At 43.6% G+C, this 55,654-nt stretch overlaps 3 protein-coding genes, 1 long non-coding RNA gene and 1 gene segment (V, D, J or C); all 5 read left to right on the top strand.

Annotated features, from left to right (window-relative positions):
* Nucleotides 1-3,363: 3,363 nt before the first annotated feature.
* On the top strand, nucleotides 3,364-7,399 carry LOC121615142. 7 transcript variants are annotated; one of them, XM_041949357.1, is made up of 3 exons: nucleotides 3,364-3,651; nucleotides 5,134-5,456; nucleotides 5,575-6,217. In XM_041949357.1, exons 2-3 carry the CDS (start codon nucleotides 5,229-5,231, stop codon nucleotides 5,866-5,868), a joined length of 522 nt encoding a protein of 173 aa, XP_041805291.1. In that variant the 5' UTR covers nucleotides 3,364-3,651; nucleotides 5,134-5,228; the 3' UTR covers nucleotides 5,869-6,217. The 7 variants fall into 7 exon arrangements, with proteins under 7 accessions (XP_041805291.1, XP_041805287.1, XP_041805288.1 ...); XM_041949354.1 differs by lacking the exon at nucleotides 3,364-3,651 and adding an exon at nucleotides 6,225-7,391 and having other exon boundaries at nucleotides 4,661-5,442; nucleotides 5,575-5,649; XM_041949358.1 differs by lacking the exon at nucleotides 3,364-3,651 and adding an exon at nucleotides 6,225-7,399 and having other exon boundaries at nucleotides 4,662-5,456; nucleotides 5,575-5,649.
* A 13,133-nt stretch (nucleotides 7,400-20,532) lies between these two features.
* Nucleotides 20,533-24,110, top strand: LOC121615141 (immunoglobulin lambda-1 light chain-like). 8 transcript variants are annotated; one of them, XM_041949350.1, is made up of 4 exons: nucleotides 20,545-20,905; nucleotides 22,417-22,739; nucleotides 22,858-22,932; nucleotides 23,510-24,110. In XM_041949350.1, the coding sequence occupies exons 1-4, from the start codon at nucleotides 20,749-20,751 to the stop codon at nucleotides 23,552-23,554; spliced, it is 600 nt and encodes a 199-aa protein (XP_041805284.1). In that variant the 5' UTR covers nucleotides 20,545-20,748; the 3' UTR covers nucleotides 23,555-24,110. The 8 variants fall into 8 exon arrangements, with proteins under 8 accessions (XP_041805278.1, XP_041805284.1, XP_041805286.1 ...); XM_041949352.1 differs by having other exon boundaries at nucleotides 20,547-20,905; nucleotides 23,522-24,110; XM_041949351.1 differs by having other exon boundaries at nucleotides 20,556-20,905; nucleotides 23,516-24,110.
* A 3,000-nt stretch (nucleotides 24,111-27,110) lies between these two features.
* LOC121615151 lies at nucleotides 27,111-28,187 on the top strand. The gene is made up of 3 exons (XR_006007250.1): nucleotides 27,111-27,158; nucleotides 27,367-27,546; nucleotides 27,639-28,187. It is a non-coding gene; the product is annotated as an uncharacterized LOC121615151 (long non-coding RNA).
* Nucleotides 28,188-29,944: 1,757 nt separating this feature from the next.
* Nucleotides 29,945-35,708, top strand: LOC121614938. The gene is made up of 4 exons (XM_041949041.1): nucleotides 29,945-30,018; nucleotides 32,489-32,595; nucleotides 34,115-34,630; nucleotides 35,200-35,708. The coding sequence occupies exons 1-4, from the start codon at nucleotides 29,945-29,947 to the stop codon at nucleotides 35,358-35,360; spliced, it is 858 nt and encodes a 285-aa protein (XP_041804975.1). The 3' UTR covers nucleotides 35,361-35,708.
* Nucleotides 35,709-38,440: 2,732 nt separating this feature from the next.
* LOC121615148 lies at nucleotides 38,441-39,655 on the top strand. The segment is given in 2 exon segments: nucleotides 38,441-38,632; nucleotides 38,725-39,655. Coding segments are annotated over 2 exon segments (381 nt in total).
* The last annotated feature ends 15,999 nt before the right edge of the window (nucleotides 39,656-55,654 follow it).

Raw genomic sequence — 55,654 nt, 5'->3', positions numbered from 1 at the left:
CCCCCCACCTTACCTGCCATGGGTTGGAGTTTTCCCTGGTGAACGAGAGGGTCGCTGCCCTACCCCTTCGGGTTGGGGACAGGTGCCTTACTGTTGTTTTGGCCTGCGGGCCGAACAACAGTGTAGAGTACCCGCCCATCTTGGAGTTCGTGGGAGGGGCGCTGGAAAGTGCTTCGTCTGGGGACTCCATTGTTCTACTGGGGGACTTCAACGCTCACATGGGCAGCGACAGTGTTACCTAGAAGTGCATGATTGGGAGGAACGGCCTTGCCGATCTGAACCCGAGCGGTGTTCTGTTATTGGACTTCTGTGCTAGTCACAGTTTGTCCATAATAAACACCATGTTCAAGCATAAGGCTGTCCATCAGTGCACGTGACACCAGGACACTCTAGGCCGGAGGTCAATGATCAACCTTGTGGTCGTGTCATCTGACCTTCGACCGTATGTCTTGGACACTCGGTGAAGAGAGGGGCTGAGCTGTCAACTGATCACCACCTGGTGGTGAGTTGGATCCGCTGGCGGAGGAGAAAGCTGGACAGACTTGGCAGGCCCAAACAGGCAGTGAGGGTCTGTTGGGAACGTCTGGCGGAACCCTCTGTCAGAGGGGTTTTCAACTCGCACATCCGGGAGAGCTTTGACCAGATCCCGAGGGAGGTTGGAGACATTGAGTCAGAATGAACCCTGTTCTCCACCTCCATTAGCCGCAGCTGTTCGGACCTGTGGCCGTCTCTGGTGCTTGTCATGGCGGTAAGCCCCGAACCCGGTGGTGGACACCGGAAGTATGGTGAAGTAGGGTGTGCTCCAACTACAGGGGGATTCACACTCCTCAACCTCACTCGTAAAGTCTATTCCAGGGTACTGGAGAGGAGAATTCGGCCGATAGTCAAACCTCGGATTCAGAAGGAACAATGCAGTTTTCGTCCTGGTCGTGGAACACTGGACCAGCTCTACACCCTCTGCAGGGTACTCAAGGGTTCGTGGGAGTTTGCCCAAACAGTCTGCATGTGTTTTGTGGACTTGGAGAAGGCGACCATGTCCCTCGTGGCATTCTGTGGGAGGTGCTTCGGGAGTATGGAGTACAGGGCCCTCTACTACGAGCCGTCTGGTCTCTGTATGACCGGAGCAGGAGCTTGGTTGCATTGCTGGCAGTAAGTCAGACCTGTTCCAAGTGCATGTTGATCTGGCAGGGCTGCCCTTTGTCACCGGTTCTTTTCATTATTTTTATGGACAGAATTTCTAGGCGCAGCCAAGGGCCGGAGGGAGTCTGGTTTGGGGACCACAAGGGACCTCATTTCTGCTTTTTGCAGATGATGTTGTCCTGTTGGCTTCTTCGATCCAGGACCTCCAGCATGTGTTTGGGTAGTTTGCAGCCGAGTGTGAAGCGGCTGGTATGAGAATCAGCACCTCCGAGGGCAACTGAACAAGTCCAAGGCCATGGTTCTCGACCGGAAAAGGGTGGCTTGCCCCCTCTGGGTTGGAGGAGAGCTCCTGCCTCAAGTGGAGGAGTTCAAGTATCTTGGGGTCTTGTTCACAAGTGAGGGAAGGATCTAGCATGAGATTGACAGACGGATCGGTGCAGCGGCAGCAGTAATGCATGGGGACCTCCTGACCTTCCCTCTAGCGCCACCATCAGGACAAAAGTGTCTCTGCACCAACACTTCAGCAGCTTGAGAGTGAATGGGTTGATTTTAAAGTAACTGACTGAAATCTTTAAGGAAATCCTTTGTAACATTTAAATCTGCACAAATCAATATTTTGATCTTGTCTTATTTTCTTTTATTTTCTCTGATCAATCATCATCATCATCATCATCATCACGGCCATCTGACATCAGATCGGAAAGAGAAGCAGTTCCAGCCATCACAGAGGTCAGTGTGATATATGTGTTCAATAATATATTCTGGCCAGGGCCACCACCAAGGGGGGCCAGGACCAATCGCTGGCCCCTCCAGTGAACCTCCTCCTCCCCTCCATTGCATATGTTTAGAACATGGCACTCTTTAATACTCAGTTCTGATTGGTCACCAAAATTCAGCAGTGTTTATTTCTTGACAAACCACCAGCTGCTCAGGTACTCCGTTGCTAGGGAAGCAATAGCAACAGGAATGGACTAAAGGGGCATCCCTTAATGTACCAAGCTCGAAAACAAATTGGCAGCTGATTTGAGAGGCAAAATATGGAGCATTTTCCAGACATTACTTTTAACTTGTGTGGAGAGGACAAAACACTTGACGTGTGGCTGGAGAATGACATGTCCCCAGCAAAAACAGAAAGGAAAAGTAGAGAACAACATTGGACCGACAGGTGAAACAATATTGAGGGGGCAAGAGACTTGAGGACACAGAGATTAACCAGGTTGAAGGAGACAGACACGAATGAAACACCAAGAAAAACAAAACATCAACGATCAACCTGCTAAAAGACTGCTGAGTGGAGACAAAACTGGAGACAGATGTTTCAATGTCTGACGCTGAACACAGAAATCAGCTGCTGCAGGATTTTTACGAAATAATAGAAACCAAACTCTGTCTCCAGCTACGTCTCTCTCAGGTCTGGGATATCCCGTCACTTCTCCACATTTGACATGATTTCTCTGAATATCTGTAAAGAAATAAGTTTTCCTGCCTGCCGGCCTGCAAACCTGTGAGAGGCGGTTGCTAGGCAACGTACATTTTTACTTTCAGAGCCGCTGCGCAGTGAGAGCGGTGACAGACGAGAGTAGGCTCATTTAAAAAAAAAAAAAAAAAATGTTTTAATCACTATTTTGTGTCACATTATTGAACGCTTTAGCAGCAGGCAGAGTTCAAAGTGCGATAATTAACAAACTCAGAGGCTCGAGGTTTTCAGACTCAAATACAAACTCAAAACAAAAGAACAAAGAAAGTTTGAGCACTGAAGCTGGTTTTAATAACAGGAAGTAATCGGGTTAACAAGGCAAACAAAAGTTTCTAGGTTTGCTTATACACATGAAATAAATGTCATTTGTCCAGAAAAGAACAAAACAACACAATAATATGTAAAATTAGGATGACGATATTATCGACAGACTGGAAACACACATGAAGAACATGAATCAGTGAGGACGTCAAGCAACTTCCAGGTGAACGTCTTTAGTTCTGCAGGTATTTGGATGATGGCGCTAGATGAAAAGTCAGAGGATCCCCAGAGTCACTCCAGTTCATCCTCAGGGGAACCTGAATGTCTGGACCACATTAAATGGTAATCCATCCAATAGCTGAGATATTTCAGTCTGAAGCTAAAATGTTGACCTGCTGGTGGCGCTAGATAAACAGTCAGAATCAACAAAGTTCACGAGGTTCATCCTCTGGGGACCAAGAATGTCTGAACAAAATCAATCCGTCCGTCCATCCTGTGGTCCAGGTCCAATCCATCTGGACTACAGCAGTGGACCGACAGACATTAGCATCCATAGAGCAACACTGCTGGTGTGTCTGAACAGACAGTACAAGAAGAGACAGTCATGATGAAGAACATCAAAGAAACACATGATGGAGCTGAAATCTGATCCTGGTTCATCATTTGGACTCGTTCAGCTCAGCTGACACATTCAACAGCAGACAGCTTTTTGTATCACTCTGTTTCACTGTGGGACTACATCTTTGGCTCTGGAACTAAACTGTATGTAACAGGTAAGAACAAACTTTCATTTTCCTTCAACAAGTTGAAAATGTGTTTTTAATGAGTTTACATGTTAGTTTGTTCATAATTAGCAGAGAATTCTTGCAGCTGTGCAGCTTTTGTTGCATAAAAAGGTTCATAATTCCTGAAAAGATGTTTAAATCTCACAGAACAACTGAAGTTATTCTTTATTTCTGCAGGACTTCAACTGATTTCTATAGAAAAAGTATGATATTGACAATGTTACAGATATTCAGTATTTGATCATCTCAGTCATTCAGCTTCAAGATAAAATATGAAAAACTAAATTGAATTAATGTCATTGAATGTATTTTGAAAAGCTGATGACTTTAAATAAGTTGTATTGGATAATTAATAAGTCATTTTTAAATGGTGAAACTGACCTCATGAAAACTGTATTGATATGATGGTACATATGTCTTTTAGTGGAAGATTTATTTAAACTTAAAGATAAAAATACACTAAATATGATGTTACAATTAATTTTATACAACACAATTAATTTATGGCTGCTAATATTTATATTTATATCCATCATAGAGGATAATTTAATGTAAAATGTCACACATTTAAATATATTTTAAGATATAATCCGAAAAAACATTGAATATCGTAAATGATGCTGAATATAATTTAATTGTAAATGGAAAATTAAAATTTATTGGAAAATATATAAATATTTTGTATTGAACACTGTACATATTGTAGTTTATTTATTAAAGCATATATTATGATACACTATATTATTATAGTTTATATATTATACTGTAACAGAACTTGATGTAAAGTGACCTTGAGTGTCTAGAAAGGTGCCGATAAATAAATGCATTATTATTATTATTGTTAATATTACTGTATTATATTTTATTTTATTTTATAAAAATTTAATTTATTTATTTTAATGAGAGTATTTTATATTGGAGTCTGTTCACATTTGACATGTCTGAACAAATCATTTAAATTCTGTATAAAAGCTGAAAGTGTTCAGAAAAACATCTGAAATGATTGATGTATTTTTTAATGATTAGATTGAAGTATGTGGTGATAAATATATAATATTCTTCATATCTTGTAATCATCAACATGACAGTTGTCATTCTGACAGAGAAAAACTTTTCTTCATTCTATCAAAGCAAATTTCATCAATATATTATATTGTTTTATATTCTAATATATTATCAGTAATAATAATTAATGTGAAATTATTCTGATCTTATTTTGAAATGTAGAATTTGCAGATACGTCATTGTGTGTGTTCCTCATAGAACCTCTGATGACATGAGCTGATCCTTGTGTTTGATATGAAGGTGAACACAGTACATGTGGTGAACTTTGTGCTGTATTGATGAGCAGTTTAGTGATCAGAGTCCATGTAGTTTCCAGGATCAGACTGAATGCAGTGCAGTGCTGGAAGCTGCTGTTGACTGTGTGAATGTGTGTCTGTGGCGCTCGTGGCTGCCGTCAAACTCCAGATGAGCCGGTAGCGAAGCCCGTGGCGAGCGTGTACCCGGCGGCGCCCGGAGCCCGCCTGGAGGGCCGGAGCGCCCTGCTGTGTCTGGCCTCGGCCATGTTTCCCCCTGTGGTCCGGTTCTCCTGGAAAAGACGAAAGGAGAACGGTCCTCTGGAGGAGCCGCCCCCCGCTGAGACAGAGCAGCTGGAGCTCAGAGAGTCGGGACGCGCCGCCGCCATCTTGCTGATCCATCAGCTGGAGAACAGCACATATGATTACATCTGCTACGTCCAGCACGAGGGGGGCAAAGCGGAGGCCCCACCAGTACCAGGTAATGAAGGCTCGGTGAGTGTGTTGAGCAGTGATGGAGCTTCATGTGGAGACGCCGTCACAGAGAGCAGAGGAGCAGAGGACGGACATTTCTCACTGCTGCTCCAAACATTTGACTCCTTCTCTGTTTCAGAGGCTCCAGCTCCAGCAGCTTCCCGTCCTCCAGAGAGAGAGCCGACAGACCTGCCGGCTGTGCAGCAAGCTGACTGTAAGATCACCTGCTGCCTCTCTGCATGGACAGCTCCAATGTTCTGCTGCAGTCAGGGCTGCATATCAGTGTGTTCACCTTCTGCTCATCAGTGAAGGATTTCAGCTCACACTCCCTGATTCTGTTAGAGTGTCCAACAGCACGACTGATCCCACTGAGACAGCTTTCACTCCACAGTCTGACAGATCACAAGTTTCAGGGCAGCTGAACTACATGTAGGACTCTGAGGTGCTCTAAAAACTGTGGGGATGACCTGTTCAAGCTCCACTATAAATGCTTGTATATGAAGAATGAGTGGAATGACTCTGTGGACAGTGAAAGGTGTCTCTGGTGGCTGTGAAGCCGCAGAGAATCATCACCAACTCTGCAGCTCTACGCTGCTTTTTAGCCTCTTTAGCTCCTAGATTTAGTTTTTGATCAAACAGGAAGTCAGATCCAGTTTAGGGCCCCTAAAGAGCTCGTTGTGGTCCTGACTTGTTGTATTTAATAAGGTCCTTTGAGCTTTTATTCAAACTGTCCTGTCTGTGTGTGTGTGTGTGTGTGTGTGTGTGTGTGTGTGTGTGTGTGTGTGTGTGTGTCAGTGTCAGTGTCAGTGTCCTTCCAGTCTCAGTGCAGGGTGAAGCTGCTCTTGCTGCTGTACTCAGTGCTGATAGTGAAGAGTCTGGTGTACTGCTGTGGACTCTCTCTGCTGATGATCCTCAGAAACAAGGGACCGTCCACCAACTGCACACATGCGGACTGACTGTTTCCTGCTCGCCTTTCCTCGCCATCAGATCTCATCCCTTCATCTCATGCGTCGTCCTAAACGTACAAATACATACACACACATATATATCTGCAGTTACTGAGTGTATATTCTGTGGTAAAGTGTTATTTTGATCCTCTAGTTTATTTCTGCTTTGAATTGTGACTTTTATAATAATAGAAAATGAAGCTGAATCATTGGCTGCCTGCTACATATTTTATTGTCTGTGGTATTTTTCTGTTCTTGTCTTTCTTTTTAATACATGATGCAGAGTGTGGCAGGTTTGTCAAATTCTTTCACTCAAACATTCTCAATAAAGAGAAAAATCACAGCGTGTTTCATGAACATCTTTGTTTTCATGGATTTCACTTTGGCTTCAGAGCAAATCACCACAAACAGAATCAACTTCATCGGCCATGTATGTTGACAGCTACGAGTCATTTGACTGTGGTTGTAGTCGGCTCTCCATAAACCTTCACACAGCACCAAGAACAAATGTCGAGGAAGACATGAAGACGAGCACACAGCTAAGCAAGGACAACAAAGCCAGACAAAGATAAGCCAACATCAACATAGAGCTGTTATATACAAGTCAGCAGGTGTGGTTGTGCCACCAGGTTCAGGGCTGACCCCCTTTTCTGACTGTGTCAGTGTGGACGTAAACCTCTACGCTGATGACACTGTTGTTTCCACTCGTGAACAAACAGCAGAGCGAGCTGCTTTGAAGCTACAACTGACATAAAATGATGACACAGCAGCTTGATCAGAAGTCTGAATGTTGGAAACATGATGGCACGAACAGATAAATTAGAAACTTTGTGTTGATGTTGTATGAAATGTTTGAACGCTCTGATTCTTTCCCACATGTCCTAATATGTTGTGTTATGTTCCATGTTGACGTCTGGCTGCAGAAACTGTCATTAAACTGTTTCCTTGACAGAGTCAATAAAGCTGTTTGAATGAAAAAGCTTCACTGTTTGAGTTGGTGTGAGGTCATAAAGTGGGATCAGAGCAGACTGCAGGAGGTTGAACATATCTGCTTTTATTTCTCAGCTCTGAGTTGAGGATTTGAGCCGTTTCTCTGGCAGATCAATAAGACGGATCAAAGCTGAGACAGTGAGGACTGAGCGCTGAAATCAGACTGAAGTTCCTGGAATGATTCTTGAAGCAGAGTCCATGGTTGTAACTGTCATTGTGTTGTTCATGAGAAAAAGCAGAGCTAGCGGTGAGGAGGCTGCAGAGCAGAAACCCACACAGCCCGTCTGCTGCAGGAAGGGAAGTGCTGATTGGCTGTCGACAGCTTTTTATGAGTCCTAATAACCACCGAGAACAGATTCATATCTGCTGCTGAACACACTCATCGACTCGTCTCCCTCTCTGCAGTCGTTTGTCTGTCCTCTTGTTGTCTGGGAGCCTTTTTTCCAGCGAGCCCTCCACCCACACAAAGTTGACCTGAGCCCAGAGAGCAGCAGTGAGGACCCACCTGGAGGTCACGTCCATGCAGTTTTTTATGGGCATTTTAGCCATCGAAGGTCCACTTTACAGTTTCCACTGATGAGAGCCAACAAGTCCTCATAGAGAAATGAGCAAAGGCTTCTTTGTCCGTGGCCTCCAAAACAACACATATGAGTGTTTTGTGCTGCGATGCCTCAGTGGTTCATGTCTGTTTGGACGTGTCAGTTAAACTCTCTGGTTGGAGGACTGTGGTCCTGCTCATAGACGACTGTGAAGGTGCAACAGCTCAAAGGGTTTTTAGATCAAAGAGTCTAAGAAGTGAGGAGCTCCAGGAGCTAAACTCAGGGACTAAATCTGGAGCTTTAGCGAGTTCCTGTTAGCATTTTTACTGCAGAAAGAACTGCGACATGTAGGATTTCACATGGTGGGACTCCGTTTTTTGCACTAAATTATTCCTGATGCATCTCGACGACATCCTCGATATTGAGTCAGTTTTCCTGTTTGTTACAGTCCAGCAAACTGAGAGACGTCAACCTCACAAACACAGACAGAAAACTCAAAGAAATGAGACTGAGGACTGAAATCAGCTCCACGTTCAACTAAATTCATTGCTCATAGAAGCATTGGCGACCCCTGGTGGGGGCCGGGACCCCCAGGTCAGTGTTTGTTGACTTTGACACACACACACACACACACACACGCACGCACACACACACACACACACACACATCAACAACAGTAATAATTCTGTTGCATTTATTTGTGGTGTTATAATAAAAACATTCATATCAACACCAACACTAATAATAACATTACTAATTATAACATATATCTACATAACTGTTGTCATTATTTCTTTTCTTTCACGTTCAGGATGTTTTTTATTTTTATTTATGCTGTTTATCATTAAATATTATTTATTTCTATTGCATTTACTCTTTGTGTCTCTTTCTCCACTGTTATTCTTTTGTATTTTACATTTTGTCACAGTTATTATTACTGACAATACCCACAGTATCATCTGTTATTATTATTATTATTATTATTATTATTATTATTCATAGTGGCAGCAGTATTTGAGGCAGCAAAAATTAAGAGCAGTGAAGGGGTTAGCCCAATGCTAACTCCTGAGATGTCTTCCCCGGTGTGACCTGGTCGACGCACTTCACTTTGAGATACCGCGATTGAGTTGCTTCTTTAATAATCCACAGGCAGCGCTTGTTTCAACATGACAATACTTTATTGCTTTGATGCACCGCTCGTGACAGATATCCAAAACATACAACTTCCCGTAATCCCTCCGCGCCACAGCGGTCAAAAACCGTTTGCCCTTCCGGGTTGAACACCTGACGTCAACATACTTCCTTCTATCCTTATAGGTAATTCCAAATAGGCTGGCATTACAGCGACACCCCATGTTCACATCAGTGAATGACACACAGAAACATTACAACAGAAAACACACATATTTGGCTCCTACACACCGGCCCCTAATTGTGATGGCCACCAGACATAACAATTCATTAAAGTGATACAAAAAGGAGTCAAATTTCACAGTAAACACCAACATTTTTTACACTCCATACACCAAACAAAGTTTTGTCACTGGTCGTTCAATGACACTTGATTTCGTCTGTAATCTCACAGAACGCACAAAACCATGCCTATCGGGAAACACCTCCAGAACTCTGCCAAATGGCCAGGAACCACGAGGAGCTGAAGGATCCATGATCACAACAATGTCTCCAGCACTCAAGCTTCTCCTCTTCTGGTTCCATTTTTGTCTTTCTTGAAGCAAGGGTAGGTACTCCCGTACCCATCTCTTCCAGAAAAGATCTGAGAGGTATTGCACTTGCCGCCATCGCCTCCTCACATATTGATCATCAGGTCCAAATACTCCAGGTGGAAAAGACGGTTTGCCCTTTAGGAGAAGCAGATGGTTAGGTGTGAGTGGTTCCAGGTCATTGGGATCCTCCGAGAGTTTGGTAATTGGCCGATCGTTCAAAATGGCCTCCACTTCACAAAACAACGTGTGCAACCCATCATCGTCCAGCCTTTGCTGCCGCAGTACCGAGCTGAGAACTCTTCTCACCAAGCGGATCATCCGTTCCCATACACCCCCATGGTGCGAGCCTGCTGGTGGGTTAAAACTCCAGCGGATTCCACTCTGCGACAGAGCTCCTTGTATCTTGTCCTGGTTCAGATTAGCAAGAGCCTCCTTCAGCTCTCTTTCTGCCCCAATGAAGTTGGTACCATTGTCTGATCTCAGATGTTCCACTTGTCCTCTTCTGCTGATAAACCGACGCAAAGCATTTCTGCACGCATCTGTTTCCAGAGAAGGTGCCACCTCTAGATGAACAGCCCTGCTCGCCATACAGGTAAATAAAACACTGTAGCGTTTGCAGGTTGATCTTCCTCTCTTCACTTCGACTGGTCCGAAGTAATCCACTCCTGTGTTGGTAAATGGTGGCACATCAGGAAGGATTCTTGCCTCAGGAAGATCTGCCATCTTTTGTTCCACTGCTCTTCCATTATAGCGTCTACAAAAGCCGCATTCAGCAACAATCTTCCTAACTGCTGAATTGGCATTGGTGATCCAAAATTTCCTTCTCACAGCAGACAGAGTGTGACTTCGCCCTCCATGGCCCAGACTTTGATGTACATGTTTGAGAATGAGCATAGAAACATGCTGCTCTTTGGAGAGAATGAGTGGATGCTTAGTTTCCTCTGGCATTGATCCCCTGCTCAATCTTCCTCCGACTCTTAAAAGTCCATCCTCCAAAACTGGGTCCAACCTGTATATGGGACTCTGTCGATTCACAGTTGCTCTTTTTGATGACAGAGCAGAAACCTCTTTGCTGAACCTCTGGTGCTGGCAAAAGCGAATGATAGCAATTTCTGCATTCACTAGCTTGTTCAGTGTCAAGATGTTGCTCCTGGGCTGAGATGTGATCCGCTGTCTCTCTCCCTTTGCAGACTCAGAAAGCTCCACCACAGAAGCTTCTGACTGCTTCCTTCGGAGACTTCGTTCCAACAACATGGCCTTTAACCTAAGGATCCAGGCAACTGCTGTTTTGAGCCTCCTCCAGTCAGAAAAGTAGGTAATGAGCTGGTCTGTGGGACTAGAAACATCACACAACCTGATGGCATTGGCTGTTGCCTCCTTCCTGACTTCTTTGTCTGTGGCATCCAGTGTGACATCCAACACAGTCTTAGGCCAATCCTCTTCTTCCATCCAAAGGAAAGCTGGACCCTTTTGCCACCTGTTGCCTTTCAAGAAATCAGCGCCCTTCATTCCTCTCGATGCATCGTCAGCTGGATTGTTTTTAGTACTGACGTGTCTCCACTGTGATGGTTCAGATAGTTCCCTGATGGTTGAGATTCTGTTGGCCACGAATGTGTGAAAGCGCCTGTCCTCATTGTTCAGATATTTCAACACTGAAGTGCTGTCAGTCCAAAATACTGAATCCTCCAACTGGATGTTCAACTCTGCCTTCACCATTGAGTCCACTCTGACAGCGAGGACGGCTGCTGTCAGCTCGAGTCGGGGAATGGTTACAGCCTTCAGTGGTGTTACTCTGGCCTTACCAAGCAGAAAAGTGACTTGGATGTGATTTTCTTGATTCAGCATCCGGATGTAGGTTGCTGTTCCATATCCAGCTTCGCTGGCATCTGCAAAGTGGTGCAGTTGGGCGTGCTTGACCAATCCAAAGTCCACTGGCTTGATGCACCTGTCCACATTGAATGCAGTCAGCAGATCCAGGTCCTCAATCCACCTTTGCCATCGGTGTAAGATGTCCTGTGGTAAAGCATCGTCCCATCCACAACCTCTCCTGCAGAGTTCTTGCTGCATCATTTTTGCATGCAAAGTGACTGGTGCCAAGAAACCCAGAGGATCATATACGGAGCTGTTGACTGATAACATGCCACGTCTAGTGAGGGGCTGATGTTTAATCTCCATCTTGAATCTGAAAGAGTCCGTCTCCACACACCATTGTAGGCCCAGAGCTCTCTCCATCGGAAGTTTGTCTTGATCCAAATCCAAGTCCTTCAGGTCCTTGGCTCTTTGATCCTTATTGATGGCTTGCAAAACAACTCGACTGTTGCTGATCCATTTTTCCAAGATGAAGCCTCCCTTTCGACACAGAGCAATGAGATCTTTTATTGTTTGGATTGCTTCTGCTTCTGTGGCTGAGCTCTTCAAACAGTCGTCCACGTAAAAGTTTTGCTTCACTGCCTGAAAAACTTCGTCTGTAAATACAGACTGGTTATCCTCTGCAGTCTTCCTCAATGCATAGCTTGCACAACTAGGAGAAGACACAGCACCAAACAGGTGCACAGTCATCCTATACTCCACAAGATTCTTCGTGATATCTCCACCTGGCCACCAGAGAAAACGAAGAAAATCTCGGTCCTCTTCTAGAACCTTCACCTGGTGAAACATGGCTCGAATATCTCCCATGAAAGCTACCGGCTCTTGTCTGAAACGAGCAAGGACACCAAGCAGCGAGCTGGTAAGGTTAGGACCCTGCAGGAGTTCATTATTTAAAGAAGCACCTTGGAATGTGGCTCCACAGTCGAACACCACACGCAGAGATCCCTTCCTTGGATGGTGGACACCATGGTGAGGAATGTACCACACCTTCCCACTGTCACGACACAGTTGTTGCTGAGGTACTTGCTCTGCATAGCCCTCGCTAATTAGCTCGTGCATATACCTAGCATATTCCTGATGGAAGCGAGTGTCGTGACGGAACCTCTTCTTTAATCCTTGAATCCTCTGGTTGATCACTGCAAAGTTGTTGGGCAGAGAAACCTCTCCTTTCCTAAAGGGCAACTTCAAACAGTACTTTCCCTCCTTAAGAACTGCTGAATTCTCCATGATTTCGAGAAACTTGAGGTCTTCTCTGGACATTTGCTTTTCCTCGAAATTTCTTTCGTTGAACTCTTGATTGTATTGGTTTGCCAGCATTTCTTCCAGTTTACACACAGACACCCGGTTCACTGTAGCTGAGTGAGGCTCCTGGTCCATATCGCTGCCTCCATCCAGCGGTCCGTTAACCACCCATCCTAGCACAGTTTTAACAGCATATGGGCCACTCCCTTGGCTATTAATGACCTCCCATGGTTCCAAAAGTTTGGGTGCGTTGGTTCCTATCAACAGGTCAACGTTTGCCTTTATGCTGGGGATGTGCACCTTGGATAAGTATGGCCACTTACACAGGTCCTCAGATGTAATCATGTCATCGGTAGTGACTGGCATCTTCTGCTGTGTGATAATTTCTGGAAGAAGATAGAAGTCATTGCTGTCAAGACCAGATACCTCTACACCAAATAATGAGTGGGCTGGAGTCACCTTTGTTTGTCCCATTGTACGCAGCAGGAAGTTTGTTCGTTTTCCTGTAACATTCAACTTCTGCATTAGATGTTCGGAGCAAAATGTGCCTGAGCTGCCAGGATCCAAGAAGGCGTAAGTACTTATGATGTGATTTCCCTTTGATGCTTTGACCTTTACAGGAAGGATGGACAACACACACCGGTCCTTACCGGCCCCTGTATGTCCACATGTTGTGAGTGAACCAGAATGTTTGGATGGTTCTCTTTCCTGTTCCGGTGCTGCAGTTTGCCTTTTGATGTGAAGCGCAGTGGGATGAGTTTGACCACAAACTTGACATGTCAAGCGGCTCTCGCAATCCCGGCTCATGTGACCAACGCACAAGCAAGCAAAGCAAACTGCCCTTTCCCTCAAAAAGAGAAGTTTTTCCTTGTGCTTCTTTCCCTTAAAGTGCTTACACTCCTCCAATGAGTGATTCCGAGAGCAGCAGAGGCATCCTACACATTCAGCCTTCTCTGGATGAAATGTTGGCTCTTTAACTTCTTCAGGTGGTTTCATGGTGGTGGTAGAGGTTACTGTGGTGGCAACAACACTTCCTTTAACCTTGTTCCTGGGCTGTGACTTGAATCTGGTGAGAGCTTTGTTCCCAGTGGCACTAATTGATTGATCTTGTATGTCGTCAAACAGAGGGTCAGAAAGAATGCTGACACGACGCTCAATAAATGTGACTAAATCACTGAAGCTAGCTCTTTTATTGACTGCCAGGCCAATGCCCTTTCCATATACGCAGTTGCAGTCTTGTACTGGTTACCAAAATGTTCCTTTATCAGACTCTTTGCCACTGCATAGCCACGCTCAGGAGCCATATGTTGACAGCTACGCACCAGTTCCCGTGGTTGTCCTCTAGTGAACTGCTCCAAGTAGTACAGACAATCCGTTTGTCCTGCCTTTCCCTCCACTCCTTGCTCAAAGGCCTTAATGAAGGATCTGTATCGGAGAGGATCACCATCAAATATGGGGATATCTCTTGGTGGTAGAGACAGTGACCGCTGCTGTTGTACCAGAGCTGCTGTTATTTCATTTTGCCTCTGCATGATGGAAAGAAGGTCTCCAGATGGATTTTGATTGACTGGTTGGAGATATGCAGATTTTACTTCCTCATCCTCAATGTGAGCAGTTGCACGTTGATCCTGCAAAGGCTGTGACATTCCCAGGAGATTGTTTTCCTGTTGCTGTTGATTGGGAATATGTTGAAAACTTGAAGTGGGTTTTAACAATTGAACTGTTCCCTTTGAACGCACATCCATTGTGTTATCATGCAGTAATAACACTTTTGTCATGTCATTTTGTTGTGTTGATTTACAGGTTTCAGGTTTGAATTCCTTTGCCTTTGGGTTTAAGACACTGAAATCCCCTTTCCTTTGTTCCCTTTCCACATAAGAATTCATGCCATTTGAAGGTGCTTGAGATGTGCCTTTCAAGCTAGAGGCCTGTAGTACTGCCAACTTAGCAGCAGAGGCAGCTAGCTCAGTTTCCAACTTCAGCTGCTCTTTCCTTCTTCTCAGCTGCTGTTCCTCCTCTTCCAGAGCATGTTTCGCCTTTAAAGCTGCAATGCGGGCAATGAGTGAAGCTCTCTCTGCCTCAGCTTTAATCCTAGCAGAGGACGTGGTACTTGATTTTCCACTATAACCAGTCCTTTGGCTTGAATGCTTGCTACCAACATTTGAAACACTGTCATCTGGATTTACGTCATCATCGACATAATTATCATGTGCATTACCCTCAACAGAAGAAACCCACATTTTCACATTGGCAATACACTTATCATTTGAAAGCATTTTGGCTTTGAACCATATTTCATGGTTTTCTCTTTCATCACATGGCAACAAAACCAACAAAGAATCATGCATGCATTTTGCTTCTTCACACATTTCAATCAAATCGTCAAGAGCATTTTGAACCTTGGTGTTTTCACCTTTTGACATTAAATTTTGTATTACATTTCTCAGAGTAGTTGCTTTATTTAGTTTGGCCTTTCTGCCATTTTGCAACCTGTCCAGTTTTTCGGCAAGCGCTTTAGCCGTCAGTTTAACCACCCGTTTTTGAGTCTGAGTTTCAACACTGCTAGTCACACTACCGGGTCTACTAGCAGTTCGCGCATCAGTCCTGGTGGCTATGTCCGACGCCGCATCGCGCATTTCCATATTGAGTGAACAGTCAGTCGTTAGCAGTCTGCCGCAACGAAACGAGAGTCAATTGCAAAATGTATTATCCACGCGCGCCGGTTACCAATGCATTGAATTTATATCTATGTGTGCACACAAATTAGATGGCCATCAAAGAGTGTAGCGCCACACATACCTCCTTGCATTGCGTTGTGTTGGGCGCCGTGCGATGGTCCGATGCTCCACAGCCGGCTTTAGCATTAGCAACCTAGCTCCTCCGCGTCTCTCCCGTACCGCGGCAAACCTGGCTCCAAACCGCGTCAGGAAACCAACAGTTCCCAGCGGCTCTCCTCGTCCTCCTGGATCGCCCGCTGGCTCGCCCAAACGTGCTGGGGCTTCCTCTGGTTCCAAAAGGGCCAGGTTTTTGACAGAATGAAGGGGTTAGCCCAATGCTAACTCCTGAGATGTCTTCCCCGGTGTGACCTGGTCGACGCGCTTCGCTTTGAGATACCGCGATTGAGTTGCTTCTTTAATAATCCACAGGCAGCGCTTGTTTCAACATGACAATACTTTATTGCTTTGATGCACCGCTCGTGACAGATATCCAAAACATACAACTTCCCGTAATCCCTCCGCGCCACAGCGGTCAAAAACCGTTTGCCCTTCCGGGTTGAACACCTGACGTCAACATACTTCCTTCTATCCTTATAGGTAATTCCAAATAGGCTGGCATTACAGCGACACCCCATGTTCACATCAGTGAATGACACACAGAAACATTACAACAGAAAACACACATATTTGGCTCCTACAAGCAGCCTTTGTGCATCTTCTTTAATCTTTATTATGATCATAATATCTTAGATATTGATTTATTTTTCCCAGTGAAACAGTTCAATGAGCTGGTCTGTATGTATTCACTGTTCTAACTGTTCTTGTCTTCATTATGTGGTTTTGTCACTGTTTTGTCTTTTTGTCTTCATAATAATAATAATAAAAAGATGTTGTGACTCAAAGTCAAAGCAGGATTTCACTGTTGGAGCTGGTGGAGGTGGAGCTCATTTTACACTATATTTAAAGGACTGAAACTAATGATTGTTTACATTCTGGATCATCTGCTGACATCTGATAGTGCTCACATAAAGACAGCGGTGGGAGATTTGAGGTACTTGTACTTTGCTGGAGTATTTCCATCTTATGCTATTTTATATTTCTACTCTGCGACAGTTCAGAGGGAATCTTTGAGCTTTTCACTGTGTAGAAAATTAACATTAGGAGGGTTTTTACAGGCGGAAGCAAAGCTGTGGTGTTAAAACCACACGGCAGCTTCAGCCGAGCCGTCAATCAGCAGCAGCCTTATCTGTCCGCCGCAGGGGCTGATGGGAGGTCTGAGGACCTGGTAGAAACCACGCCGCCCTCGTGCGATCTCACAGCTCGTCCTCGTTCGGCCTCGGCTGCATCGGAGCGCCACTTCTCCCCGGGTTCACCAGAGGAAACACCACTGCACAAAATGCTTCTCCTCCCAGCTGCTGCTCTGTGCTGTCTGTGTTCAGGTGAGTGTGTGCAGCCAATCGGGAGCCAGCAAAGTCCACCTTTAACCAGCACCGTCACGCTGACCTTCATCTCTCCCTCTGTGTCTCTACAGCGCTGGTTGCCATGGCAGCAGAGCTGATTCAGGATGATTTAACATTGACCAGGAGAGTTGGTGAAAAAGTCTCCTTCAGCTGTCGAGGAACTCAACAGTGTAACAGTTATAATGTATTCTGGTACCAGAAGAAAGACACAGAAACATTCAGAAGGATTCTTGCCATTGACAGGAGAAATGGTCAAGTTGATTCAGGTTACAATCATCCTCAGAAAGATGATTTCTCAGCTGTGAATAAACAGAACGGCTGTGAGTTGGAGATCCAGACAGTTAAACTCCATCATTCAGCCTCCTACTACTGCAGCTGTTGGATCTCCACAGTGAGAAACGATCCCTGCAGCCTGAACAAAAACCAACAGATGAACAGATGTCAAACAGTGTTTGTGACAGGAAGTAAACCACAGCCCAGGTTCACATATTTCACCTCCATCTCAGCAGAGTCACAAACATCCTGAAGTGACACATTTATTAAAGATGAGATTTATTCACAGTTTCATCACATATTCCAGCAGGATTTCTGTAGTTTAACACAGTGAAGACAAACGAGCAACACAGCAACACAACGATGAAGCAAACAAGAGAAAACCAATAGAAACATGACGCAGATAAAAGGCTCAAATAACAAACATCTGTCATTTTTCATTCAGTCATTTTGGACAATAAGACAACAAACTGCAGAGAAGATATTTGAGATGAAGATGAAAATCCTCCTCTTTGCTCTGCTGCTGAATAAAGTCCATTCCTCCCTCACAATACTAACGTGCTCTGAGTGAAAACACTTGAGCGGCACTTGTTGTTGAACACCTTTCAGTAGATTTCACCACATGTCTTGGACACTCGGTGAAGAGAGGGGCTGAGCTGTCAACTGATCACCACCTGGTGGTGAGTTGGATCCGCTGGCGGAGGAGAAAGCTGGACAGACTTGGCAGGCCCAAACAGGCAGTGAGGGTCTGTTGGAAACGTCTTGCGGAACCCTCTGTCAGAGGGGTTTTCAACTCGCACATCCGAGAGAGCTTTGACCAGATCCCGAGGGAGGTTGGAGACATTGAGTCAGAATGGACCCTGTTCTCCACCTCCATTGTCGACGCAGCTGTTTGGACCTGTGGCCGTTAGGTCTCTGGTGCCTGTCGTGGCGGCAAGCCCCGAACCCGGTGGTGGACACCGGAAGTAAGGGATAAAGAAGGAGTCCTATCGAGCGTGGTTGGTTCGTGGGACTCCTGAGGCAGCTGACGGTTACTGGCAGGACAAGCGTGCTGCGGCCCGGGCGGTCGTGGAAGTAAAAACTGGGGTTCGGAAAAACTTCGGGGAGGCCATGGAGGAGGATTATCAGTCGGCCACAAAGAGATTCTGGCAAACTGTCCGGCGCCTCAGAAGGGGGAAGCAGTACCCTGCCAATACCGTTTACAGTGGAGGTGGGGAGCTGTTGACTTCAACTGGCGATATTGTCAGGCGGTAGAAAGAATACTTTGAGGATCTCATCAATCCCATTGACACGCCTTCCTTAGAGGAAGTGCCCCTGGACTGGCAGACCCGAGGGTGTGCTCCAACTACAGTGGGATTCACACTCCTCAGCCTCCCTGGTAAAGTCTATTCCAGGGTACTGGAGAGGAGAATTCGGCCGATAGTCAAACCTCGGATTCAGAAGGAACAGTGCGGTTTTCGTCCTGGTCGTGGAACACTGGACCAGCTCTACACCCTCTGCAGGGTACTCAAGTGTTCGTGGGAGTTTGCCCAAACAGCATGTGTTTTGTGGACTTGGAGAAGGCGACCATGTCCCTCGTGGCATTCTGTGGGAGGTGCCTGTGAATATTCTCATTCATTCAGGTCATTGTAAGCTTTAACACAATTATCAGCTCTGTGTTGTAGAGTTCTGATAACACAGAGCTGATAATGTTCCAACCAGCCAACAGGCAAGGGACAAGGAACACAAACACCTGAGGGGGGGCCCTCAAAACATGTGGTTATCCCAGCTGGTCCTTTGTGAAAAGTTCAGCTGCTTCCAGAAAGAACAGGGTGACAGAGGAAGAAAAGAAGGACAGACGACATAACATCATCATTCCATATGTGTCTGGTGTATCAGAGAAGCTCAGGCGTATCTTTAACAAACACAACATGCCCTAAAGCCAACAATGCCCTAAAGCTCTGTGGGAGGTGCTTTGGGAGTATGGAGTACAGGGCCCTCTACTACGAGCCATCCGTCTCTGTATGACCGGAGCAGGAGCTTGGTTACATTGCTGGCAGTAAGTCAGACCTGTTCCAAGTGCATGTAGATCTGGCAGGGCTGCCCTTTGTCACCGGTTCTTTTCATTATTTTTATGGACAGAATTTCTAGGCTCAGCCAAGGGCCGGAGGGAGTCTGGTTTGGGGACCACAGGGGACCTCATCTCTGCTTTTTGCAGATGATGTTGTCCTGTTGGCTTCTTCGATCCAGGACCTCCAGCATGTGTTGGGGTAGTTTGCAGCCGAGTGTGAAGCGGCTGGTATGAGAATCAGCAACTCCGAGGGCAACTGAACAAGTCCAAGGCCATGGTTCTCGACCGGAAAAGGGTGGCTTGCCCCCTCTGGGTTGGAGGAGAGCTCCTGCCTCAAGTGGAGGAGTTCAAGTATCTTGGGGTCTTGTTCACAAGTGAGGGAAGGATGGAGCGTGAGATTGACAGACGGATCGGTGCGGCGGCAGCAGTAATGCATGGGGACCTCCTGACCTTCCCTCTAGCGCCACCATCAGGACAAAAGTGTCTCTGCACCAACACTTCAGCAGCTTGAGAGTGAATGGGTTGATTTTAAAGTAACTGACTGAAATCTTTAAGGAATTCAAACCTTTGTAACATTTAAATCTGCACAAATCAATATTTTGATCTTGTCTTATTTTCTTTTATTTTCTCTGATCAAAGGGTGAATCATCATCATCATCATCATCATCATCATCAACATCATCATCATCACGACCATCTGACATCAGATTGGAAAGAGAAGCAGTTCCAGCCATCACAGAGGTCAGTGTGATATATGTGTTCAATAATATATTCTGGCCAGGGCCGCCGCCAAGGGGGGCCAGGACCAATCGCTGGCCCCTCCAGTGAACCTCCTCCTCCCCTACATTGCATAAGTTTAGAATGGCATGGCACTCTTTAATACTCAGTTCTCATTGGTCAATCGCCAAAATTCAGCAGTGTTTATTTCTTGACAAACCACCAGCTGCTCAGGTACTCCGTTGCTAGGGAAGCAATAGCAACAGGAATGGACTAAAGGGGCATCCCTTAATGTACCAAGCTCGAAAACAAATTGGCAGCTGATTTGAGAGGCAAAATATGGAGCATTTTCCAGACAATACTTTTAACTTGTTTGGAGAGGACAAAACGCTTGATGTGCGGCTGGAGAAGGACATGTCCTCAGCAAAAACAGAAAAGAAAAGTAAAGAACAACGTTGGACTGACAGGAGAAACTCAAAACACAAGAACAAAGGAAGTTTGAGCACTGAAGCTGGTTTTAATAACAGGAAGTAATCGGGTCAACAAGGCAAACAAAAGTTTCTAAGTTCTCTTATACACATGAAATAAATGTCATTTGTCCAGAAAAGAACAAAACAACACAACAATAACATGTAAAATTAGGATGACGATATTATCGACAGACTGGAAACACACATGAAGAACATGAATCAGTGAGGACGTCGAGCAACTTCCAGGTGAACGTCTTTAGTTCTGCAGGTATTTGGTCATCAAAGTATTGGACAAATTCAAATGTTGACCTGATAATGGCGCTAGATGAAAAGTCAGAGGATCCCCAGAGTCACTCCAGTTCCAGCTTAGCTGACACATTCAACAGCAGACAGCTTTTTGTATCACTCTGTTTCACTGTGGGAGGAAACGGGTACTACACCTTTGGCTCCGGAACTAAACTGTATGTAACAGGTAAGAACAAACTTTAATTTTCCTTCAACAAGTTGAAAATGTGTTTTTAATGAGTTTACATGTTAGTTTGTTCATAATTAGCAGAGAATTCTTGCAGCCGTGCAGCTTTTGTTGCATAAAAATATAATAATAATTCTTGAAAAGATGTTTAAATCTCACAGAACAACTGAAGTTATTCTTTATTTCTGCAGGACTTCAACTGATTTCTATAGAAAAAGTATGATATTGACAATGTTACAGATATTCAGTATTTGATCATCTCAGTCATTCAGCTTCAAGATAAAATATGAAAAACTAAATTGAATTAATGTCAGTAAATTCATTTTGAAAAGCTGATGACTTTAAATATGTTGTATTGGATAATTAATAAGTAATTTTTAAATGGTGAAACTGACCTCATGAAAACTGTATTTATATGATGGTACATATGTCTTTTAGTGGAAGATTTATTTATACATAAAGACAAACAGACACTGAATATGATGTTAGAATTAATTTTATACAACACAATTAATTTATGGCGGCTAATATTTCTATCCATCATAGAGGATAATTTAATGTAAAGTGTCACACAGTCAAATATATTTGTAACCTAAAATACATTGAATATCAATATAAATAGTAAATGATGCTGAATATAATTTGAAAAATGGAAAATTAAAATATATTTGAAAATATATAACGATAAATATTTTGTACTAAAAAGCGTATATATTATACTTTATATATCAAAGCATACATCATTACATACTATACTATTATAGTTTGTATATTTTACTGTAACAGAACTTGATGTAAAGTGACCTTGAGTGTCCAGAAAGGTACCGATAAATAAATGCATTATTATTATTGATTGTTATAGAATTGTATTCTATTAATTATGATTATGTCATAAAAATGTCACTCAGGCATCAAGAAATTTTGAAATTAATTTATTTTCATGAGAGTATTTTATATTGGAGTCTGTTCACATTTGACATGTCTGAACAAATCATTTAAATTCTGTATAAAAGCTGAAAGTGTTCAGAAAAAGATCTGAAATTATTGATGTATTTTTTAATGATTAGATTGAAGTATGTGGTGATAAATATATAATATTCTTCATATCTTGTAATCATCAACATGACAGTTGTCATTCTGACAGAGAAAAACTTTTCTTCATTCTATCAAACCAAATTTCATCAATATATTATATTGTTTTATATTCTAATATATTATCAGTAATAATAATTAATGTGAAATTATTCTGATCTTATTTTGAAATGTAGAACTTGCAGATACGTCATTGTGTGTGTTCCTCATAGAACCTCTGATGACATGAGCTGATCCTTGTGTTTGATATGAAGGTGAACACAGTACATGTGGTGAACTTTGTGCTGTATTGATGAGCAGTTTAGTGATCAGAGTCCATGTAGTTTCCAGGATCAGACTGAATGCAGTGCAGTGCTGGAAGCTGCTGTTGACTGTGTGAATGTGTGTCTGTGGCGCTCGTGGCTGCCGTCAAACTCCAGATGAGCCGGTAGCGAAGCCCGTGGCGAGCGTGTACCCGGCGGCGCCCGGAGCCCGCCTGGAGGGCCGGAGCGCCCTGCTGTGTCTGGCCTCGGCCATGTTTCCCCCTGTGGTCCGGTTCTCCTGGAAAAGACGAAAGGAGAACGGTCCTCTGGAGGAGCCGCCCCCCGCTGAGACAGAGCAGCTGGAGCTCAGAGAGTCGGGACGCGCCGCCGCCATCTTGCTGATCCATCAGCCGGAGAACAGCACATATAATTACATCTGCTACGTCCAGCACGAGGGGGGCAAAGCGGAGGCCCCACCAGTACCAGGTAATGAAGGCTCGGTGAGTGTGTTGAGCAGTGATGGAGCTTCATGTGGAGACGCCGTCACAGAGAACAGAGGAGCAGAGGACGGACATTTCTCACTGCTGCTCCAAACATTTGACTCCTTCTCTGTTTCAGAGGCTCCAGCTCCAGCAGCTTCCCGTCCTCCAGAGAGAGAGCCGACAGACCTGCCGGCTGTGCAGCAAGCTGACTGTAAGATCACCTGCTGCCTCTCTGCATGGACAGCTCCAATGTTCTGCTGCAGTCAGGGCTGCATATCAGTGTGTTCACCTTCTGCTCATCAGTGAAGGATTTCAGCTCACACTCCCTGATTCTGTTAGAGTGTCCAACAGCACAACTGATCCCACTGAGACAGCTTTCACTCCACAGTCTGACAGATCACAAGTTTCAGGGCAGCTGAACTACATGTAGGACTCTGAGGTGCTATAAAAACTGTGGGGATGACCTGTTCAAGCTCCACTATAAATGCTTGTATATGAAGAATGAGTGGAATGACTCTGTGTACAGTGAAAGGTGTCTCTGGTGGCTGTGAAGCCGCAGAGAATCATCACCAACTCTGCAGCTCTACGCTGCTTTTTAGCCTCTTTAGCTCCTAGATTTAGTTTTTGATCAAACGGGACGTCAGATCCAGTTTAGGACCCCTGAAGAGCTCGTTGTGGTCCTGACTTGTTGTATTTAATAAGGTCCTTTGAGCTTTCATTCAAACTGTCCTGTGTGTGTGTGTGTGTGTGTGTGTGTGTGTGTGTGTTTGTGTGTGTGTGTGTGTGTGTGTCAGTGTCAGTGTCAGTGTCCTTCCAGTCTCAGTGCAGGGTGAAGCTGCTCTTGCTGCTGTACTCAGTGCTGATAGTGAAGAGTCTGGTGTACTGCTGTGGACTCTCTCTGCTGATGATCCTCAGAAACAAGGGACCGTCCACCAACTGCACACATGCTGACTGACTGTTTCCTGCTCGCCTTTCCTCGCCATCAGATCTCATCCCTTCATCTCATGCGTCGTCCTAAACGTACAAATACATATACACACATATATATCTGCAGTTACTGAGTGTATATTCTGTGGTAAAGTGTTATTTTGATCCTCTAGTTTATTTCTGCTTTGAATTGTGACTTTTATAATAATAGAAAATGAAGCTGAATCATTGGCTGCCTGCTACATATTTTATTGTTTGTGGTATTTTTCTGTTCTTGTCTTTCTCTTTAATACATGATGCAGAGTGTGGCAGGTTTGTCAAATTCTTTCACTCAAACATTCTCAATAAAGAGAAAAATCACAGCGTGTTTCATGAACATCTTTGTTTTCATGGATTTCACTTTGGCTTCAGAGCAAATCACCAGAAACAGAATCAACTTCATCGGCCATGTATGTTGACGGCTACGAGTCATTTGACTGTGGTTGTAGTCGGCTCTCCATAAACCTTCACACAGCACCAAGAACAAATGTAGAGGAAGACATGAAGACGAGCACACAGCTAAACAAGGACAACAAAGCCAGACAAAGATAAGCCAACATCAACATAGAGCTGTTATATACAAGTCAGCAGGTGTGGTTGTGCCACCAGGTTCAGGGCTGACCCCCTTTTCTGACTGTGTCAGTGTGGACGTAAACCTCTACGCTGATGACACTGTTGTTTCCACAGGTGAACAAACAGCAGAGCGAGCTGCTTTGAAGCTACAACTGACATAAAATGATGACACAGCAGCTTGATCAGAAGTCTGAATGTTGGAAACATGATGGCACGAACAGATAAATTAGAAACTTTGTGTTGATGTTGTATGAAATGTTTGAACGCTCTGATTCTTTCCCACATGTCCTAATATGTTGTGTTATGTTCCATGTTGACGTCAGGCTGCAGAAACTGTCATTAAACTGTTTCCTTGACAGAGTCAATAAAGCTGTTTGAATGAAAAAGCTTCACTGTTTGAGTTGGTGTGAGGTCATAAAGTGGGATCAGAGCAGACTGCAGGAGGTTGAACATATCTGCTTTTATTTCTCAGCTCTGAGTTGAGGATTTGAGCCGTTTCTCTGGCAGATCAATAAGACGGATCAAAGCTGAGACAGTGAGGACTGAGCGCTGAAATCAGACTGAAGTTCCTGGAATGATTCTTGAAGCAGAGTCCATGGTTGTAACTGTCATTGTGTTGTTCATGAGAAAAAGCAGAGCTAACGGTGAGGAGGCTGCAGAGCAGAAACCCACACAGCCCGTCTGCTGCAGGAAGGGAAGTGCTGCTTGGCTGTCGACAGCTTTTTATGAGTCCTAATAACCACCGAGAACAGATTCATATCTGCTGCTGAACACACTCATCGACTCGTCTCCCTCTCTGCAGTCGTTTGTCTGTCCTCTTGTTGTCTGGAAGCCTTTTTTCCAGCGAGCCCTCCACCCACACAAAGTTGACCTGAGCCCAGAGAGCAGCAGTGACGACCCACCTGGAGGTCACGTCCATGCAGTTTATTTATGGGCATTTTAGCCATCGAAGGTCCACTTTACAGTTTCCACTGATGAGAGCCAACAAGTCCTCATAGAGAAATGAGCAAAGGCTTCTTTGTCCGTGGCCTCCAAAACAACACATATGAGTGTTTTGTGCTGCGATGCCTCAGTGGTTCATGTCTGTTTGGACGTGTCAGTTAAACTCTCTGGTTGGAGGACTGTGGTCCTGCTCATGGACGACTGTGAAGGTTCAACAGCTCAAAGTTGACTTTGTCAAAAGCCTTCAGACGTCAGACGTCAATGTGAACTCAGCTGTGGATCACTTTTAATGACTTTCAGACTAAATGTATACAATTATAATAAAAACATTCATATCAATTCCAACACTAATAATAATGTAGCCCGTGGAATTCGATGCCACACAGGACACATTTACTTCAAGGGTTCTTTGAGTGCCACATTTATTTCGACCACAACAGGTTCTTTTTTAACAGTGTTTCAATTTCTCAATCCAGGGGAGCAAACAGCTCTTTTGTGGATGACTGAAAATAAATTGAAGAGAAAGAATGAAATAATAAAAAAAAAACAAAATAAAATACGGCAGTGGACTGGCTAATTACAAAACATATGAAATAACATTTGTTAAATACATATTTTACACCATTAACTACAACTGTATCTGTACAAAACAGCCAAGAAATGTACAACATATTTTTTTATAGGACACTTACATTCCAACAAGCTTCACTAAACGCACGTGGGACTTCCCGGAGATTGCACTACTCCACACACGGTAAATTACCTTAAAACAGAGTCAAAACAATAATGTAAACCCTGTACATTACTCTAGTAACCAAGTGAAATCACACAGTACGGCTTGGTGCACGCCGAAATTACCATGTGCTCGAGAACACCTTGGTCGACGACCAGCCTTCAAAATGCCAGGACACAAACTCCAGTAGTGCCTAAATCAAACCATCTTGTTAAAATATTAACATATATTGTCTTTTCACATGTTTGTACATGGATATTTTACAGGATATTTGTCTATTTGCCAACTACTTCACACGACGGGACCGTCCACTCTGCACATTCCCAGGTTGTCCACACGTAAAACAGGAAGCACAACTCTGGCGCACATGCAGGGTAACAATAATATTACCACCTACTGCCGCCTTGTGGCCAAAGTTGGCAATAACACATGAGCCTGTGACAGTGCACTTAAAATCTGTTTTTACTGATTTAAAGGAAATTACACCAAAAGGAAAACAACAAAGAACACATGTACTAACACTAAATTAACTAGGGGAATTATATCCACCCTAAAAGGAGAATAATTCTGGATTTTACCACCCGGTTACAATAACATTACTAATTATAACATATATCTTCATGTCTGTTGTAATTATTTCTCCTTTTCTTTTTCAAGATTTTATTTATTTTTATTGATGGTGTTTATCATTAAATATTATTTATTTCTATTACATTTACTCTTTGTGTCTCTTTCTCCTCTGTTATTCTTTTGTATTTTACATTTTGTCACAGTTATTATTACTGACAATACCCACAGTATCATCTGTTATTATTATTATTATTATTATTATTATTATTATTATTATTATTAGCAGTATTGGAAGCAGCAAAAATTAAGAGCAGCCTTTGTGCATTTTCTTTCATCTTTATTATGATCATAATATCTTAGATATTGATTTATTTTTCACAGTGAAACAGTTCAATGAGCTGGTCTGTATGTATTCACTGTTCTGACTGTTCTTGTCTTCATTATGTGGTTTTGTCACTGTTTTGTCTTTTTGTCTCCATAATAATAATAATTAAAAGATTTTTGTGACTCAAAGTCAAAGCAGGATTTCACTGTTGGAGGTGGAGCTCATTTTACACTATATTTAAAGGACTGAAACTAATGATTCTTTACATTCTGGATCATCTGCTGACATCTGATAGTGCTCACATAAAGACAGCGGTGGGAGATTTGAGGTACTTGTACTTTGCTGGAGTATTTCCATCTTGTGCTATTTTATACTTCTACTCTGCGACAGTTCAGAGGGAAACTTTGAGCTTTTCACTGTGTAGAAAATTGACATTAGGAGGGTTTTTACAGGCGGAAGCAAAGCTGTGGTGGGAAAACCACACGGCAGCTTCAGCCGAGCCGTCAATCAGCAGCAGCCTTATCTGTCCGCCGCAGGGGCTGATGGGAGGTCTGAGGACCTGGTAGAAACCACGCCGCCCTCGTGCGATCTCACAGCTCGTCCTCGTTCGGCCTCGGCTGCATCGGAGCGCCACTTCTCCCCGGGTTCACCAGAGGAAACACCACTGCACAAAATGCTTCTCCTCCCAGCTGCTGCTCTGTGCTGTCTGTGTTCAGGTGAGTGTGTGCAGCCAATCGGGAGCCAGCAAAGTCCACCTTTAACCAGCACCGTCACGCTGACCTCCATCTCTCCCTCTGTGTCTCTACAGCGCTGGTTGCCATGGCAGCAGAGCTGATTCAGGATGATTTAACATTGACCAGGAGAGTTGGTGAAAAAGTCTCCTTCAGCTGTCGAGGAACTCAACAGTGTAGCAGTAATAATGTATACTGGTACCAGAAGAAAGACACAGAAACATTCAGAAGGATTCTTGATATTGACAGGAGTGGTTGTACCGTAGCTCACAGGTACAATCATCCTCAGATAGATGATTTCTCAGCTGTGAATAAACAGGACGGCTGTGAGTTGGAGATCCAGACAGTTAAACTCCATCATTCAGCCTCCTACTACTGCAGCTGTGGGATCCCCACAGTGAGAAATGATCCCTGCAGCCTGAACAAAAACCAACAGATGAACAGATGTCAAACAGTGTTTGTGACAGGAAGTAAACCACAGCCCAGGTTCACATATTTCACCTCCATCTCAGCAGAGTCACAAACATCCTGAAGTGACACATTTATTAAAGATGAGATTTATTCACAGTTTCATCACATATTCCAGCAGGATTTCTGTAGTTTAACACAGTGAAGACAAACGAGCAACACAGCAACACAACAATGAAGCAAACAAGAGAAAACCAATAGAAACATGACGCAGATAAAAGCACCCCCCCCCCCCCTCCAGTAGGCCCATCACCCGCAAGAGAGATCAAAAGTGGACAATCCCTGGACTCTGGCAACAAGGTCATGGAATGTCACCTAGCTGGGGGGGAAGGAGCCAGAACTAGTGCGGGAGGTTGAACGGTACCGGCTAGAGATAGTCGGGCTCACCTCCATGCACAGTCTGGGTTCTGGAACCCAACTCCTCGAGAGAGGCTGGACTCCCTTCTACTCTGGAGTTGCCCCCGGTGAGAGGCAGCGGGCTGGTGTGGGCTTGCTCATAGCCCCCCACCTTACCTGCCATGGGTTGGAGTTTTCCCCGGTGAACGAGAGGGTCGCTGCCCTACCCCTTCGGGTTGGGGACAGGTGCCTCACTGTTGTTTTGGCCGAACAACAGTGTAGAGTACCCACCCGTCTTGGAGTTCGTGGGAGGGGCGCTGGAAAGTGCTGCGTCTGGGGACTCCATTGTTCTACTGGGGGACTTCAATGCTCACATGGGCAGCAACAGTGTTACCTAGAAGTGCATGATTGGGAGGAACGGCCTTCCCCATCTGAACCCGAGCGGTGTTCTGTTATTGGACTTCTGTGCTAGTCACAGTTTGTCCATAACGAACACCATGTTCAAGCAGAAGGGTGTCCATCAGTGCACGTGGCAACAGGACACTCTAGGCCGGAGGTCAATGATCGACTTTGTGGTCATGTCATCTGACCTTCGACCGTATGTCTTGGACACTCAGGTGAAGAGAGGGGCTGAGCTGTCAACTGATCACCACCTGGTGGTGAGTTGGATCCGCTGGCGGAGGAGAAAACTGGACAGACTTGGCGGGCCCAAACAGGCAGTGAGGGTCTGTTGGGAATGTCTGGGGGAACCCTCTGTCAGAGGGGTTTTCAACTCGAATCTCCGGGAGAGCTTTGACCAGATCCCGAGGGAGGTTGGAGACATTGAGTCAGAATGGACCCTGTTCTCCACCTCCATTGTAGACGCAGCTGTTCGGACCTGTGGCTGTTAGGTCTCTGGTGCCTGTCGTGGAGGCAAGCCCCGAACCCGGTGGTGGACACCGGAAGTAAGGGATGAAGAAGGAGTCCTATCGAGCGTGGTTGGTTCGTGGGACTCCTGAGGCAGCTGACGGTTACCGGCAGGACAAGTGTGCTGCGGCCCGGGCGGTCGTGGAAGTAAAAACTGGGGTTTGGGAAAAGTTTGGGGAGGCCATGGAGGAGGATTATCAGTCGGCCACAAAGAGATTCTGGCAAACTGTCCGGCGCCTCAGAAGGGGGAAGCAGTACTCTGCCAATACTTTTTACAGTGGAGGTGGGGAGCTGTTGACTTCGACTGGCGATATTGTCAGGCGGTAGAAAGAATACTTTGAGGATCTCATCAATCCCATTGTCACGCCTTCCTTAGAGGAAGTGCCCCTGGACTGGCAGACCCGAGGGTGTGCTCCAACTACAGGGGGAATCACACTCCTCAACCTCCCTGGTAAAGTCTATTCCAGGGTACTGGAGAGGAGAATTCGGCCGATAGTCAAACCTCGGATTCAGAAGGAACAATGCGGTTTTAGTCCTGGTCGTGGAACACTGAACCAGCTCTAGGGTACTCAAGGGTTCGTGGGAGTTTGCACAAACAGTCCGCATGTGTTTTGTGGACTTGGAGAAGGCGACAGTGTCCCTCGTGGCATTCTGTGGGAGGTGCTTCGGGAGTATGGAGTACAGGGCCCTCTACTACGAGCCGTCCGGTCTCTGTATGACCGGAGCAGGAGCTTGGTTGCATTGCTGGCAAGTCAGACCTGTTCCAAGTGCATGTTGATCTGGCAGGGCTGCCCTTTGTCACCGGTTCTTTTCATTATTTTTATGGACAGAATTTCTAGGCGCAGCCAAGGGCCGGAGGGAGTCTGGTTTGGGGACCACAGGATCTCATCTCTGCTTTTTGCAGATGATGTTGTCCTGTTGGCTTCTTCGATCCAGGACCTCCAGCATGTGTTGGGGTAGTTTGCAGCCGAGTGTGAAGCGGCTGGTATGAGAATCAGCACCTCCGAGGGCAACTGAACAAGTCCAAGGCCATGGTTCTCGACCGGAAAAGGGTGGCTTGCCCCCTCTGGGTTGGAGGAGAGCTCAAGTGGAGGAGTTCAAGTATCTTGGGGTCTTGTTCACAAGTGAGGGAAGGATGGAGCGTGAGATTGACAGACGGATCGGTGCGGCGGCAGCAGTAATGCATGGGGACCTCCTGACCTTCCCTCTAGCGCCACCATCAGGACAAAAGTGTCTCTGCACCAACACTTCAGCAGCTTGAGAGTGAATGGGTTGATTTTAATGTAACTGACTGAAATCTTGAAGGAATTCAAACCTTTATAACATTTAAATCTGCACAAATCAATATTTTGATCCTGTCTTATTTTCTTTTATTTTCTCTGATCAAAGGGTGAATCATCATCATCATCATCATGATCATCATCATCATTATCATGACCATCTGACATCAAATCGGAAAGAGAAGCAGTTCCGGCCATCACAGAGGTCAGTGTGATATATGTGTTCAATAATATATTCTGGCCAGGGCCGCCACCAAGGGGGGCCAGGACCAATCGCTGGCCCTTCCAGTGAACCTCCTCCTCCCCTACATTGCATAAGTTTAGAATGGCATGGCACTCTTAAATACTCAGTTCTGATTGGTCAATCGCCAAAATTCAGCGGTGTTTATTTCTTGACAAACCACCAGCTGCACAGGTACTCCGTTGCTAGGGAAGCCATAGCAACAGGAATGTACTAAAGGGGCAATCCCTTAATGTACCAAGCTCGAAAACAAATTGGCAGCTGATTTGAGAGGCAAAATATGGAGCATTTTTAAGACATTACTTTTAACTTGTTTGAAGAGGACAAAACACTTGATGAGTGGCTGGAGAATGACATGTCCTCAGCAAAAAAGACAAGAAAAGTAAAGAACAGCGCTGGACCGACAGGAGAAACAATATCAAGGCACAAGAGACTTGAGGACACAGAGATTGACCAGATTGAAGCAGACAGACACAAAAAAACACCAAGAAAAACACAGCATCAGAAACCAACCTGCTAAAAGACTGGAGACAAAACTGGAGACAGATTTTTAAACATATGACGCTGAACGCAGAAATCAGCTGCTGCAGGACTTTTATCCATCAGAACAAAATAATAGAAACCAAACTCTGTCTCCAGCTACGTCTCTCTCAGGTCTGGGAGGTCCCGTCACTTCTCCACATTTGACATGATTTCTCTGAATATCTGTAAAGAAATAAGTTTTCCTGCCTGCCGGCCTGCGCACAGTGACAGGCGGTTGCTAGGCGACGTACATTTTTACTTTCAGAGCCGCTGCGAAGTGAGAGCGGTGAAAGACGAGAGTAGGCTCATTTTAAATCAATAAAATATGTTTTAATCACTATTTTGTGCCACTTTATTGAACGCTTTAGCAGCAGGCAGAGTTCTAAGTGGGATAATTAACAAACTCAGAGGCTCGAGGTTTTCAGACTCAAATACAAACTCAAAGCACAAGAACAAAGAAAGTTTGAGCACTGAAGCTGGTTTTAATAACAGGAAGTAATCGGGTTAACAAGGCAAACAAAAGTTTCTAGGTTTGCTGATACACATGAAATAAATGTCATTTGTCCAGAAAAGAACAAAACAACACCACAACAATATGAAAAATTAGGATGACGATATTATCGACAGACTGGAAACACACATGAAGAACATGAATCAGTGACGACGTCGAGCAACTTCCAGGTGAACGTCTTTAGTTCTGCAGGTATTTGGTCATCAAACAAAGTATTGGACAAATTCAAATGTTGACCTGATGATGGCACTAGATGAAAGCGCAGAGGATCCCCAGAGTCACTACAGTCATCCTCAGGGGAACCTGAATGTCTGGACCACATTAAATGGTAATCCATCCAATAGCTGAGATATTTCAGTCTGAAGCTAAAACGTTGACCTGCTGGTGGCGCTAGATCAACAGTCAGAATCAACAAAGTTCACAAGGTTCATCCTCTGGGGACCAAGAATGTCTGAACAAAATCAATCCGTCCGTCCGTCCTGTGGTCCAGGTCCAATCCATCTGGACTACAGCAGTGGACCGACAGACATTAGCATCCATAGAGCAACACTGCTGGTGTGTCTGAACAGACAGTAGAAGAAGAGACAGTCATGATGAAGAACATTAGAGAAACACATGATGGAGCTGAAATCTGATCCTGGTTCATCATTTGGACTCGTTCAGCTCAGCTGACACATTCAACAGCAGACAGCTTTTTGTATCACTCTGTTTCACTGTGGGAGGAAACGGGTACTACACCTTTGGCTCCGGAACTAAACTGTATGTAACAGGTAAGAACAAACTTTAATTTTCCTTCAACAAGTTGAAAATGTGTTTTTAATGAGTTCACATGTTAGTTTGTTCATAATTAGCAGAGAATTCTTGCAGCCGTGCAGCTTTTGTTGCATAAAAAGGTTCATAATTCCTGAAAAGATGTTTAAATCTCACAGAACAACTGAAGTTATTCTTTATTTCTGCAGGACTTCAACTGATTTCTATAGAAAAAGTATGATATTGACAATGTTACAGATATTCAGTATTTGATCATCTCAGTCATTCAGCTTCAAGATAAAATATGAAAAACTAAATTGAATTAATGTCAGTAAATTTATTTTGAAAAGCTGATGACTTTAAATATGTTGTATTGGATAATTAATAAGTAATTTTTAAATGGTGAAATTGACCTCATGAAAACTGTATTTATATGATGGTACATATGTCTTTTAGTGGAAGATTTATTTATACATAAAGACAAACAGACACTGAATATGATGTGAGAATTAATTTTATACAACACAATTAATTTATGGCTGCTAATATTTATATTTCTATCCATCATAGAGGATAATTTAATATAAAGTGTCAGACATTCAAATATTTGTATCCTAAAAAAACATTGAATATAAATAGTAAAGGATGCTGAATATAATTTGAAAAATGGAAAATTAAAATATATTCGAAAATATATAATGATAAATATTTTGTACTAAAAAGTGTACATATTTTACTTTATATATTAAAGTATATATTATTGTATACTACATTATTGTAGTTTATATATTATACTGTAACACAACTTGATGTAAAGTGACCTTGAGTGTCCAGAAGGCGCCGATAAATAAATGCATTATTGTTGTTATTATTAATAATATAATGGGATTATATTTTATTATATTAATTATTTTTTAAATAAAAAATGTCATTCAAGCATCAAGAAATTTTGACATTAATTTATTTTAATGAGAGTATTTTATATTGGAGTCTGTTCACATTTGACATGTCTGAACAAATCATTTAAATTCTGTATAAAAGCTGAAAGTGTTCAGAAAAAGATCTGAAATTATTGATGTATTTTTTAATGATTAGATTGAAGTATGTGGTGATAAATATATAATATTCTTCATATCTTGTAATCATCAACATGACAGTGGTCATTCTGACAGAGAAAAACTTTTCTTCATTCTATCAAAGCAAATTTCATCAATATATTATATTGTTTTATATTCTAATATATTATCAGTAATAATAATTAATGTGAAATTATTCTGATCTTATTTTGAAATGTAGAATTTGCAGATACGTCATTGTGTGTGTTCCTCATAGAACCTCTGATGACATGAGCTGATCCTTGTGTTTGATATGAAGGTGAACACAGTACATGTGGTGAACTTTGTGCTGTATTGATGAGCAGTTTAGTGATCAGAGTCCATGTAGTTTCCAGGATCAGACTGAATGCAGTGCAGTGCTGGAAGCTGCTGTTGACTGTGTGAATGTGTGTCTGTGCCGCTCGTGGCTGCCGTCAAACTCCAGATGAGCCGGTAGCGAAGCCCGTGGCGAGCGTGTACCCGGCGGCGCCCAGAGCCCGCCTGGAGGGCCGGAGCGCCCTGCTGTGTCAGGCCTCGGCCATGTTTCCCCCTGTGGTCCGGTTCTCCTGGAAAAGACGAAAGGAGAACGGTCCTCTGGAGGAGCCGCCCCCCGCTGAGACAGAGCAGCTGGAGCTCAGAGAGTCGGGACGCGCCGCCGCCATCTTGCTGATCCATCAGCCGGAGAACAGCACATTTAATTACATTTGCTACGTCCAGCACGAGGGGGGCAAAGCGGAGGCCCCACCAGTACCAGGTAATGAAGGCTCGGTGAGTGTGTTGAGCAGTGATGGAGCTTCATGTGGAGACGCCGTCACAGAGAGCAGAGGAGCAGAGGACGGACATTTCTCACTGCTGCTCCAAACATTTGACTCCTTCTCTGTTTCAGAGGCTCCAGCTCCAGCAGCTTCCCGTCCTCCAGAGAGAGAGCCGACAGACCTGCCGGCTGTGCAGCAAGCTGACTGTAAGATCACCTGCTGCCTCTCTGCATGGACAGCTCCAATGTTCTGCTGCAGTCAGGGCTGCATATCAGTGTGTTCACCTTCTGCTCATCAGTGAAGGATTTCAGCTCACACTCCCTGATTCTGTTAGAGTGTCCAACAGCACGACTGATCCCACTGAGACAGCTTTCACTCCACAGTCTGACAGATCACAAGTTTCAGGGCAGCTGAACTACATGTAGGACTCTGAGGTGCTATAAAAACTGTGGGGATGACCTGTTCAAGCTCCACTATAAATGCTTGTATATGAAGAATGAGTGGAATGACTCTGTGTACAGTGAAAGGTGTCTCTGGTGGCTGTGAAGCCACAGAGAATCATCACCAACTCTGCAGCTCTACGCTGCTTTTTAGCCTCTTTAGCTCCTAGATTTAGTTTTTGATCAAACAGGAAGTCAGATCCAGTTTAGGGCCCCTAAAGAGCTCGTTGTGGTCCTGACTTGTTGTATTTAATAAGGTCCTTTGAGCTTTTATTCAAACTGTCCTGTCTGTGTGTGTGTGTGTGTGTGTGTGTGTGTGTGTGTGTGTGTGTCAGTGTCAGTGTCAGTGTCCTTCCAGTCTCAGTGCAGGGTCAAGCTGCTCTTGCTGCTGTACTCAGTGCTGATAGTGAAGAGTCTGGTGTACTGCTGTGGACTCTCTCTGCTGATGATCCTCAGAAACAAGGGACCGTCCACCAACTGCACACATGCTGACTGACTGTTTCCTGCTCGCCTTTCCTCGCCATCAGATCTCATCCCTTCATCTCATGCGTCGTCCTAAACGTACAAATACATACACACACATATATATCTGCAGTTACTGAGTGTATATTCTGTGGTAAAGTGTTATTTTGATCCTCTAGTTTATTTCTGCTTTGAATTGTGACTTTTATAATAATAGAAAATGAAGCTGAATCATTGGCTGCCTGCTACAGATTTTATTGTCTGTGGTATTTTTCTGTTCTTGTCTTTCTTTTTAATACATGATGCAGAGTGTGGCAGGTTTGTCAAATTCTTTCACTCAAACATTCTCAATAAAGAGAAAAATCACAGCGTGTTTCATGAACATCTTTGTTTTCATGGATTTCACTTTGGCTTCAGAGCAAATCACCACAAACAGAATCAACTTCATCGGCCATGTATGTTGACAGCTACGAGTCATTTGACTGTGGTTGTAGTCGGCTCTCCATAAACCTTCACACAGCACCAAGAACAAATGTCGAGGAAGACATGAAGACGAGCACACAGATAAACAAGGACAACAAAGCCAGACAAAGATAAGCCAACATCAACATAGAGCTGTTATATACAAGTCAGCAGGTGTGGTTGTGCCACCAGGTTCAGGGCTGACCCCCTTTTCTGACTGTGTCAATGTGGACGTAAACCTCTACGCTGATGACACTGTTGTTTCCACTCGTGAACAAACAGCAGAGCGAGCTGCTTTGAAGCTACAACTGACATAAAATGATGACACAGCAGCTTGATCAGAAGTCTGAATGTTGGAAACATGATGGCACGAACAGATAAATTAGAAACTTTGTGTTGATGTTGTATGAAATGTTTGAACGCTCTGATTCTTTCCCACATGTCCTAATATGTTGTGTTATGTTCCATGTTGACGTCAGGCTGCAGAAACTGTCATTAAACTGTTTCCTTGACAGAGTCAATAAAGCTGTTTGAATGAAAAAGCTTCACTGTTTGAGTTGGTGTGAGGTCATAAAGTGGGATCAGAGCAGACTGCAGGAGGTTGAACATATCTGCTTTTATTTCTCAGCTCTGAGTTGAGGATTTGAGCCGTTTCTCTGGCAGATCAATAAGACGGATCAAAGCTGAGACAGTGAGGACTGAGCGCTGAAATCAGACTGAAGTTCCTGGAATGATTCTTGAAGCAGAGTCCATGGTTGTAACTGTCATTGTGTTGTTCATGAGAAAAAGCAGAGCTAGCGGTGAGGAGGCTGCAGAGCAGAAACCCACACAGCCCGTCTGCTGCAGGAAGGGAAGTGCTGATTGGCTGTCGACAGCTTTTTATGAGTCCTAATAACCACCGAGAACAGATTCATATCTGCTGCTGAACACACTCATCGACTCGTCTCCCTCTCTGCAGCCGTTTGTCTGTCCTCTTGTTGTCTGGGAGCCTTTTTTCCAGCGAGCCCTCCACCCACACAAAGTTGACCTGAGCCCAGAGAGCAGCAGTGACGACCCACCTGGAGGTCACGTCCATGCAGTTTATTTATGGGCATTTTAGCCATCGAAGGTCCACTTTACAGTTTCCACTGATGAGAGCCAACAAGTCCTCATAGAGAAATGAGCAAAGGCTTCTTTGTCCGTGGCCTCCAAAACAACACATATGAGTGTTTTGTGCTGCGATGCCTCAGTGGTTCATGTCTGTTTGGACGTGTCAGTTAAACTCTCTGGTTGGAGGACTGTGGTCCTGCTCATAGACGACTGTGAAGGTTCAACAGCTCAAAGAGCTTTTGGATCAAAGAGTCCAAGAAGTGAGGAGCTCCAGGAGCTAAACTCAGGAACTAAATCAGGAGCTTTAGCGAGTTCCTGTTTTTTACTGCAGAAAGAACTGCGACATGTAGGATTTCACATGTTGGGACTCAGTTTTTTGCACTAAATTATTCCTGATGCATCTCGATGACATCCTCGATATTGAGTCAGTTTTCCTGTTTGTTACAGTCCAGCAAACTGAGAGACGTCAACCTCACAAACACAGACAGAAAACTCAAAGAAATGAGACTGAAGACTGAAATCTGCTCCAGCTCATTGCTCATTGAAGCATTGGCGACCCCTGGTGGGGGGGTGGGGGGTGGGGGTGGGGGTGGGGGGCAGGTCAGCATTAGTTGACTTTGTCAAAAGCCTTCACAACAGAAGTCAATGTGAACTCAGCTGTGGATCACTTTTAATGACTTTCAGACTAAATGTATATAATTATAATAAAAACATTCATATCAATACCAACACTAATAATAACATTACTAATTATAACATATATCTACATAACTGTTGTCATTATTTCTTTTCTTTCACGTTCAGGATGTTATTTATTTTTATTTATGCTGTTTATCATTAAATATTTATTTATTTCTATTACATTACATTTACACTCTTTGTGTCTCTTTCTACTGTGTTATTCTTTTGTATTTTACATTTTGTCACAGTTATAACTGACAATACCCACAGTATCATCTGTTATTATTATTATTATTATCATTATTAGCAGTATTGGAAGCAGCAAAAATTAAGAGCAGCCTTTGTGCATTTTCTTTAATCTTTATTGTGATCATGATATATTATACATTGATTTATTTTTCACAGTGAAACAGTTCAATGAGCTGGTCTGTATGTATTCACTGTTCTGACTGTTCTTGTCCTCATTATGTGGTTTTGTCACTGTTTTGTCTTTTTGTCTTCATACTAATAATAAAAAGATTATTGTGACTCAAAGTCAAAGCAGGATTTCACTGTTGGAGCTGGTGGAGGTGGAGCTCATTTTACACTATATTTAAAGGACTGAAACTAATGATTCTTTACATTCTGGATCATCTGCTGACATCTGATAGTGCTCACATAAAGACAGCGGTGGGAGATTTGAGGTACTTGTACTTTGCTGGAGTATTTTCATCTTGTGCTATTTTATACTTCTACTCTGCGACAGTTCAGAGGGAAACTTTGAGCTTTTCACTGTGTAGAAAATTGACATTAGGAGGGTTTTTACAGGCGGAAGCAAAGCTGTGGTGTTAAAACCACACGGCAGCTTCAGCCGAGCCGTCAATCAGCAGCGGCAGCCTTATCTGTCCGCCGCAGGGGCTGATGGGAGGTCTGAGGACCTGGTAGAAACCACGCCGCCCTCGTGCGACCTCACAGCTCGTCCTCGTTCGGCCTCGGCTGCATCGGAGCGCCACTTCTCCCCAGGTTCACCAGAGGAAACACCACTGCACAAAATGCTTCTCCTCCCAGCTGCTGCTCTGTGCTTTCTGTGTTCAGGTGAGTGTGTGCAGCCAATCAGGAGCCAGCAAAGTCCACCTTTAACCAGCACCGTCACACTGACCTTCATCTCTCCCTCTGTGTCTCTCCAGCGCTGGTTGCCATGGCAGCAGAGCTGATTCAGGATGATTTAACATTGACCAGGAGAGTTGGTGAAAAAGTCTCCTTCAGCTGTCGAGGAACTCAACAGTGTGACTACGATTATGTATTCTGGTTCCAGAAGAAAGACACAGAAACATTCAGAAGGATTCTTTATATTGACAGGAGGGGTTGTACCGTAGCTCACAGGTACAATCATCCTCAGAAAGATGATTTCTCAGCTGTGAATAAACAGGACGGCTGTGAGTTGGAGATCCAGACAGTTAAACTCCATCATTCAGCCTCCTACTACTGCGGCTGTGGGAAGAGTGATCCCCACAGTGAGAAATGATCCCTGCAGCCTGAACAAAAACCAACAGATGAACAGATGTCAAACAGTGTTTGTGACAGGAAGTAAACCACAGCCCAGGTTCACATATTTCACCTCCATCTCAGCAGAGTCACAAACATCCTGAAGTGACACATTTATTAAAGATGAGATTTATTCACAGTTTCATCACATATTCCAGCAGGATTTCTGTAGTTTAACACAGTGAAGACAAACGAGCAACACAGCAACACAACGATGAAGCAAACAAGAGAAAACCAAGAGAAACATGACGCAGATAAAAGGCTCCAATAACAAACATCTGTCATTTTTCATTCAGTCATTTTGGACAATAAGACAACAAACTGCAGAGAAGATATTTGAGATGAAGATGTGATATATGTGTTCAATAATATATTCTGGACAGGGCCACTGCCAAGCGGGGCCAGGAGGGCCGAGACCAACCGCTGGCCCCTTCATTGCATATGTTTAGAATGGCATGGCACTCTTAAATACTCAGTTCTGATTGGTCAATCCCCAAAATTCAGCGGTGTTTATTTCTTGACAGACGACCGCCTGCTCAGGAATTCTTAACTGTCATTGGCTACAGGGGCAACAAGAGGGTGGATGATACCAGCTTTTAGGGAAGTCTGAATATACTCGTTCATTGCCTTGCGTTCTGGACCTGAAAGAGAATAAAGTCTACCTTTGGGTATGGGCGCTCCTGGCAGCAACTCTATATCACAGTCTGAGGATCTATGTGGAGGTAATGATGTAGCCTCACTTTTCGTTAAATACCTCCTTTAAATCCCAGTAACATTGAGGAACTCGTGCCAAGTCGGGATACCGGTCTGTCGTTGTCTTGTCTAGCAATGTTGGTTCTGGATCTTGTTTCGCCAAGCTGTGGGTGTTTTCAGAAAGACAGTTAGTTAAACGGTCACTTTCCCATGCCAGGATCTTTCCTGTCTCCTGTTTTCTTTCGTAGCGAGGGTTAGCCGAGAATGAGAGCATGCAGAGCCAAATAATGGAAGACCTTAGTCTCTGTGTGTTTTCCCTCGAATGATATTTCACAAGGCTCGGTACAATGAGTTACTTGGAAAATGAAGCGCCCGTTAAGATTTTATTTACATTTCATTGTCCCTGGTGATTTGCCAGTCCATAAAGCTGCCATCAGCCCCAGAGTCTATCAAAGCTTTCAGATGAACCATGCGGTCATTAATATGCAAGGTTACCTGCATGAGTATGCGAGGAGGATTTTGCCCGTCTGGCATTTGGCTCACCAACGCCCTCTTCTTGGTTGGTGAGCTTTCTCTTTTACCTGACCGTCAGCGAGTCTCCGCAGTAAAAGCATGCCTTTTCTCGTACGCGATGCTGTCTCTCTCTATCTATCTGCATTGGCTCTTCTGCACCGGAAGGTGGCAGGGTGGGAGCGTGGAAAAGGTGCTGGGAAGGTACCTGGCTGGAGCGCGCCGGGATTCTCGGGATCTGTCTCCAATTTTTTCCCTTTTGCGCACTCTGTCTTCGGCGATCCCTCTCTCTCTCGCATAACTTGGTGTTGATGCAGATGGTCTCGAGGTTTTCTTATACACATGAAATAAATGTCATTTGAACAAAACAACACAACAATAATATGTAAAATTAGGATGACGATATTATCGACAGACTGGAAACACACATGAAGAACATGAATCAGTGAGGACGTCGAGCAACTTCCAGGTGAACGTCTTTAGTTGTGCAGGTATTTGGCCATCAAACAGTGATCCCTCGCTATAACGCGGTTTACTTTTCACGGTTTCGCTACTTCACGGATTTGCATCGTGCATTGTGTTCTGCATTCTGATTGGCTGAAAAGTCACTCCGCTTCTTCTCTACCTGTGCGTCAATAACGTTCCAGTTTAATATGTACATGTACGTAAACCAGCTCGCCAAATTTACATTACGTACGTGCAAATTCTCTTTTTGCCGATCACTATGTTCTTCTCCCGAACAAACACACCTGCACCGCGGGCTTCAAAAGAAGAAAACACTGCAGAGCGGAGTCAGGATGCAGCGGCTCAGTCTGAAGAGCAGTGAAATACACCTGAGTCACTATTTGTCTGTACTTTGTATTTTTTCATAATCATTTTTAATTTTCTCCCGTTTAATCCAATTACTCGGGTCGCAGTGGGCGGTGCTAATCTCTGCAATTTGAAGCCTTCTGTTCACATCGATGATTAAAATTATTATTTGACAGTACAGTACAGAAGTTATTTGTTAGAAAAAAACGTTTCTAAAGTACTTTTATTTGTGAAACAAATGCTTGAGCCTGTAAAGAGGTTTGTTCTTTCTTTTCAATGTATAATAGAGTATTTAATCGTATAATAATTGTAAAAAAAAAAATTAAAGGTTTCTACTTCACGGATTTTGCCTATCATGGGTTCTTTTTGGAACGTAACCCCCGCGAAAAACAAGGGTATACTGTATTGGACAAATTCACCAGAGGATCACCAGAGTCACTCCAGTTCATGCTCAGGGGAACCTGAATGTCTGGACCACATTAAATGGTAATCCATCCAATAGCTGAGATATTTCAGTCTGAAGCTAAAACGTTGACCTGCTGGTGGCGCTAGATCAACAGTCAGAATCAACAAAGTTCACGAGGTTCATCCTCTGGGGACTAAGAATGTCTGAACAAAATTTCACATCAATCCGTCCGTCCGTCCTGTGGTCCAGGTCCAATCCATCTGGACTACAGCAGTGGACCGACAGACATTAGCATCCATAGAGCAACACTGCTGGTGTGTCTGAACAGACAGTAGAAGAAGAGACAGTCATGATGAAGAACATTAGAGAAACACATGATGGAGCTGAAATCTGATCCTGGTTCATCATTTGGACTCGTTCAGCTCAGCTGACACATTCAACAGCAGACAGCTTTTTGTATCACTCTGTTTCACTGTGGGAGCAAACAGGAACTACCCCATCTTTGGCTCTGGAACTAAACTGTATGTAACAGGTAAGAACAAACATTAATTTTCCTTCAACAAGTTGAAAATGTGTTTTTAATGAGTTTACATGTTAGTTTGTTCATAATTAGCAGAGAATTCTTGCAGCTGTGCAGCTTTTGTTGCATAAAAAGGTTCATAATTCCTGAAAAGATGTTTAAATCTCACAGAACAACTGAAGTTATTCTTTATTTCTGCAGGACTTCAACTGATTTCTATAGAAAAAGTATGATATTGACAATGTTACAGATATTCAGTATTTGATCATCTCAGTCATTCAGCTTCAAGATAAAATATGAAAAACTAAATTGAATTAATGTCATTGAATGTATTTTGAAAAGCTGATGACTTTAAATAAGTTGTATTGGATAATTAATAAGAAATTTTTAAACGGTGAAACTGACCTCATGAAAACTGTATTTATATGATGGTACATATGTCTTTTAGTGGAAGATTTATTTAAACTTAAAGATAAAAATACACTAAATATGATGCTAGAATTAATTTTATACAACACAATTAATTTATGGCTGCTAATATTTATATTTATATCCATCATAGAGATAATTTAATGTAAAATGTCACACATTTAAATATATTTTAAGATATAATCCGAAAAAACATTGAATATCGTAAATGATGCTGAATATAATTTAATGGTAAATGGAAAATTAAAATTTATTGGAAAATATATAAATATTTTGTATTAAACACTGTACATATTGTAGTTTATTTATTAAAGCATATATTATTATACACTATATTATTATAGTTTATATATTATACTGTAACAGAACTTGATGTAAAGTGACCTTGAGTGTCTAGAAAGGTGCCGATAAATAAATGCATTATTATTATTATTGTTAATATTACTGTATTATATTTTATTTTATTTTATAAAAATTTAATTTATTTATTTTAATGAGAGTATTTTATATTGGAGTCTGTTCACATTTGACATGTCTGAACAAATCATTTAAATTCTGTATAAAAGCTGAAAGTGTGAAGAAAAAGATCTGAAATTATTGATGTATTTTTTAATGATTAGATTGAAGTATGTGGTGATAAATATATAATATTCTTCATATCTTGTAATCATCAACATGACAGTTGTCATTCTGACAGAGAAAAACTTTTCTTCATTCTATCAAAGCAAATTTCATCAATATATTATATTGTTTTATATTCTAATATATTATCAGTAATAATAATTAATGTGAAATTATTCTGATCTTATTTTGAAATGTAGAACTTGCAGATACGTCATTGTGTGTGTTCCTCATAGAACCTCTGATGACATGAGCTGATCCTTGTGTTTGATATGAAGGTGAACACAGTACATGTGGTGAACTTTGTGCTGTATTGATGAGCAGTTTAGTGATCAGAGTCCATGTAGTTTCCAGGATCAGACTGAATGCAGTGCAGTGCTGGAAGCTGCTGTTGACTGTGTGAATGTGTGTCTGTGGCTGCCGTCAAACTCCAGATGAGCCGGTAGCGAAGCCCGTGGCGAGCGTGTACCCGGCGGCGCCCGGAGCCCGCCTGGAGGGCCGGAGCGCCCTGCTGTGTCTGGCCTCGGCCATGTTTCCCCCTGTGGTCCGGTTCTCCTGGAAAAGACGAAAGGAGAACGGTCCTCTGGAGGAGCCGCCCCCCGCTGAGACAGAGCAGCTGGAGCTCAGAGAGTCGGGACGCGCCGCCGCCATCTTGCTGATCCATCAGCCGGAGAACAGCACATATAATTACATCTGCTACGTCCAGCACGAGGGGGGCAAAGCGGAGGCCCCACCAGTACCAGGTAATGAAGGCTCGGTGAGTGTGTTGAGCAGTGATGGAGCTTCATGTGGAGACGCCGTCACAGAGAGCAGAGGAGCAGAGGACGGACATTTCTCACTGCTGCTCCAAACATTTGACTCCTTCTCTGTTTCAGAGGCTCCAGCTCCAGCAGCTTCCCGTCCTCCAGAGAGAGAGCCGACAGACCTGCCGGCTGTGCAGCAAGCTGACTGTAAGATCACCTGCTGCCTCTCTGCATGGACAGCTCCAATGTTCTGCTGCAGTCAGGGCTGCATATCAGTGTGTTCACCTTCTGCTCATCAGTGAAGGATTTCAGCTCACACTCCCTGATTCTGTTAGAGTGTCCAACAGCACGACTGATCCCACTGAGACAGCTTTCACTCCACAGTCTGACAGATCACAAGTTTCAGGGCAGCTGAACTACATGTAGGACTCTGAGGTGCTATAAAAACTGTGGGGATGACCTGTTCAAGCTCCACTATAAATGCTTGTATATGAAGAATGAGTGGAATGACTCTGTGTACAGTGAAAGGTGTCTCTGGTGGCTGTGAAGCCACAGAGAATCATCACCAACTCTGCAGCTCTACGCTGCTTTTTAGCCTCTTTAGCTCCTAGATTTAGTTTTTGATCAAACAGGAAGTCAGATCCAGTTTAGGGCCCCTAAAGATCTCGTTCTGGTCCTGACTTGTTGTATTTAATAAGGTCCTTTGAGCTTTCATTCAAACTGTCCTGTGTGTGTCTGTGTGTGTGTGTGTGTGTGTGTCAGTGTCAGTGTCAGTGTCCTTCCAGTCTCAGTGCAGGGTGAAGCTGCTCTTGCTGCTGTACTCAGTGCTGATAGTGAAGAGTCTGGTGTACTGCTGTGGACTCTCTCTGCTGATGATCCTCAGAAACAAGGGACCGTCCACCAACTGCACACATGCTGACTGACTGTTTCCTGCTCGCCTTTCCTCGCCATCAGATCTCATCCCTTCATCTCATGCGTCGTCCTAAACGTACAAATACATATACACACACATATATATCTGCAGTTACTGAGTGTATATTCTGTGGTAAAGTGTTATTTTGATCCTCTAGTTTATTTCTGCTTTGAATTGTGACTTTTATAATAATAGAAAATGAAGCTGAATCATTGGCTGCCTGCTACAGATTTTATTGTTTGTGCTATTTTTCTGTTCTTGTCTTTCTTTTTAATACATGATGCAGAGTGTGGCAGGTTTGTCAAATTCTTTCACTCAAACATTCTCAATAAAGAGAAAAATCACAGCGTGTTTCATGAACATCTTTGTTTTCATGGATTTCACTTTGGCTTCAGAGCAAATCACCAGAAACAGAATCAACTTCATCGGCCATGTATGTTGACGGCTACGAGTCATTTGACTGTGGTTGTAGTCGGCTCTCCATAAACCTTCACACAGCACCAAGAACAAATGTAGAGGAAGACATGAAGACGAGCACACAGCTAAACAAGGACAACAAAGCCAGACAAAGATAAGCCAACATCAACATAGAGCTGTTATATACAAGTCAGCAGGTGTGGTTGTGCCACCAGGTTCAGGGCTGACCCCCTTTTCTGACTGTGTCAGTGTGGACGTAAACCTCTACGCTGATGACACTGTTGTTTCCACTCGTGAACAAACAGCAGAGCGAGCTGCTTTGAAGCTACAACTGACATAAAATGATGACACAGCAGCTTGATCAGAAGTCTGAATGTTGGAAACATGATGGCACGAACAGATAAATTAGAAACTTTGTGTTGATGTTGTATGAAATGTTTGAACGCTCTGATTCTTTCCCACATGTCCTAATATGTTGTGTTATGTTCCATGTTGACGTCTGGCTGCAGAAACTGTCATTAAACTGTTTCCTTGACAGAGTCAATAAAGCTGTTTGAATGAAAAAGCTTCACTGTTTGAGTTGGTGTGAGGTCATAAAGTGGGATCAGAGCAGACTGCAGGAGGTTGAACATATCTGCTTTTATTTCTCAGCTCTGAGTTGAGGATTTGAGCCGTTTCTCTGGCAGATCAATAAGACGGATCAAAGCTGAGACAGTGAGGACTGAGCGCTGAAATCAGACTGAAGTTCCTGGAATGATTCTTGAAGCAGAGTCCATGGTTGTAACTGTCATTGTGTTGTTCATGAGAAAAAGCAGAGCTAACGGTGAGGAGGCTGCAGAGCAGAAACCCACACAGCCCGTCTGCTGCAGGAAGGGAAGTGCTGATTGGCTGTCGACAGCTTTTTATGAGTCCTAATAACCACCGAGAACAGCTTCATATCTGCTGCTGAACACACTCATCGACTCGTCTCCCTCTCTGCAGCCGTTTGTCTGTCCTCTTGTTGTCTGGGAGCCTTTTTTCCAGCGAGCCCTCCACCCACACAAAGTTGACCTGAGCCCAGAGAGCAGCAGTGACGACCCACCTGGAGGTCACGTCCATGCAGTTTATTTATGGGCATTTTAGCCATCGAAGGTCCACTTTACAGTTTCCACTGATGAGAGCCAACAAGTCCTCATAGAGAAATGAGCAAAGGCTTCTTTGTCCGTGGCCTCCAAAACAACACATATGAGTGTTTTGTGCTGCGATGCCTCAGTGGTTCATGTCTGTTTGGACGTGTCAGTTAAACTCTCTGGTTGGAGGACTGTGGTCCTGCTCATGGACGACTGTGAAGGTTCAACAGCTCAAAGTTGACTTTGTCAAAAGCCTTCACAACAGAAGTCAATGTGGACTCAGCTGTGGATCACTTTTAATGACTTTCAGACTAAATGTATATAATTATAATAAAAACATTCATATCAATACCAACACTAATAATAACATTACTAATTATAGCATATATCTACATAACTGTTGTCATTATTTCTTTTCTTTCACGTTCAGGATGTTGTTTATTTTTATTTATGCTGTTTATCATTAAATATTATTTATTTCTATTACATTACATTTACACTCTTTGTGTCTCTTTCTCCTCTGTTATTCTTTTGTATTTTACATTTTGTCACAGTTATTATTACTGACAATACCCACAGTATCATCTGCCATTATTATTATTATTATTATTATTATTGTTGTTGTTGTTGTTGTTGTTATTATTATTATTATTGTTATTATTATTATTATTATTATTATTAGCAGTATTGGAAGCAGCAAAAATTAAGAGCAGCCTTTGTGCATTTTCTTTCATCTTTATTATGATCATAATATCTTAGATATTGATTTATTTTTCACAGTGAAACAGTTCAATGAGCTGGTCTGTATGTATTCACTGTTCTGACTGTTCTTGTCCTCATTATGTGGTTTTGTCACTGTTTTGTGACAAAACCACTGTTTATTGTGACTCAAAGTCAAAGCAGGATTTCACTGTTGGAGCTGGTGGAGGTGGAGCTCATTTTACACTATATTTAAAGGACTGAAACTAATGATTCTTTTCATTCTGGATCATCTGCTGACATCTGATAGTGCTCACATAAAGACAGCGGTGGGAGATTTGAGGTACTTGTACGTTGCTGGAGTATTTCCATCTTGTGCTATTTTATACTTCTACTCTGCGACAGTTCAGAGGGAAACTTTGAGCTTTTCACTGTGTAGAAAATTGACATTAGGAGGGTTTTTACTGACGGAAGCAAAGCTGTGGTGGGAAAACCACACGGCAGCTTCAGCCGAGCCGTCAGTCAGCAGCGGCAGCCTTATCTGTCCGCCGCAGGGGCTGATGGGAGGTCTGAGGACCTGGTAGAAACCACGCCGCCCTCGTGCGATCTCACAGCTCGTCCTCGTTCGGCCTCGGCTGCATCGGAGCGCCACTTCTCCCCAGGTTCACCAGAGGAAACATCACTGCACAAAATGCTTCTCCTCCCAGCTGCTGCTCTGTGCTGTCTGTGTTCAGGTGAGTGTGTGCAGCCAATCGGGAGCCAGCAAAGTCCACCTTTAACCAGCACCGTCACGCTGACCTTCATCTCTCCCTCTGTGTCTCTACAGCGCTGGTTGCCATGGCAGCAGAGCTGATTCAGGATGATTTAACATTGACCAGGAGAGTTGGTGAAAAAGTCTCCTTCAGCTGTCGAGGAACTCAACAGTGTAGCAGTAATAATGTATACTGGTACCAGAAGAAAGACACAGAAACATTCAGAAGGATTCTTGCCATTGACAGGAGTGATGGTGAAGTTTATTCAGGTTACAATCATCCTCAGAAAGATGATTTCTCAGCTGTGAATAAACAGGACGGCTGTGAGTTGGAGATCAAGTCAGTTAAACTCCATCATTCAGCCTCCTACTACTGCAGCTGTTTGATCCCCACAGTGAGAAATGATCCCTGCAGCCTGAACAAAAACCAACAGATGAACAGATGTCAAACAGTGTTTGTGACAGGAAGTAAACCACAGCCCAGGTTCACATATTTCACCTCCATCTCAGCAGAGTCACAAACATCCTGAAGTGACACATTAATTAAAGATGAGATTTATTCACAGTTTCATCACATATTCCAGCAGGATTTCTGTAGTTTAACACAGTGAAGACAAACGAGCAACACAGCAACACAACGATGAAGCAAACAAGAGAAAACCAATAGAAACATGACGCAGATAAAAGGCTCAAATAACAAACATCTGTCATTTTTCATTCAGTCATTTTGGACAATAAGACAACAAACTGCAGAGAAGATATTTGAGATGAAGATGAAAATCCTCCTCTTTGCTCTGCTGCTGGAATAAAGTCCATTCCTCCCTCACAATACTAACGTGCTCTGAGTGAAAACACTTGAGCGGCACTTGTTGTTGAACGCCTTTCAGTAGATTTCACCACATCGTTTCACTTCAGGACATTTTAAAAGACAAATCTTGGACCCCCCCCTCCAGTAGGCCCATCACCCGCAGGAGAGATCAGAAGGGGGCAATGCAGTGGGATTTGGGTGGCAGTCGTGGGAGGGGGCCCTGACGGCCCAATCCCTGGACTCCAAATCTGGCAATGAGGTCATGGAATGTTACCTCGCTGGGGGGGAAGGAGCCAGAGCTAGTGCGGGAGGTTGAGCGGTACCGGCTAGAGATAGTCGGGCTCACCTCCATGCACAGTCTGGGTTCTGGAACCCAACTCCTCGAGAGAGGCTGGACTCCCTTCTACTCTGGAGTTGCCCCTGGTCAGAGGCAGCGGGCTGGTGTGGGCTTGCTCATGGCCCCCCACCTTACCTGCCATGGGTTGGAGTTTTCCCCGGTGAACGAGAGGATCGCTGCCCTACCCCTTCGGGTTGGGGACAGGTGCCTCACTGTTGTTTTGGCCTGCTGGCCGAACAACAGTGTAGAGTACCCGCCCATCTTGGAGTCCGTGGGAGGGGCGCTGGAAGGTGCTCCGAATGGGGACTCCATTGTTCTACTGGGGGACTTCAATGCTCACATGGGCAGCGACAGTGTTACCTAGAAGTGCATAATTGGGAGGAACGGCCTTGCTGATCTGAACCCGAGCGGTGTTCTGTTATTGGACTTCTGTGCAAGTCACAGTTTGTCCATAATAAACACCATGTTCAAGCAGAAGGGTGTCCATCATTGCACGTGGCACCTGGACACTCTAGGCCACAAGTCAATAATTGACTTCATGGTCGTGTCATCTGACCTTCGACTGTATGTCTTGACATTCAGGTGAAGGGAGGGGCTGAGCTTTCAACTGATCACCACCTGGTGGTGAGTTGGATCCGCTGGCAGAGGAGGAAGCTGGACAGACTTGGCAGGCCCAAACAGGCAGTGAGGGTCTGTTGGGAACGTCTGGCGGAACCCTATGTCAGAGGGGTTTTCAACTCGAAGGCGACCGTGTCCCTCGTGGCATTCTGTGGGAGGTGCTTTGGGAGTATGGAGTACGGGGCCCTCTACTACGAGCCTCAAGAGCTTGGTTGCATTGCTGGCAGTAAGTCAGACCTGTTCCAAGTGCATGTTGATCTGGCAGGGCAGCCCTTTGTCAGTGGTTCTTTTTGTTATTTTTATGGACAGAATTTCTAGGCTCAGCCAAGGGCCGGAGGGAGTCTGTTTTGGGGACCACAGGATCTCATCTCTGCTTTTTGCAGATGATGTTGTCCTGTTGGCTTCTTCGATCCAGGACCTCCAGCATGTGTTGGGGCAGTTTGCACCGAGTGTGAAGCGGCTAGGATGAGAGTCAGCACCTCCAAGTCCGAGGCCATGGTCCTCGACCGGAAAAGGGTGGCTTGTCCCCTCTGGGTTGGAGGAGAGATCCTGCCTCAAGTGGAGGAGTTCAAGTATCTTGGGGTCTTGTTCACAAGTGAGGGAAGGATGGAGCGTGAGACTGACAGGTGGATTGGTGCAGCAGTAATGCATGGGGACCTCCTGACCTTCCCTCTAGCGCCACCATCCGGACAAAAGTGTCTCTGCACCAACACTTCAGCAGCTTGAGAGTGAATGGGTTGATTTTAAAGAAACTGACAATATTTTGATCTTGTCTTATTTTCTTTTATTTTCTCTGATCAAAGGGTGAAGTGACTTTGTGGAGTCGAGGGTGGACTGATCATTGGGAGGACCAGGAGGTTTCCCAGTGGCTTTTACACAAACTGATGTAATGAAGCAACACACACACACAGAGAAGGAAACATCGGACGCAGGGTTCTGGATTGTGTTCGAGACCTGGTCACATTTTATTGGCTGACAATCACAACTTATGTCTCTGCTGCTGAGAGCAGCTCTGTTCAAAACTGACTCAAGACTGACTGACCCAAACCTGGAAAACCAGAATCATCATCATCATCATCACGACCATCAGACATCAGATCGGAATGAGAAGCAGTTCCAGCCATCACAGAGGTGAGTGTGATATATGTGTTCAATAATATATTTTGGTCAGGGCCACCGCCAAGCGGGGCCAGGAGGGCCGAGACCAATCGCTGGCCCCTCCAGTGAACCTCCTCCTCCCCTCCATTGCATATGTTTAGAATGGCATGGCACTCTTAAATACTCAGTTCTCATTGGTCAATCGGTCAATGTTTATTTCTTGACAAACCACCGGCTGCTCTGGTACTCCGTTGCTAGGGAAGCCATAGCAACACTAATGGACTAAAGGGGCAATCCCTTAATGTACCAAGCTCAATAACAAATAGCCAGCTGATCCCAGTGGCAAAATATGGAGCATTTCCCAGACAATACTTTTAACTTGTTTGGAGAGGACAAAACACTTGACGTGTGGCTGGAGAAGGACATGTCCCCAGCAAAAACAGAAAGGAAAATTAAAGGACAGCACTGGACCGACAGGAGAAACAATATTGAGGGACAAGAGACTTGAGGACACAGAGATTGACCAGGTTGAAGCAGACAGACACGAAGAAAATGTCACACCGCGGTGAGGTCTGTCTCGTCATGGGGTTTTGTCTTGTCATTTCCTGTTTTATTTTGAAGGTGTAACTCTCCTCTCGTTTCATAGCACTTGCCTTTCCTCATGTGTCCTGTGTGTCGTCACCTGTTGTCTCCACCTGTTCCTGATTACCCTCCATGTGTTAAATAGTCTGCGTCTCCCTTATCTTGTGCCAGTGTGTCTTTGTCCGTCGGCGATTCACCCGAGCCTGTCTTCTCCTTGTCCTTGCCACAGCCACAGTATTGATCATTGTCTCTTGTTTCCTCTTGGTGAGTGTTTTTGGTTTGTAATTTTGATAAATTAGTTTCTGGTTTCTTTTCTTAGATTAGAGTTTAGCCAAATTGTTTTCCTCATTATTGAGTGATTTTCTGTTGGATTAATTTTGTTATTTTTATGCTAGTCCTAGTTATGAGTAGTGTATTTTGAGTTTGTAGTTTTTCTTATCTAGATTCGTTAAGTCATTTCCGTTTCATAGCCCTTTGTGTTTTCCTCCTTTGGGAGCGTCTTTTGTTTCTTAATTTTCATAGTCATAGAAATTCATTGTTTTTCCTCTTAGTGAGCTTTTTTTGGGGTTTTTTGTGTTATTTTCCTTTTATAGATATAGGCTATTATTGTGATAGCTTTTTGCCTCGAATAATTTCATAGCCTATTTGTTTAACACTCAGTGAAGTGGTTCTTGGGGTTGTTCAATAAAGAACTGTGTGAGCAAATCTCTGCGTCTGAGTCCTGATCTGAGTCCCAGCCTGACACAAAACACCAAGAAAAACACAGCATGAGCGATCAACCTGCTAAAAGACTACTTAGTGGAGACAAAACTGGAGACAGATTTTTAACGTTTGACGCTGAACGCAGAAATCAGCTGCTGCGGGACTTTTATCCATCAGAACAAAATAATAGAAACCAAACTCTGTCTCCAGCTACGTCTCTCTCAGGTCTGGGATATCCCGTCACTTCTCCACATTTGACATGATTTCTCTGAATATCTGTAAAGAAATAAGTTTTCCTGCCTGCCGGCCTGAGCACAGTGACAGGCGGTTGCTAGGCAACGTACGTTTTTACTTTCAGAGAGTGGTGACAGACGAGAGTAGGCTTATTTTAAATCAGTAAAATATGTTTTAATCACTATATTGTGTCACTTTATTGAATGCTTTCGGAGCAAGCAGAGTTCTAAGTGTGATAATTAACAAACTCCGAGGCTCGAGGTTTTCAGACTCAAATGCAAACTCAAAACAGAAGAACAGAGGAAGTTTGAGCACTGAAGCTGGTTTTAATAACAGGAAGTGATCAGGTTAACAAGGCAAACAAAAGGCGCTTGGTTCTTAAACAAGGTAAACAAAAGTCTTGAGGTTTTCTTACAAGGCAAAACAAGAGTTACAAAGTTCTCTTGAGCAAGGCAACAACTGGCTGGATGACTAGACAAAGTACACAAAACAATCTGCCACAGGACACAGAGAGACGCAGACTATTTATACACAAGGTAACAAGGAACAGGTGGAAACAATCAGGGAGGGGCAGACAATCAGACAGGCGGGAAGGACACCAGGAAGTCAAGGGTCTGAAACATAGGAGAGTTAGGGTTTCACAATAAAACAGGAAGTGATTACAAGACATGATGCCAGTGAACAAAACACTTTAACAGACACGACGAGACATGACAATAAAGTATAGCACATTATCCCATACATAATAACCTTCTCAGGTGCTGCTGAATCACCATCAGGACGACACATGAAATAAATGTCATTTGTCCAGAAAACAATAAAACAACACCACAATAATATGAAAAATTAGGATGACGATATTATCGACAGACTGGAAACACACATGAAGAACATGAATCAGTGACGACGTCGAGCAACTTCCAGGTGAACGTCTTTAGTTCTGCAGGTATTTGGTCATCAAACAAGTATTGGACAAATTCAAATGTTGACCTGATGATGGCGCAAGATAAAAAGTCAGAGGATCACCAGAGTCACTCCAGTTCATCCTCAGGGGAACCTGAATGTCTGGACCACATTAAATGGTAATCCATCCAATAGCTGAGATATTTCAGTCTGAAGCTAAAACGTTGACCTGCTGGTGGCGCTAGATCAACAGTCAGAATCAACAAAGTTCACGAGGTTCATCCTCTGGGGACCAAGAATGTCTGAACAAAATCAATCCGTCCGTCCGTCCTGTGGTCCAGGTCCAATCCATCTGGACTACAGCAGTGGACCGACAGACATTAGCATCCATAGAGCAACACTGCTGGTGTGTCTGAACAGACAGTAGAAGAAGAGACAGTCATGATGAAGAACATTAGAGAAACACATGATGGAGCTGAAATCTGATCCTGGTTCATCATTTGGACTCGTTCAGCTCAGCTGACACATTCAACAGCAGACAGCTTTTTGTATCACTCTGTTTCACTGTGGGAGGAAACGTGTACCTCATCTTTGGCTCTGGAACTAAACTGTATGTAACAGGTAAGAACAAACTTTCATTTTCCTTCAACAAGTTGAAAATGTGTTTTTAATGAGTTTACATGTTAGTTTGTTCATAATTAGCAGAGAATTCTTGCAGCCGTGCAGCTTTTGTTGCATAAAAAGGTTCATAATTCCTGAAAAGATGTTTAAATCTCACAGAACAACTGAAGTTATTCTTTATTTCTGCAGGACTTCAACTGATTTCTATAGAAAAAGTATGATATTGACAATGTTACAGATATTCAGTATTTGATCATCTCAGTCATTCAGCTTCAAGATAAAATATGAAAAACTAAATTGAATTAATGTCATTGAATGTATTTTGAAAAGCTGATGACTTTAAATAAGTTGTATTGGATAATTAATAAGTAATTTTTAAATGGTGAAACTGACCTCATGAAAACTGTATTTATATGATGGTACATATGTCTTTTAGTGGAAGATTTATTTATACATAAAGACAAACAGACACTAAATATGATGTTACAATTAATTTTATACAACACAATTAATTTATGGCTGCTAATATTTATATTTATATCCATCATAGAGGATAATTTAATGTAAAATGTCACACATTTAAATATATTTTAAGATATAATCCGAAAAAACATTGAATATCGTAAATGATGCTGAATATAATTTAATGGTAAATGGAAAATTAAAATTTATTGGAAAATATATAAATATTTTGTATTAAACACTGTACATATTTTAGTTTATTTATTAAAGCATATATTATTATACACTATATTATTATAGTTTATATATTATACTGTAACACAACTTGATGTAAAGTGACCTTGAGTGTCTAGAAAGGTGCCGATAAATAAATGCATTATTATTATTATTGTTAATATTACTGTATTATATTTTATTTTATTTTATAAAAATTTAATTTATTTATTTTAATGAGAGTATTTTATATTGGAGTCTGTTCACATTTGACATGTCTGAACAAATCATTTAAATTCTGTATAAAAGCTGAAAGTGTTCAGAAAAAGATCTGAAATTATTGATGTATTTTTTAATGATTAGATTGAAGTATGTGGTGATAAATATATAATATTCTTCATATCTTGTAATCATCAACAAGACAGTTGTCATTCTGACAGAGAAAAACTTTTCTTCATTCTATCAAACCAAATTTCATCAATATATTATATTGTTTTATATTCTAATATATTATCAGTAATAATAATTAATGTGAAATTATTCTGCTCTTATTTTGAAATGTAGAATTTGCAGATACGTCATTGTGTGTGTTCCTCATAGAACCTCTGATGACATGAGCTGATCCTTGTGTTTGATATGAAGGTGAACACAGTACATGTGGTGAACTTTGTGCTGTATTGATGAGCAGTTTAGTGATCAGAGTCCATGTAGTTTCCAGGATCAGACTGAATGCAGTGCAGTGCTGGAAGCTGCTGTTGACTGTGTGAATGTGTGTCTGTGGCGCTCGTGGCTGCCGTCAAACTCCAGATGAGCCGGTAGCGAAGCCCGTGGCGAGCGTGTACCCGGCGGCGCCCGGAGCCCGCCTGGAGGGGCCGGAGCGCCCTGCTGTGTCTGGCCTCGGCCATGTTTCCCCCTGTGGTCCGGTTCTCCTGGAAAAGACGAAAGGAGAACGGTCCTCTGGAGGAGCCGCCCCCCGCTGAGACAGAGCAGCTGGAGCTCAGAGAGTCGGGACGCGCCGCCGCCATCTTGCTGATCCATCAGCCACAGAGGAGCTCATATAATTACATCTGCTACGTCCAGCACGAGGGGGGCAAAGCGGAGGCCCCACCAGTACCAGGTAATGAAGGCTCGGTGAGTGTGTTGAGCAGTGATGGAGCTTCATGTGGAGACGCCGTCACAGAGAGCAGAGGAGCAGAGGACGGACGTTTCTCACTGCTGCTCCAAACATTTGACTCCTTCTCTGTTTCAGAGGCTCCAGCTCCAGCAGCTTCCCGTCCTCCAGAGAGAGAGCCGACAGACCTGCCGGCTGTGCAGCAAGCTGACTGTAAGATCACCTGCTGCCTCTCTGCATGGACAGCTCCAATGTTCTGCTG

This window comes from Chelmon rostratus, chromosome 12 (genome assembly GCF_017976325.1).
Source record: "Chelmon rostratus isolate fCheRos1 chromosome 12, fCheRos1.pri, whole genome shotgun sequence".
NCBI classification, from domain to species: Eukaryota; Metazoa; Chordata; class Actinopteri; order Chaetodontiformes; family Chaetodontidae; genus Chelmon; species Chelmon rostratus.
The sequence above is the reverse complement of the archived record's forward strand: the minus strand, read 5'-3'. Positions and strand labels throughout refer to the sequence as shown.

Excerpts from the sequence above, each read along its gene's own strand:
- LOC121615142 (XM_041949353.1), top strand. The coding sequence starts at position 5,094 with ATGTGTGTCTGTGGCGCTCGTGGCTGCCGTCAAACTCCAGATGAGCCG. Across the intron at positions 5,457-5,574 it reads TACCAGGTAATGAAGGCTCG|AGGCTCCAGCTCCAGCAGCT; the intron begins GTGAGTGTGTTG and ends TCTCTGTTTCAG.
- LOC121615141 (XM_041949344.1), top strand. The coding sequence starts at position 20,749 with ATGGCGCTAGATGAAAAGTCAGAGGATCCCCAGAGTCACTCCAGTTCC. Across the intron at positions 20,906-22,416 it reads AACTAAACTGTATGTAACAG|ATGAGCCGGTAGCGAAGCCC; the intron begins GTAAGAACAAAC and ends GTCAAACTCCAG. Across the intron at positions 22,740-22,857 it reads TACCAGGTAATGAAGGCTCG|AGGCTCCAGCTCCAGCAGCT; the intron begins GTGAGTGTGTTG and ends TCTCTGTTTCAG.
- LOC121614938 (XM_041949041.1), top strand. The coding sequence starts at position 29,945 with ATGGAGTACAGGGCCCTCTACTACGAGCCGTCCGGTCTCTGTATGACC. Across the intron at positions 30,019-32,488 it reads GGAGCTTGGTTGCATTGCTG|CTCAGCTGACACATTCAACA; the intron begins GCAAGTCAGACC and ends GGACTCGTTCAG. Across the intron at positions 32,596-34,114 it reads AACTAAACTGTATGTAACAG|ATGAGCCGGTAGCGAAGCCC; the intron begins GTAAGAACAAAC and ends GTCAAACTCCAG.